This window comes from Mauremys mutica, chromosome 14 (genome assembly GCF_020497125.1).
Source record: "Mauremys mutica isolate MM-2020 ecotype Southern chromosome 14, ASM2049712v1, whole genome shotgun sequence".
Lineage (NCBI taxonomy): Eukaryota > Metazoa > Chordata > Testudines > Geoemydidae > Mauremys > Mauremys mutica.
This window is the reverse complement of record NC_059085.1, coordinates 9,819,032-9,878,722: the sequence shown is the minus strand read 5'-3', so window position 1 is coordinate 9,878,722 and position 59,691 is coordinate 9,819,032. Positions and strand designations below refer to the sequence as shown.

At 49.8% G+C, this 59,691-nt stretch overlaps 1 pseudogene; it reads left to right on the top strand.

Annotated features, from left to right (window-relative positions):
• Positions 1-24,968: 24,968 nt before the first annotated feature.
• Positions 24,969-26,155, top strand: LOC123349514 (annotated as a pseudogene).
• Positions 26,156-59,691: the final 33,536 nt, after the last annotated feature.

Below are 59,691 nucleotides of genomic sequence, written 5' to 3'. Positions count from 1 at the left end.
CATGCTCATGTGACCCTGGACTCCATTTTGGGCCTGTACCTTTCCACAAACCGGGGGTGTGGGGCTTTGTTTGAGACAGTAATTTTCCATGCACATGGCAGAGGAGATTAAAAGACACCCGAGACATCGCTATTTTGTTTTCATTTCCTGCTTCGTTTCTCTGGACTGGATGTCTAACAAGGACTGATGACCCCTAATCTGTGTGAATGATTCCAGACAGACTTTTGCAAAGTAGCAAGGGACCATCTGAAGGCCTCTCTGCTCTGTTCTGAAGTGGGAAGCTTTTGACGGAAAGGACTGACGTTTCTGTAGATGAAATGGATTCAGGAAAAGAGCGAGGAGGTGGAGGATCTTTCTTTCCTAAAGGAGATAAGTAGCTACCTGTGGGAGCATCAGCCGTAGAATCAGTAACAGCATCTCTTTCATCACCACTATTGGGACTGACAGAACCACTTTCTCCTCCAGGAGATGTGGGGTGTGGAGTGGATCCCTTGGTGGCATCACTTCCTTTTAGAACAGCTGTGGGTTTTATGGTAGAGTTCTCAGTCACTTGCCCTATAGATGTAAGGCCTATAACAGGCTTGCTGGGAACAGATTCTAGTAGAGAAGGTGTTGTCAGGAACGTAGGTGATAACTTGGCAATCTCAGGGCCGTTTACAATGGATGAAGCATCTGAAATAAATCTACTGGGAGCACTGGCAAGTCCACCAGCTGTTTGATTTCTAGTAGAGCCTACAGAGCTGTATGTAGGTTGTATGGTACTCTCAGACTCTTTGATAACAGTGGTGGGATCTGAATTCAATCTGCTGGGAGCTGTGCCAGGTATATCAGTTGTTGGACTGATAGTAGATCCTGTGGACTTGTTTCTAGATTCTACGAAACTCTCAGAGCTTTTCATGACAGGGGTGGGAACTGAATGAAATCTGCTGGAAGTGCTCTCTGGTATGTCAGCTGCTGGTGTTGTAACAAATCTTATGGAAACTTCGCTGCCATTGGCAACAAGCTCAGGGTGGATAGTAGATGGAGTAACAGTCTCTGGTAATGCAGAGAAGGATTTTGTAGAAGACTTCTTGGTCTCTTGCACAGTCAATATGGATACGTTGGGCTCCTCCGTCCTCACAACAGATACGTGTGAAACCGGTGTGCCAGCCCCATGAATGGGATTGGCCGGAACACTGGGCTGTGTTGGTTTAGAGCCAGCATCACCAACTACTCTGTGAAAAACGCCTGCCCCTTCTTGCACAACTGCAGAAGTGACGGTGCTTGAAAGTGACGGATTCAGAGGCAGTGATGAGCTGCCAAAATTTTAACAACTGGTTCCCTATAAAAAGTTCTGATTTAAGGGGGGGGAGCGGAGGAGGGGCCGGGGCAGGCAGAGACATACTTGTGGGGCTGGAGGCCCCTGCAGGGCCTGGGGCAAATTGCCCCACTTGCCCCCCCAGCAGCCCTAGAGCTTGCAGCCCCCTCCCCCTTACCTTGCTGGCAGCTCAAAGCAACTCAGAAGCTCAGCTGAGCTGCCCACGCTGCAGCTGGGGGGAAGCAGGGGAAGGGCCGGGGGAGCCTCAGTCTCCCCAGCTGGGAATCCTGGGAGCAATAGGATGGTCCGGCCCACGGACCGGGGTTCTTTGCCCACCCTTGGCCCTTTAACAACCGGTTCTCCACGGAGGTCTAATTTTAGCAACTGGTTCTTGGGAACCTGTGGGAACCTGCTCCAGCTCACCACTGTTCAGAGGGGCACTTGCTTGATTTAGCTGTCGGACTGCTTCCTTCACCCAGTTCTCCTCTGGATCTGCACAGAACTCTCTATTCTTCTTAGTGACAAATCTGAAGAGAGACCAGAAACAGTAACAATCACAAGAAACAGAACGGAAGAGCTGATAAATATGCAAAGCCTGGATAAAAGCAGCCGTAAGGAAGCTCATGCTACCTTGGCAGAAGCTCGAGACATTCCATTTTCCCAATGACTTCTGAAAGTTAAATATAGCCATGTTTTAGTGTGCAGGAGATAGAGATATAATCAGCTGGTGTTTGAGTCAGGATCTGATGTGATGAATAATTTCCTGACTTTCTTTTTCCTGTTCATTGGTAAAGTAACTATTTTGAAATGGGGCAGTTGACCCGATTTTCACCTGAGGATGCTGTAATGAAGTTAAGAGGGGCCGACTGTGTAATCACATATAGGGTCGGATCCTGTTCCCACTGAAACCGAAGGGAATTTTTCCACCCACTGCAGTGGGAGCAGGGCCAGACTAACACTGAAAGTACATTTCTGCTCTGTAAAGTGGCTGCAAATATGGCATCATGGGGTTCCATGTTTGTGCCTCTCTGACGCCAGATTGTTATTTATTATTTAGCACCTACAGGCCCCTACTGAGCTCAGGGCTCTGTTGTGCAACGTGAACATAACTAGAGACAAGTCCCTGGCCCAAAATGTTTACCGTCTAAATAGACAGAGCAGATCAACAGTGGGAGGGGAAAGAGGCAGGTCACTGCCAGACGGGGAACAGAACTCAGCTTTCCTGACTAGAGCTGGTAGGTTTTTGACTCAATGCAATTTTTAAGAAAAAGTGTCTGCGTTCCCGGGAAATTTTTGACTTTTTGTCCAGAAAAAACAAAACAAACAAACAAACAACCAAAAAACCAAAAAAACGAATGTCCAAATTTTTCAGCTGGAAACCGAAATGGAAAAGCTGTGATCTGGAAATTCTGCCATGGTGCCTCATGGGAGTTGTATCCTGACTGCCTCATTCCTCCTCCTTCCACCCGCCGGGACTGGGTTCCCCAGTTAGATTACATCTCCCATGAGGCACTACTACCAGGGACTTCTATGATGTGTTGCATCAAGAGGGGGAGACCATAGTGCAACATGGGAGATGTAGTCCGTCCAGGGAGCCCAGGCTATTGAGAAAAATGGGAGCTTGAAGCACCCAAACTACAGTTACCATGAGGCACCAAGGTATCATTTGTAAATCAAGAATTTCATATTTTCAGCTGAAAAGTTTTTGCCAAAAATTTCTGATTTCCAATTTTTCATCCAAAAATCCACATTTTCCCTACTCATGACTCCCAGCCTGGTGCCCGATCCACCTGATCATGCTCTGGTCTCGCCCATGTTAGTAGAGCTATGCCAGTTCTCATCAGCTGAGGATCTGGCCCCAAATCTGTAACAAATTTGGAGAGTTGCACCCACTTAAAACCAGGGCTGAATTTGGCCCAGGCTAAGTAAACTATTAAAAAGGTTGAAATATTTCCCCAGCCTTTTCTCTGGGGCTGAATTTCTGGTAGCTGTGTAAAGTGTTTATAAATTGAAACCACATGTAGCAATTGTCAGGTTTGTTTAAAATGAATTAATGAGTTCCCAGGGGCTCCCAGAGTGGAAGGCTGGACTTGTGCTTACGGCAGAGGCGGTCCTGATTCTGCCACAGGCTTTCTGTAGAACCTTGGCCAAAACACTTAGGCTTGGTCTACACGCTACCCATTCATCTCACTATATCTACATTGCTCAGGGAAAATCCACAGCCCTGAGCGACTCAGTGATATGGACGTTAACTCCTGGTGTAGACAGCACTGTCGATGGGAGGGCTTCTCCCGCCGACATAGCTACCACCTCTCCAGGAGGGGGAGAAGCTCTCCTGTCGACGTAGCGTAGGTAGCATCTTCACGAAGTGCTCCAGTGGTGCTGCAGCAGCACTGTATGTGTGGACAAGGCCTTCATCTCCATTGGTCCCCCATCTGTAAAACAGTCCTCACAATCTTTCCTTTCTTCTGCCCGTTGTCTGTCTTGTGTATTTAGCTTGTGAACTGTTTCAGGGCAGGGCCTGGCTCACTGTGTGTGTTTACATCACCTAGAACAATGGAGCCCTGAGTTCAGCAGCCTGTGGGCAGTTTCCAGGATGTGTTTTGCACCAAAACGAGGATCTGTGCAGGATTTTGGCCCATTTATTCTCAGAGTTGCAAATTAAATTAATCGATTCTGAAAAGAGGACCACATGGTAGAAAAGTACTTACATGATAGCGGCTTTGGGACATGATGGTTCTGTCTTCCTATAGGTCTTCAACAGTTTCTGGGGTATTTTTTTTCGTGAAAATTCAATGCATAATTCTTTGCACTTCACAGGTGCTTTGGGTTGTCCTAAGGCAAAAAAAAAAATTAAATGTAAGTATCAGTTCATGCTCTGGATGCAATGAAAGCTGCATGCAGAGGTGTAGCAAGCGCCCTCCGTACCCTCCGACCGGATGGGGCCCCGCAAGGAAGGGGGCCCCTAAAAGTGGCAAAAAAAAAAGTAAGGTATAACTAGGTAAGTGACATTTATTGACGCTATTGCACAATCCATGTTGGTTTTACTGACAAAACCGTGAAGTCATTATGATACATGATAATGCTATTGGCTACATCCGTTGTCTGTCGGTCAGTTTCGAATTTTAGTTGGACCCATTCAAAGAATGTGTATTTGCGTTCATAATGGCGGTTGGCGGATAAATGTTATTAATTTAGTTGTTTAATTTTTTATCGTTTGAAACGATTCATTTCCAACGCAGAAGCATGCTTTGTGATGTCTAAGAGAACGTATAAGAGCGGAGCTAGTAAACGAAAGGCAGCAAAAGATGCCGAGAAGGAACTTGAGAAAATTCCAAAGTTGTCAACGTATTTTGCGCTGCAATCCAACGTACAGGTACAGGCACATGAAACGGACAGCGCTAGTAGCAACGAATCGTATCCAGAAGTATCCAGAAGTGCTTCAAGTGAGGTCAAAGGTGAAGCCAGTTGTTCTACCAAACAAACTGTGACAGATATTCCAGCTGCTGCCGGGAAAGAAGTATCTGAATCTGAACCACTGACTGATGATCCGGGAGATTGGCCGTCTATAATATCGGACAGGCAAGTGTGTGACATTGTTGCACATGGCCCACCGCAGCAGAATGAAAGTTACGAATTTCCATTTAACGAGGAAAGACGGAGGTTCACAAGTACTCATTTCTATCGAACCATGGCAAATGGTGAGAAAATAAGACATTCATGGTTAATGTACTCAGTTCAGAAAGATACCATTTTTTGTTTTTGTTGTAAATTATTTGGCACTGGCGACATACTGCTACGTCATGGAACATCTGCTTGGAAACCACTGTCAAAAAGACTTCAGCAGCATGAAACAGGCAAAGGTCATCAAGACTGTATGGTGAAATGGTTTGACCTTCGGTCAGGCATAGTAAACCGTACATCTATTGACCAACTCGAATTGCAGGCTTTTCTGAAAGAAAGAGATTTCTGGAGAAATGTTGTCAAACGCATGGTTGATGTCGTTATTTTCTTGTCCGAAAGAAACTTGGCATTTCGAGGAAGTAATGAAAAGCTCGGAGATCCTTCGAATGGCAACTTTTTGGGACTGTTTGAATTTCTTGCAAAGTATGATACTGTCCTCAGCGAACTTTTACAGAGGATTAAGAAGGCAGAGACACATGTTCAGTACCTCAGTCCACAGATCCAAAACGAGCTGATTCAACTTGTTACCAGTAACATTCAAGAGGCCAACATAGCGCAGCTTAAAAAAGCAAAATATTATTCAGTTATTTTGGACTGTACTCCCGACGTGTCACATGAAGAACAGATGTCTGTGGTGTTACGCTTTGTTGAATGCAACGGTGAAGATGGTGTCAATATTCGTGAAGCGTTTGTTGGTTTTCTTAATGTTCATGATTCAACTGGCGAGGGCTTATTGGAAGCATTTCTTGAAAAGGCAAACAACTTAGGAATAGACATTGCTGACATGAGAGGCCAAGCTTATGATAACGGCGCAAATATGAGAGGAAAGAATAAAGGAGTTCAAGCCCGCATGCTAGAAATAAATGACCATGCCTTGTATATACCATGTGGAGCTCACACTTGGAATCTTGTGATCTCAGACGCGGCAAAGTCATCGAAATATGCCGTTGACTTTTTCGGTCTGATTAACAGAATATACATTATCTTTTCTTCGTCACCTTCACGTTGGGATATACTTCAAGAACATATGCCAATATCTGTTAAAGGGTTATCGGACACTCGTTGGGAGTCGAGAATTGATGCTGTGAAGCCATTGCGTTATCACCTTGAAGAATTGTGCAATGCTTTGTCATCTTTGCGAGAATATGCGCTCAAAAAGAAAGATGGCAATACAGCAACAGAAGCCGGTGCGCTTTTAGACCATGTTACTACGTGGCCTTTTGTTCTGACTGTGTACACGTGGTACGATATACTATTTCACATCAATAAAACCAGCAAATTAATTCAGTCACCAGATGTGTCAATTGACGTACTGCAGGCAGAAGTCGGTGCTACAATGAAGTTTTTGGAAGACTATTGAAATACAGGATATAACACTGTGGTCACAAATGCACGTTGACCAACTCGTGGAGTGGTATAAGTTGTTTGGATTTCTGTACAACGCTAACAGCCTGAAGCAGTGTCACAGAGAAAATGAACTGGAGAATCACAGCAAAAATTTTGAAAGAAAAATGGGAGACATTGATGCCAACGAACTCATAATGGAATTGAATCGTTTTATTTATGTCATCGAGAAAGAGAGAGGACTTGTCACAGCAAACAATTTTTTAACGTACATATACAAGAACAGCCTTCAGGAGATATATCCGAATCTTTGCATTTGCATCAGAATTCTTCTGACCACACCAGTTACTGTCGTCGGTGCTGAAAGGAGCTTCAGCAGAATGAAACTGATCAAGAATATCCTGTGCTCAACCATGACAGATGACAGGCTTTCTGTGCTTGCACTTATCTCAATTGAAAACAAGATTGCCAGATCTCTGGACTATGACGCATTAATTAACCAATTTGCGGAGAACAAGGCTCGAAAGAAGCGCTTTGCGTAAATATGGAATACATGTACACTGTAGGCCTATGTATACATAATATGAACCCTGTATATTGTATAAAATAAATACCGCATTCCAGTTTCTGCATTGTAAGGGGCCCCGGACATATGTTCGGAGGGGGCCACGTTCTTTGTTGCTGCGGCCCTGACAGTAGAGCTGATTGCAAATGTTCTGGCAAAACTTAGCTTAGACTGAAAATGCCAATGCACTGAAGAGAACTGATTCACCAAATCTGCTACAGATTTGACTCCACTTTCATCAAAACACACACAGGTTTCTGTTGGTGTTCCAAGAGCCACAGGGTTAAAAAAAGAACTAAAGTGCCTGGAGGATGGGTCCATTAATGGCTATTAGCCAGGACTGGTGGGGATGGGGATGCCAGAAGCTGGGAATGGGCGACAGGGGATGGATCACTGGATGATTGCCTGTTCTGTTCATTCCCTCTGGGGCACCTGGCATTGGCCACTGTCAGAAAACAGGATACTGGGCTAGCTGGACCCTTGGTCTGACCCAGTGCAGCTGTTCTTATGTCCCGGGAGCCCCAGCTCGGGGAGTCGGGAGTCGAGTCTCGGGGCAGAGCCAGGTCTCTAGGGGCTCTTGCTGTCTGCTAGGCTCCCTGTCCGAGCCAGGGCTCCCGGCGCTTCCAGTGTCCCTGCCATGGAGCTGAAAGCCTGGAAGTTCCAGGACCAGCTCCCAGGGGTGCAGCTCTGGGGTAGCTCCGCCATGCAGACTGCCCCAGGCTGGAGATCCCAGGGCTCCTAGAGGCCTGGGCCAGTGACTCCCCAGGCTGCTCTGCTCCTGAGCAGGCAGCTGGTAACTGGCCTCTGGGACTCTGGAAGCCCTCGGGTCCCTGGCCCTGGTGCAGTTCTTATCTGTCTTGGCTTGGAATGAAGCCAGTTCTGAAATAATGAAACGTCTCACAAACTGAAACCACCAGCTCTAGTGTACAGGGCCTAGCGCAGTGGGCCCGACACGGTGGTTGAGGCCTCTCAGCAGCATTGCAAAGCAAACACTCAATAATAACCTATTACTGAGCAAACAACTTCATCCTGACTCTGCTCAACCCGTTGTGAGTTTGGGTTGGACTCTTCGGGGGCTAAACTAGAGGGATGCCCACTTTATTTTGCTTCTGTAGGCCAAGCACATTGCATGCCCTAGGGACTCTTTGCATCCCTCTGTCACCAACAAGGTCCCTGAGTGCCACCCTCCCACCCCCCTCTATATCAGGGACTCTCTAGCCCCCACCCTTCTGCCAGGAGCGCTGTGTGTGTCCCATTTCTCCTCACCCCATGCTTCAGTCTCCAATTCTGCCACAAGCCAGGAGTTCTCTGTGCCCTAATACTCTCCCTTTCCACCATTCCAGGGCCCCCCAGACCAGGTCCCCCATCCTCCCCATGCCAGGGGCTCCGTGAGCCTTCCCCTCCTCCCTTCCCCACTGTTATTAGTTCTCCTCTTTCTGCCGGGACAGCCAGAGTGTCAGCATGTTACACTCTACTGGGGCAAGGAGCAGAGATGAGAGAGGAATGTTTTTCTACTGGAAAGTGTTAACTGGTGCCACAAACTGGTTCTTTGATTTAGACAGTTGCTGAGGTGTTTTGCTCCAAGCTGTTACTCTGCTAAACAGGGAGCAGGCACTCCATGTCTCCCCCATTTTTCCCCTTTGGGTTTTCTAATTTCCCCAATATCAACAGAGCTCTGCCCAGTGATGCCTTCAATACTCCCTGAAATTTTGGAATTGATGGGCTGTGGTGTTCCAAATTATTGTGTCACAGACAAAGAGAAATGCCATCAAGTTCAGTGCACTGTAGCTGTGTCAGTCCCAGGATATTAGAGACAAGAGGGGTGAGATAATATCTATTATTGGACCAACTTCTGTTGGTGAGAGAGATGAGAATTTGAGCTCCATAGAGCTCGTCCTCGGGTCTGGGAGAGGTACTTCCAACATCACAGCAAACTGCAACGCTTAAACTCCTGCACAGATTTCCACCCCAACTTCAACAACCGCAGCCAATAAACTCTCTCTCTTGCCTCTCAGAATGTTTCCCCTCCTTGTGACAATGGCGGGAGGTGGGTAAAATTAATATTTAAATATTTTTGTCAGCAAAACATGCAGCAGACAACCCTGGGCCTTTGCCGGCGTATGGAGGAGTTTGAGTTGGGGATCATGGAACTTGAAAAAGCCTTTTGTGGCAGTAATGATGCTGGGTCACAAGAGAGCTTGAAATATAAAAACCAGCTCTTGTGGGACCTGTTTGATAGCAAAGTTCAGGGCGCACTGGTAAGGAGCCCGATTTCAGGGCCTTTCTCAAGTGGATGCACCTGCTCAGTTTTTCTTCAGTCTGGAGAAGGAACATGTGGCGCAGAAGATGATTGGCCGCCTCAAGACGTCAAAGGGCAGAGAGCTTTCAGATCCTGTGGGGATTAGGGACTTTGCTGTGAATTTTTTCTCAGACCTGTATGCAGCAGAACCAGTGTCCATCGGAGACTTGATGGTTCCTTAAGGCTCTTCCTAGGATCTCAATCTTGGATGTGGACAGACTTGAGCACAATCTGACACTCTCACAATTGACTTCTGCCCTAAATGGCTTTGCCCCAGGGAAGACCCCTTGTATTGATGGTTTGCTTGTTTAATTTTATAAGGCCTTTTGAACCCTTCTTGGGCCTGACTTACTCCAGATGTTTCAGGAGAGCATCAAAGAGAAGATACTGCCACTCAGTTGTCATTGCGTGGTTCTTACCCTGTTGCCTAGGAAGGGGGACCTTGTGGAGGTGGAATAATTGTGGATCTGTGACCCTGCTTTGCTTAGACCATAAACTTTTTTCAAAGGCCTTGACAAATAAATGAAAACTGTGATTGGTTTGGTCATGCACCCTTATCAGACCTATTGCATCCCAGCAAGTCCATTTTTGATAGCCTTTTCCTATTGCCGGATGTAATTTCAGCCTCAAATGTATGATTTGCATATTGGGTTGATTTCCCTTGATCGAGAGAAGGTTTTTGATCGTGTAGATCATAGATATTTGTTTCATATCCTTTGTGCTTTTGGTTTTGGGCCCACGTTTGTCTCCTGCATTCAGGTACAGTAGAACCTCAGGGTTATGGACACCTGAGTTATGAACTGACCATCAACCACATACCTCCTTTGGAACCGGAAGTACGCAATCAGGCAGCTAATTTGAGATGGGTCTCATGGATACCTTGGCTGCCGACCTCAGTTTTCATTCAGTTCACTGGGTTTCTCAGTTTTTGTCAGAGGTGGAATCAGCCCTTCCTAGGGGTGGGACTGCCCATCTGTTAGGTGCCTCCTTGAGTGAGCCGTTCCTCATTACACTAATGTTCCTCTTTTCTTGCGTGTTGCTCCTGCTGTGGGTTGGGATTGACAAGCCTGGGAGTTTTCTTACCTTCAGCGAGTCTTCTGAATTTAGTTTTAATAGCTCGGGACATAAGTCATCGTATATGCCCGTGGTAAAGATTCGTCATTTTCGAATGCTTGTTGATTTATCCCAATATGGTATGGAGAAGACAACTTCTAGTCGTATACTGTATCCATCCAGCCTGGTGAACTGGCCACAAGCCTCCAATTGCAAAGAGGATGGGTGACCTCCAATGGAGAATTCCTCACAGGGCTATTGCCATACATGTGTTTATGCATCATTTGACTTTGTAGGCATCCGTGTCACGTCCTTATTGTATCACGGAGGAAACTGTTTCTCATGTATCTTTCTTGTTCCAGGTTGCAGCCATCATCTGTATTAGGGTATTTTTCAGTTATTGGCCATTGATTTTTTTTTCTCCTACGATATTTATTTTTACTGTTAAGTTCAGGTTCACAAGTAGATCGGTGATATGCCTTGCAAACTTTATTTTGGCTCAAGCAAAGATAGCCATTTTAAAAAGTAGATGATGATACTGGGGTTGCCAATATTCTTCGGGTTTTTAGATTTTTAGTGGTTTTATGCCTTTATTGGGAGGTTAGATAATATACACTTCTTAGCAATTTGGACCAATTTATTAATTGACGGGCTATTGGAAATGCACTTTGTACTGTCTGGGATAGGCAGTTAGTTTTGAATCTGTAATTTATTTTCCTGTTTTTACTGTGTTTCTGCACTGATTGTATTAATATTTTAAAGGTCAAAGTCTCTATCCTTCCCCACCCTGCCAGTCTGTCCATGGAAATCAGGTAGGAAACGCTGGGTGAGGATCACGATGCAATGGCTGTTTTGGGCAGGGCTCTGCTTATAGGATAGCTCATTGGGTCTCAAACTTTTTTCTGGTGACCCCTTTCACATCACAAGCCTCTGAGTGTGAACCCCCCACAATAAGTTAAACAGACTGTTTAATATATTAAACACCATTATAAATGCTGGAGGCAAGCAGGGTTTGGGTTGGAGGCTGACAGCTTGTGACCCCCCCATATAATGACCTCATGACCCCCTGAGGAGTCCCACCCCCCAGTTTGAGAACCCCTGGGATAGTGAGAGTGTTTCAACAATTCTTTAGCACAGATTTTACCAGTGGAAACCTAAGTACCTCCAGGCTAGTTGGCAACTGAGCAGGAGCTTTGACAATCACAATGGCACCTAACGGGTGGACTAGGGCCTAAATCCCTTTGTGGATGTAGCCTTTAATCTCTCTCACTTCCCAATCTACTGTTAGTACCTCTTCCTATTTCTCCCACCCTTTGTCTGTTGTCTATTTCGATGGTAAATTCTTTGGCACGGGGACTCTCACTACGTACAGCAGAGCTGCTGGCAAATTTACTGGGAAAACGTAGATTTGTTGGGAAAAGCCAAGGCACTGAAGCAAAAGGTTTCATCAAATCTATTACCAATTCAACTAAATGTTCACTGTGCTCTGTGTGCACCCCCACCCCCCCTTACCTCCTTCCCAGGTTCCCCCTTTCTCCCCCCCCCCCATGCCAGGAGTTTTGTGTGCACCCCCATTCCATCCGTACCCCCATTCCAGAGTCACCCATTCCCAACCCCAATGACAGGGGCTCTGTGACTGTCCTTCGGACCTTCCTCCACCATTATTATTTCTCCTCTTTCTGACTGGGAGATAAATCATTCAGGACACTCCATGGGGGTGGGAGGGATGAGCAGAGATGAGACAGGAATGTTGTTCTACTGGAAAGAGTTAATTGGTACCATCAATTTAGGGTGACCAGATGTCTGGACTTTATAGGGACAGTCCCAGTTTTCCAGGCTTTGTTTTTATACAGGCGCCTATTACCTCCCATCCCGATTTTTCACACTTGCTATCTGGTCACTCTACATCAACTGGTTCTTTGATCTAGACAGTAACAGAGGTGGCTTTGCTGGAAGCTGTTGGTCTGCTAAATGGAGAGCAGGGGTTCCATGTGTCCCCCACTACTTCCCTTTGGGTTTTCAGATTTCCCCAATATCAGCAGAGTTCTGCCCACTGATGACTATGATATTTCCTGAAATTTTGGAAGTGATTGCATGTCATGTGCAAAAGTTATTGCATGACAGACAAAGAGAGATGCCATCAACTAGAGTGAAGGTCTCACAGGATCATCCAGTTAGGAACCTCCCCTCACACCCCATCTCAAAACAGTTTTTGAATATCTGGGGCTTGACCCTGCATTCCTTGTGCAGCCAAACCCCCCACAGAAATCAGTGCAATGCAGGATCAGGACCATTGTACGCACCGCACAATGTCCCCCAGTTTTGCCCACAGCTCTGCCCTTTACGCTTTGTGCTGCTCCACCTCCCCCAGCTCCCTGGAACCAGGCCAGTGTCCTGAGCTCCCCCGGAGGGCTTTGTAGAACAGAGAAGGAAATGCTGGTATTTACCATCGATGGTCACTTGGGTTCCAGTCCCAGGATATGTCTCATACCTGTTCCCAACCCCACATACGTAGGTTCCAGAATCAGTGACATTGGCTTTCTTCACAGTGAGGGAAAGAGACCTCTTTTCTGGATCTGCTGATAATATGATTCGATCTGTTACATTGTTCACCTTGGCTGTTACATTGTTTCTGATTTTATTCCATTCAGCATACCACTTGCTTGAATTATTGCTTGAGTTGAATGTACACTCGATGGTGAACTCTGACCCTTCCATTGCACGGATAGAGGGGGGTGTCTGATTCACCACAATGACAGCAGCAGTATTTTCTGCGGCTCCTGAAACAGAAAGTTTAGTGTCATTATTTGAAATTCTTGCAACAGGAGGAAGAATTAAATCAAACAAAATTGTTTGCAAATGATCCACTGCAGAATGTTTCCATTTCTCTACCAGGAAGCCAAGTGCATGATCAGGAATTCCCTGCTGAAGGTATAACGGTATGAAGTTCAGAGCGGTGAGTGGGGAGGGCTCAGACTGGGCAGTTTGCACAGGCCCTGCTGGCACTGTTAGCCGGCCTGCCCCACTGGCTCCAGCCTGCCGTACGGGCTCCATGGGGCCTCTCCCTAAGTGCCAGCCTGAGAGCTCTGGGTGACTCCTAGGGGTCTAGAGAGGAGCCCAGATGCAGGGAATTGGGCCTGCAGGCCCCACGGTGGAGTGTCTGCTCCAGGGAGGCAAATCTCAACAGCAATGGGCCAACCAAAGACTTGGGGGGAGGGTTCAAAGATGGGAGACAGGAGACATAAGGAAAGTGGAGGGGGGAGAAGACTGAGGGAAAGAGAGAGCTGGGAGTGGAAAAGAGAGGATGGGAGAGAGAAAGTGACTGTGTGCAGAGCAGGGGAGAGGGATAGAAAGATGTAGGGGCCTAAGGAAAGGGGAAGTAAAATAGACAAAAAAGGAAAATGATGTGATGAAAGTACGAGATGGAAGGAAAAGACAATGATCCTCGTTGTTGTTATTTATACTTATTCCCATTGCACCTCCAGTCCTCAGCCACTAGTCCAGCCCCGTGTGTCAGGCCCGGTACGTACTGTCAGAGCCAGTCCCTGCCCTGAGGAGCTCACTGGCTCAGAGTGGGAGAAGAACAAGAGATGCTGTAGAGGGGGAGTTTCCTTATTCCCTAGGCACAGGGGACCCACCAGTCTCTTCCCAGTAGGGGGCTGAGATGGGCCAGAAAGAAAATTGGGGGGCTGAGCCCCCCATTGCCACAAGGCCCCACCCCTCTTTGGAGCCCCTCTCCATGGCCAAATTGGAGGCCGGGACTGGGCAGTGAAGATGTTGGCTGCTGACAGCCAGTAAGAGCTGCCCTGGCAGGGGAACCTGGCTCCAGGGCCGGCAGAGCCCTCAGGGAGCAGCAACCACAGGGGTGGGGCCCAGGAGCCTGGGCTGGAGTGGGTCAGTCTGGGCTGCTGTGGGGAGCCCTGGATCTACCACCTGCCCTGGGTGCTGCGCCCTGGCGCGTGGGGATAGGGATCAGGGGCTGTTCTCGGGCACCCCAGTCCTCTGCCCAGGTGTATTTCTCTGCTGCTGCTGGAGCTGGGAGCCCAGTCAGCAGCCTCTGCTCTCTCCACTCTGCCTTCAGAGCTGGGCAGCTGGAGAGTGGCAGCTGCTGCAACAGGGCCAAGGCAAATTTTGGGGTGGTTATAGCCCCTGTAAGTGCTGCCCCCGCCTGTGCACTAGGCCACACTGCCTGTCCCTGCAATTATTTATTATTAAGCAGTGCTGCTAACCAGCACAACACTCTACAGAACAAAGAGCAGGACGATGTGCAGTATGAAACTGCAGAAAAACCTGAGAGTCTCTGGATTAAATTTAGAAGTATGAACAACAAGGGTTATGTCGTGGTGGGAGTCTGCTACAGACCACCGGACCAGGGGGATGAGGTGGACGAGGCTTTCTTCCAGCAACTAACAGAAGTTGCTAGATCACAGGCCCTGGTTCTCATGAGAGACTTTAATCACCCCGATATCTGCTGGGAGAGCAATACAGTGGTGCACAGACAATCCAGGAAGTTTCTGGAAAGTGTAGGGGACAATTTCCTGGTGCAAGTGCTGGAGGAACCAACTAGGGGAAAAGCTCTTCTTGACCTGCTGCTCACAAACAGGGAAGAAATAGTAGAGGAAGCAATAGTGGATGGGAACCTGGGAGGCAGTGACCATGAGATGGTCGAGTTCAGGATCCTGACACAAGGAAAAAGGGAAAGCAGTAGAACAGAGACTCTGGACTTCAGAAAAGCAGACTTCAACTCCCTCAGGGAACTGATGGGCAAGGTCCCCTGGGAGAATAACATGACGGGGAAAGGAGTCGAGGAAAGCTGGCTGTATTTTAAAGAATCCTTATTGAGGTTGCAGGAACAAACCATCCCAATGTGTAGGAAGAAAAGTAAATATGGCAGGCGACCAGCTTGGCTTAACAGTGAAATCCTTGCTCGTCTTAAACACAAAAAAAAGCTTACAAGAAGTGGAAGATTGGACAAATAACCAGGGAGGAGTATAAAAGTATTGCTCAGGCATGCAGGAGTGAAATTAGGAAGGCCAAATCATGCTTGGAGTTGCAGCTAGCCAGAGATGTTAGGAGTAACAAGAAGGGTTTCTTCAGATATGTTAGCAACAAGAAGAAAGTCAAGGAAAGTGTGGGCCCCTTGCTGAATGAGGGAGGGAACCTAGTGACAGAGGATGTGGAGAAAGCTAGTGTACTCAATGCTTTTTTTGCCTCTGTCTTCACAGACAAGGTCAGCTCCCAGATAGCTGCACTCTGCAGCACGGTATGGGGAGGAGGTGACCAGCTCTCTGTGGAGAAAGAAGTAGTTTGGGACTATTTAGAAAAGCTGGATGAGCACAAGTCCATGGGGCCGGATGCACTGCATCCGAGGGTGCTAAAGGAGTTGGTCGATGAGATTGCAGAGCCATTGGCCATTATCTTTGAAAAATCATGGCGATCGGGGGAGGTCCTGGATGACTGGAAAAGAGCTAATGTAGTGCCCATCTTTAAAAAAGGGAAGAAGGAAGATCCAGGGAACTACAGGCCAGTCAGTCTCACCTAAGTCCCTGGAAAAATCATGGAACAGGTCCTCAAGGAATCAATTCTGAACCACTTAAAGGAGGGGAAAGTGATCAGGAACAGTCAGCATGGATTCACCAAGGGCAAGTCATGCCTGACTAACCTAATTGCCTTCTATGATGAGATAACCAGCTCTGTGGATGAGGGGAAAGCAGTGGATGTGCTATTTCTGGACTTTAGCAAAGCTTTTGATACAGTCTCCCACAGTATTCTTGCCAGCAAGTTAAAGAAGTATGGGTTGGATGAATGGACGGTAAGGTGGATAGAAAACTGGCTAGATGGTCGGGCTCAACGGGTAGTGATCAATGGTTCCATGTCTAGTTGGCAGCCGGTATCAAGTGGGGTGCCCCAAGGGTCGGTGCTGGGGCCGGTTTTATTCAATATTTTCATTAACGATCTGGAGAATGGTGTGGACTGCACCCTTAGCAAGTTTGCAGATGACACTAAACTGGGAGGAGTGGTTGATATGCTGGAGGATAGGGATAGGATACAGAGGGACCTAGACAAATTAGAGGATTGGGCCAAAAGAAATATGATGAGGTTCAACAAGGACAAGTGCAGAGTCCTGCACTTAGGACGGAAGAATCCCATGCACTGCTACAGACTAGGGGCCGAATGGCTGGGCAGGAGTTCTACAGAAAAGGACCTAGGGGTTACGGTGGATGAAAAGCTGAATATGAGTCAACAGTGTGCCCTTGTTGCCAAGAAGGCTAATGGCATTTTGGGTTGTATAAGTAGGGGCATTTCCAGCAGATCGAGGGAAGTGATCATTCCCCTCTATTCAGCATTGGTGAGGCCTCATTTGGAGTACTGTGTCCAGTTTTGGGCCCCACACTACAAGAAGGATGTGGATAAATTGGAGAGAGTCCAGTGGAGGGCAACAAAAATGATTAGGGGGCTGGAGCACATGACTTACGAGGAGAGGCTGAGGGAACTGAGATTGTTTAGCCTGCAGAAGAGAAGAATGAGGGGGGATTTGATAGCTGCTTTCAACTACCTGAAAGGGGGTTCCAAAGAGGATGGATCTAGACTGTTCTCAGTGGTAGAAGATGACAGAACAAGGAGTAATGGTCTCAAGTTGCAGAGGGGGAGGTTTAGGTTGGACATTAGGAAAAACTTTTTCACTAGTAGGGTGGTGAAGCACTGGAATGGGTTACCTAGGGAGGTGGTGGAATCTCCTTCCTTAGAGGTTTTTAAGGTCAGGCTTGACAAAGCCCTGTCTGGGATGATTTAGTTGGGTTTGGTCCTGCTTTGAGCAGGGGGTTGGACTAGATGACCTCCTGAGGTCCCTTCCAACCCTGAGATTCTATGATTCTATGATGTATTTCTGTCTTACAGAGCTGATGAAATACCTTCTATTCCATCAGTAACTAGGCAGGATGTAAACTAGCAATGTTACAGGTAAACTTCTTTTATTTTGCAGGACTAGATAACTTGCACACAAAAGCATATAAACGAATTGGCCGAGGAGCTTGCTGAACCGTTTCGTTTTTAATAACTCTTGGCACAATAGGGATCTTCCAGAGAACAGGAACAAAAGCTAATGTGCCAGTATTTTAAAAGGGTAAACGGAGTGATCTGGAAAACTATCAGCTGGTTAGTCTGATTTTAATCCCAGACAAACAAACTTGATATATTTTTTAATGACAAATTTGGTTGATAAAGGTAACTGTCAACATAATACATTTAGGGCTTGTACACACTACACTTATATTGGTATAACATATGTTGCTTGAGGTGACTAAGCCACCCCCTGGAGCGATGCAAGTTACACCGATCTAAGCACCAGTGTGGACAGTGCTATGTTGGGGGAAGAGCTTCTCGCACAGACACAGCTGCTGCCTCTCATGGAGGTGTATTTATTGTGCCAATGGGAGAGCGCTCTCCCGTCGGCATAGAGCATCTTCACCACACACGCTACACTGGTGCAGCAACATCTAGTGTAGACTAACCCTTAGACTTCTGTAAGGCCTCTGATATTCTGATTTTGTATGGTGCTGTTTTTTAATCAACATAGAATATAGAATTGTAGGATTGGAAAGGACCTAGTCCAGTCCCCTGCACTCATGGCAGGGCTAAGTACATCTGTATTGAACGGTATAGAATCATCGAAGCATAGGACTGGAAGGGACTTCAATAGAATAGGTCACCTACTCCAGTGCTCTGCCCTCAAGGCAGGACTAAGTAATAACCAGACCAGCCCTGACAGTTGCTTGTCCAACTTGCTCTTAAAAATCTCCAGTGATGGAGATTCCATTAACCTCCCTGGGCAATTTATCCAAGTGCTTAACCACACTGACAGTTAGGAACTTTTTCCTAATATCCAACCTAAACTGCCCTTGCCACAATTTAAGCCGATTGCTTTTTGTTCTATCCTTGGAGGTTAAGGAGAACAATTTTTCTCCCTCCTCCTTGTAACAATCTTGTATGTACTTGAAAACTGTTATCATCTCCCCCTCAGTCTTCTCTTGTCCAAACTAAACAAACCCAATATTTTTCAATCTTTCCTCACAGGTCATGTTTTCTAAACCTTTAATCATTTTTTTGTTACCCTTCTCTGGACTTTCTCCAGTTTGTTCACATCTTTCCTGATATGTGGCACTCAGAACTGGACACAATACTCTAGCTGAGGACTAATCAGCGTGGAGCAGAGCAGAAGAATTACTTCTCATGTCTTGCTTACAACACACCTGCAAATACATCCTGGAATATTTGTGCTTTTTTTTTTTTTTTTTTGCAACAGTGTTGCACTCTTGACTCATATTTAGCTTGTGGTCCACTATGACCCCCAGATCTCTTTCTGCAGTGCTCCTTCCTAGGCAGTCATTTCCCATTTTGTAAGTGTGAAACTGATTGTTCCTTCCTACGTGTCCTTACTGAATTTCATCCTATTTCTCCAGTTTGTCCACATCAGTTTGAATTTTGATCCTATTCTCCAAAGCATGTGCAACCCCTCCGAGCTTGGTATCATCTGCAAACTGTATAAGTGTACTCTCTATGCCACTATTTAAATCATTGTTGAAGATATTGAACAGAACTGATCCCAGTGGAAGCCCACTTGATATGCCCTGGCACCTTGACTATAAACCTTTGATAATAACTACTCTCTGGGAATGGTTTTCCAATCAGTTATGCAACCGCCTTCTAGTAGCTTCATCTAGGTTGTATTTCCCTAGTTTGTTTATGAGAAGGTCATGCGAGACAATATCAAAAGCCTTACTAAAGCCCAGAGATACCACATCTACTGCTTCTCCCCTATTCACAAGTCTTGCTAACCTGTCAAAGAAAGCTATTGGGTTGGTTTGACATGATTTGTTCTTGGCAAATCCATGCTGACTGTTACTTATCACCTTATTATCTTCTAGGTATTTGCAAATTGATTGCTTCATTATTTGCTCCATTATCTTTCTGGGAACTGAAGTTAAGCTGATTGGCCTGTAATTCCCCAAATTGTCCTTATTTCCCTTTTTATAGATGGGCACTAGATTTGCCCTTTTCCAGTCCTCTGGAATCCCTCCCCTCTTCCATGACTTTTTGAAGATAATCACCAATGGCTCAGATACCTCCCCAGTCAGGTCCTTGAGTATTCTAGGATGTATTTCATCAGACCCTGGTGACTTGGAGACATCTAACTTATCTAAGTAATTTTTAACTTGTTCTTTCCCTATTTTAACCTCAGATCCTTCCTCATTTTCACTGGCATTCACTTTGTGAGATGTCCAATCACTACTAACCTTTTTGGTGAAAACTGAAACAAAAAAGTCGTTTAGCACCTCTGCCATTTCCACACTTTCTGTTACTGTTCCCCGCCCGCCCCCGGCCCATTGAATAACGGGCCTACCCTATCCTTGGTCATCTTCTTGCTTCTAATGTTATTTAGCTCAAATAAGTTCTGGGCTTGATGCAGGAATTACTAAGCGAGATTCTGTGTCCTGTGTTATGCAGAAAGTCAGTGTAGATGTTCATAATGATCCCTGCCAGGCCTTAAAATCTATGAAAGCCAGAAACGCAGGCCATTATTCTGCTGTACCTTGTGCAGTCAATTATACTGTGCAAAATGTGTGTAAAATACAGCAATTCTGCTTTCTTTCCTTTGCACAGGTGCAAGTGATGACACAAGATGCAGGCTGGGGGGAGGGGCAGTCAGGTGCACACTCTTAAGGAAAGACCATCCATTTTCACTAGCATGTTAGCCTCAAGGTTCTTTTCTCTTTCCATTACCAGCCTCTGCTTCTACAGGGAATCGATATCAAGTCCACTAAGAGACTATAAGTCATATCCAAAATATCTAGAGTTCAGAGTTTGCCTGCCATCCCTATATTCTCGAGAGATTCACTCCTCCTGCTCTGCAGTCTTCCCTCTGAACCAGAGATACAGACTGTTTACTCAAAGAATCAACCTGGAGACAGTCCTGTCCCAACACCATTGTCTCCCCAACAAGCTGGTTAACAATTTTTATTCCATCTGAAATCTCCTCAAAGCTCCCCACCATGGATTTTTTCAAAGCAAATTCAGTGGATTCATCTTCATTTGAAACACTTTGGCCACTAGGCACCAACACACTTTCCTCAGAAGAGAGACTGTTTACTATTAACAATGGCCCATTAAGAGCCCATGGAAACAATTCATTTTTGCTCCTACTAGGCACAACTACTGACTTTTAACAGACTTCAAAGACTTCTTCTGTCTGCTCTACAAACAGAAAAGAGCTGGAGAAACAGTCCCCTTTAACAGACACACGGCTTGGGATATCCTTTCCCTTGTCCCAGCACACATGGCTGTTCACGGACCATTGCTTGGAGATTGGGGTAGCTCCCTTCATAGGCAAGTCATTACCCTTAACATACACAGGAACATTTCCTTCACTGTCACAGTTCTCCACACTGGTAACAGGTGAGGTCCAGGGATACTCACATTCCACTAACCTGGCCTTCCCAGACTGTCCAGTTAGACAGAGTCCCAACTGGAACCTTTAGGCCCGACTGGGAGGCAAATTGATAATAGTCAGAGCAGGGACACCTACAGTTAAGGATGCCGAAAGGTTTCCATTCTAACCCTCGACTTTTCAGTTGCTCAGAATTTTCCAAAATTTTTGCTTATTGAGCTATTGCTTATCTGTGCAAAGGGGAAATTTTGGGGAAAGATTAAGCCAAAACTAAGTTTTGATGATGAGAAATGGGAAGAAACACACTTTTCCCAGGATAAAACAAAAATTCAGTGCAATGTTTTCTTTAAAACCCCTGAAACCAAAACACTTCGAGATAAACAGTCTCTGCAGCTGGTAGCTCCGGGGATGATATAAAGAACCAGGGCTCCCAGCCACAGCTGGAGCCCTGGGGCCTTTAAATTTTGATTTAAAGGGCCCGGGTATTTAAAGGCCCCGCCTCTTCTGATTGAGGCCACACCCCCAGCTGAGGACTCTGGCGTACCGGTAAGTCCTTTAAGTTACTTTCACCCCTGGGTCCAGACATTCCCAGTGCAGTCAGCAGGCCCAGGGAGGCACTTGCAGAGGAGAGACCTGGCCTGGACCATGCCTGTGCAGAGGAGTTCATCAGCCCTTGGCCTGGGCGGAGCAGGAGTAACTGATGGTACCACAACACCACTCCCCTCCCAGGGCTTTCCCAGGGATAGTCTGTGAATTCTCCCCTGGCAGGGTCAGCGGCAGGCCACCAGAGCTGCAGGAAGGCTTACCCCAGCTAATGGCGGCAAAGCACAGGAGTCGGGCGCCATTCCAGCCACATCCCCAAGCCCTTGGACTGGAGCAGGGTCCTCCGGCGCTGCCCTGGGGGTCAGAAAAACATGTCCATAAACCCCTCTGTGCTTCCCAGCAGGCAGCTCCAGGCATATTGGACACACTGAGCTGAACCAGACACTGTTGGACGCACCCGGCTGACACAGACACTATCTCTGATTAGTTCCTGTACCTGAGTCTATAGACTGGGGCTGTGAGACGCAGCGCGTGGGTGTAAAACACAGTGCAGAACCCTCTGGCATCTTCCCAACAGGGGCTGAGCCCAGCCTTGCCCAGAGATCTGGGGGAACGGAGGGGGGCTCTGAACCGGTTACGCTAGGGTGGTGGTGTGGCAAGGGCTGCAGTGCTGGCTGCTCCTCTCAGCCGGGTCTCAGCTTCCCAGGGGTGGCTGGCTGGCTCCCCAGGCAGCCTCCCAGGCAGGAGAGGCTCCATGCTGTCTTTTGGCTGGCAGGGAGGCTTTGAGTGAGGCCGTCTCTGGTAGCCCATCTCCACTTTCCCAACAAGTCCTCATGCTGAGGTTGCTGCTATTCTCTTCCCGGTGACCCCACAAAGCCCGGCTGTCCCAGCCACCTGGCTGGAATTGGGGGGCCCAGGGAGCCATTGGCAGCATTCAGTAAAGTCATTAGTGTAGGAGCTCTGGAGGGACGGCAGAAAGGAAGGGAAGGGGAAAGAGCCCCCCCCCCTGCAGTTTTTAACCTTTAGCTCTGCTTCCCAGGTCAGGCTCTGGAGCTGATGTGCAGGGGATATTCATGGGTGCCTGGGGGAGAGAGAGCCTCCCAGCCCAGGTGACTGGGTGAAAGCCCAATTGCACAGCAGTGGGAGTGGGGGCTCTCCTTATCCGCTCAGGGCTGGGCTGGGGGGTGGGGAGGGGTTCTCTCCCTGGCCACGCAGAGCTGGGGTTCTCCTTGTCCATTCAGTGCTGGGCAGTGTGGTGGGGGGTTTTCCCTGGGCAGCTCAGGGCTGGGTGTGGGTGCATGAGGGGGCTCGCCTCAGCTCAGAGCTGGACAGTGGTGGGGCTCCCTTGGCAACTCAGGGCTGGGTGATGGGGGCAGGAGGGGGCTCCCCGACACCTAGGGCTGGGCAGTGGGGGGGGTCCCCTGACAGCTCAGGGCGGGGCAGTGGGGCTCTGCTGGTTGAAGCTGGGGGGTCTCATATCAATTAATCTTGGGGAGTTGAGCACAGGACAGAACTCAACCCCCCTCACCACCTGGAGTTTCCTTCTGCAGGGGTCTGTGGGGCACTGTCAGGGCATCGTCCCTGTTGCCCATGCAGGGTCCTGCTCTGGGGGCCATTTGGGGTCTCTGTTCCTGGCACTGTCCCCTGTCCCCACACTCAGAGGTGTCTGGGGCGGAGGGTGGGGGCTGTCGCTAAGGAGCCAGCTCGTAGCTCTCCCTTGTGAGCAGCAGCTCCTCTGCCTGCCTCACTCCTCCCTAAACACTGCGCAGGTGAAGCCAGCCACGTCCCCGGGTAGAAGAAGGTGCTAGACCTACCATCTCCAGTGCGAGCTGCCAGCCTCCACTCTCCTCCCCTCTCGCTCAATCTCTGGACCGGAGACGACTAAAACCGTCCCTCTGCTTGGCTGTGTCTTGCAGCACTTCCTTCTCAGCGTGCAGAGCCTCACTGCATCCCTTCTCTGTTCCTCCCCCCACACCGAGTCACAGCTTGAGGGGTCATTGGGCCAGAGAGAGCGTGACTGTGAAGCCTGGTGGGTAGGGACTGACCTGGGAGGTGGGAAATCCAGGGCCCAATCCCCCTACTCCAATGATTTGGTATTGATCCAGCATACGACAGCTGAAACTGAGGGCTCCTCCATCAGAATGTCCCTTAGCCCAGTGGTTAGGAAACCCGTCCTGGGAGGTGGGAGACCCCTGTGCAAATCCTTTCTCCCCCACAAGCAAATGGAGGAATTGAACCTTGTGCTTAAGTCTGGGGTTTAGCTGCCTGTGATTTTCTTGGGGTACCCAGGACTGTGAGTCACCCTCTAGCCAGAGGGAGCATTGCTGCTGTGGCTGGGGTCAGCTCCCTAACACCCCCAGCCCGTCAGCCACTCAAGCACTCTCATAGGGTTAGGCCGGCCCTGTCTGCCTCCCTGGTGCACCCCAGTCCCCTTGAAGCAATCCCCTGTGATATCCAGCCCCTGATGCTGCTACTCCCAGAAAGCCCAGAGCCTCTGACCGCAAAGGAGCAACATATCCCACTTTACCAGTTTCACCTTAAATCATTGCTCCTGTGAACCACACAGCACCTGTAGTGAAACAAGAGAAGGTTTATTTAAGAGAGACTACAGAGTCCACTAGAAACAAGAGAGCAGTTGAAACCAGTGGTTACAATACAAAACAAAATCATAAAATGCAGACTAGGGCCACACTTATCAATAGTTCCCTTTCCTAGCTGGCAAAATAATCCCCCCCCCGCCCCCTAAATTCAGTCTGTTGCAGCATTCGCTAGTGTCGCAGGAACCAGGCTCCAAACGTTCATAAAACACCCCCATTGAGCAAGATGTTTCCTCAGTGAATGGATTCAGGGGGCCTCTCCCCTTTAGTGTTACACTGAAAACATCTTTTGTTTCTATTCCCAGGCAGGATGATCCCTTGTCTGTTGCAAGGTTCCTTTTTTACTGCCAACTGGTTTCGAAGGTTTGCAGTTGTCTCAGAGCTGGGAAGGGGGACGCGGGGTAAACGCTCTGCGGCGTCGGAGCCGGGAAGGGGGATGCAGGGTGAACGCTCTGCGGCATCACAGCTGGGAGCAGAGCACTGGGGAACAGACTCTGCCGGCGTGTAGAGCTCTGGATATGTTTGCTTGGAACTAACCCCAATAAACATCACGTTGCCAGCTCTTCTGCTCTCTGGTCTTCTGCTTCCTGTCTGCATGATAAGAACCCGGGGAGAGGGTGAAGGGAAAGTGCTCTAACAGCTGGAACCCAGGGAGAGGGGGAAGGGAAAGTGCTCTAACAGCTGGAACCCGGGGAGAGGGGGAAGGGAGAGCCCTCCAACAGCCTCTTCCTCTCCCTGTGCTTCAGTTGCTGAATCTGTAAAAATGGGAATAAGGACACTGAGCTCCTTTGCACAGCACCTGGAGATCTTCTGATGGAAAACACTGTGTAGGAACCAGGTGTTATTACTCTAGGAGACTGGAGCCTAGTCAGACGCTGACTTAACAGAGCTCTCTCCCAGAATGGGGTCAAGTACCAGAGGGGGAGCCGTGTTAGTCTGGATCTGTAAAAGCAGCACAGAGTCCTGTGGCACCTTATAGACTAACAGACATATTGGAGCATGAGCTTTCGTGGGTGAATCCCCACTTCATCAGATGCACGTCTTACTCTCCCAGAATGGAATGCACTGTCTGATATTGGGCTAATTACAGGGTGTTCATTTTAAGGATGGGTTGGATAACTATTGGCTTGTACTTGTGAGGAATGGGATACGTGGGAGTCCTTTTCTCCCCCTTCCCATAGCCATTAGAATGAAGGGTTCATGGTAGGACAATGAATACATTCCCCCAAGTTTTCTAATTTCCTCTCTTCTCTCTCATTAAACCTTCACAAGTAGGTCCCATTGTCTCTGTCTCATCTAGGATTGCTCTGTGCTCTGTTGGAGTCTTTTGTTCTGTCCTGCTTCCAGGTGAAATAGTCCTGGAGGGATGTTTTTCCCCAGGAATTACTCTGCCCACTTCCAACCAAAAGCAAAATAGGAACACCCTTAGCTCCACACAGTTCTGATTCCAAAGAATTGCCTTTGGCTCCAGAAGGATGAATACCAGACAGAAGGAGGAACCTGCAGTGCAGACCAGTAAAAACTATGAGCCACTTGGCCAATGTAAATCAAACCTAGATTTGTGTGCCAGACTCTAATCATCTTCCATTTGCAAAATGTTTGGGGTAGAATTGTACATTCAGCGCCGTGAGGGTCTCGGGAGTCTTACAGGCCCCGCCAGGCGCCTGCCTTTCCGGATTAACCTTGAACCTGCTCCATAAGAACAGTACTAAAGTAGAGCCCCTCTATCAGTGTAAGTTTCTCCATACTACTTTGTCACGGAAAGGACTGGAGGAGTTTTTTGATGACCCAAAAAAAATGGGGAGAAACTGTAGTTAAATCTGGGGATGAGTGGCATGCAAAACACCTAAGAAACAAGAGTAATGAAGATTTGCACAAACTTTGGTATGTCCTACTGAAAGAGAAAAACATGCTTTTAACTCTAGAGCAAGAAGCAAAGCGACAAAGTTTACCTATGCCAAGTCCGGAACGATTAGAAAAGGTGGAAAAGTCTATGGGAAGAATAAACTTAGTTATTAAAGAAAGAGAAGTTGCTCTGCGGCTGTTACAAACAGGCCACGAAAACCCGCGACCTGGTGAGTGGCGAAATGACTTCTTAGGATGCACTTACTGGTACAATTCCAAAGAGTGGCCAATACCTTGGTACCTGAACAAAAAATACAACAGGAGGAAATTCTACTTGCACTCCATATTCCCCTGTATCTGCACAGATCAGTTCTGGGAGGGCACTCTAGGCAAAGGGGTGATTCAGAAGAAAGCACGAAGATGCGTGTGGGAACCAGCTAACCAGAGGCAGAGGCTGGCAGCATGGGTAGAGCAGAGGGCCTGAGGGTGGAAACATGATAAAAACCAAGATCAGATAAGTAGGAAGAGGCAGAGTTGTGCAGGAACAGATATGTTTTGGGTGTAACCAGCTAACCCTCGCTCACGTCATCAGCAAGCCCTGTGCATAGCAGTGTGAGCATGGTAAGCAGTTCCTTACAACTGGGGCTAGCAAAAATTGATGTGCAGGCCTACTCAAATGCTAAGGCTGGCGTTGATGTGCAGCTGTCAAAACAATACTAGCAGATGCCACACATAACTAGTCTGACTTAGAGGACTAGGAACTGACCGAGGAGCGACTACCGACCTCAGCCTTGACAAGCTTAATTCTAGTAGTGAATGGTCTGCAGCAGATTTCCCCGTGCGCTGGGGCGGCACTGTGCATTTCCTAGACCGTGCCCATCGCTGTGGCCTCCGCAGCATGTTCTAACTGCTTGAAACCTACCCTGCTCTAGAGTGAGGCCAGCAAGAATCACGGGCTTTGTGAAGGTATCAGTAAGAACAGGAGCCGTCCAAAGCCTTAAGCCAAACAATCTGATGGATGATTTCGAAGCAGAAAGGCAAAGGCCCTTCTGAACCCCTGCGTTTCCTGGGCTTCTGCTGCTGCAGACACTCACAATAGTCCAAGTGTTTGGATTTAAAAGTACAAGCCATCATTGATGGGGCAGGCAGATTGTCCAGGGGAGAAAGCGGCACCCTTGACCTGGTAGGAGGGTTCCTCCTGGCGAGCAGAGGGCCCAGTGGGACATGGGCAGGTGTGTACTTGGGGATTTGGCATTTTTGAAGTTATGGACGTGTGTCTTATCCCACCCACCTCATTCGTGGAACTGAATGAGCTGCCTCTAGTGGCTGCCTGGAACACTACAATAGTCTGTCATTTTCCTTGGTGCTGTCATTAAGTCGCCCTTTCTATGCACTTTGTTTCTTTAATGTGACAGTAGAGTCATTCTTACCTGTGAAAGACTGGCAGGGTGACAGACAGACTCTTGCTAGGTGCAGAACATTTCATCAGAGCAAAACAAGTCAAGGTGGGAAAGGAGCAGGGCTCTGGCACAGGAGTGGGGTGTCTATAGAAAGAGCCCTAATAGGACAGAGCAAATATTTTATTGACTAAATAATCACATTTGATAAGACGCATTTTGGCCCCGATCATGAAGAGCTCTCAACTGTGGGCAATTGGAATAAATGAGCCCTGAATGTGTCTTGTTCAACCTGACCCTTTAAATGATAATAAACACCTACCTCTTGTCTAGTACTCCCCATCAGTAGCTCTCAAAGCTCTTTACAAAGCAGGTTAGTATCATTATCCCCATTCTACAGATGGGGTAACTGAGAAAGAAAGGGGAAGTGGCTCACCTAAGGTCACCCCCCGGGTCCAGCAGCAGAACCCAGGTCTCCCCTGCAGAAGTAGCCACACTGCCCCTCTTCTAATGGGGCTCTTGAACATTGTATAGCTACATCTGTCCACAGTTGAATTCTTCTTTTTCTATAGCTTGGCTTAAATGTTATATTTTGCATGGATTAATGTATTCATTAATTGCACCCCTTGAGGTTTCTAACAATGCAGCTCCTTCAGGTGTGGCAGTTCAGTACTTTTACTCCAAGAATGCAATAAAAGATCATATAAAACAATTGCAAGTTCTAGGGTGCATTGTGTAAGAGGCACGGTGAATGATACCTGGGTTCAGCGGCAGGACACTTGTCATAGGTCTCACCCCCACTCTGAACTTTAGGGTACAGATGTGGGGACCTGCATGAATACCTCTAAGCTTAACTACCAGCTTAGATCTGGTCTCGCTGCCACCATCCAGATTTCTGAGTTATCTGGAAAACTCTGTCTTCCCCCCCAAAACCTTCCCCTCCCTGGGTAGCCTTGAGAGACTCCTCCACCAAGTCCCTGGTGAGTCCAGATTCAATTCCCTTGGATCTCAAAAACAAGGAAGAATTACTCCTTCCCCCTCCCTTGTTCCCCCCACCAATCCCTGGTGAGTCCAGATCCAATTCCCTTGGATCTAAAAAACAGGGAAAACATCAATCAGGTTCTTAAAAAGAAGGCTTTTAATTAAAGAAAAGAAAGGTAAAAGAAAAAAACCTCTGAGAGACAGCATACAAGCTGATCTCACAGACAATAGATTTAAAACACAGGATGTTCCCCTGGGCAAAAACCTTAGTACACATAAGAATACCCACATTTGATTACTCCCCTAATTGCACAAAGACAAGTAACAAAAGAAAATAAACATAAACTTATTTATTCCTTTCTAAAACTTACTATTCTGATAAGAGGCTGGTTCCTTGATTTTTTTCACTCCGGCCCTGGAACTGGTTTTGTTCAACACCTTTATTAATTTTCTGGATGATGGGATGAATTGCACCCTCAGCAAGTTCACAGATGACGTTAAGCTGGGGGGAGAGGTAGATGCACTGGAGAATAGGGATAGGGTCCAGAGTGACCTCGGCAAATTGGAGGATTGGGCCAAAAATAATCCAATGAGGTTCAACAAGGACAAGTGCAGAGTCCTGCACTTAGGAAGGAAGAATCCCATTCACTGCTACAGGCTGGGAACCAACTGATTAAACAGCAGTTCTGCAGAAAACAACCTGAGGATTACAGTGGATGAGAATCTGGATATGAGTCAGCTGTGTGCCCTTGTTGCCAAGAAGGCCAATGGCATATTGGGCTGTATTAATAGGAGCACTGCCAGCAGATTGAGGGAAGTGATTATTCCCCTCTATTTGGCACTGGAGTACTGTGTCCAGTTTTGGTCCCCCTACTACAGAAGGGATGAGGACAAATTGGAGAGAGTCCAACGAAGGGGGGTTCCAAAGAGGATGGAGCTCAGCTGGTCTCAGTGGTAGCAGATGACAGAACAAGAAGCAATGGTCTCAAGTTGCAGTGGGGGAGGTCTAGGTTGGATATTAGGAAACACTATTTCACTAGGGGGGTGGTGAAGCACTGGAATGCGTTAACTAGGGAGGTGGTGGAATCTCCGTCCTTAGAGGTTTTTAAGGCCCAGCTTGACAAAGCCCTGGCTGGGATGATTTAGTTGGTGTTGGTCCTGCTTTGAGCAGGGGGTTGGATTAGATGACCTCCTGAGGTCTCTTCCAAGCCTAATCTTCTATGATTCTATGTGAGCCTATGTGAGTCTTACTGTTAAGCCTATGTGAGTTTTACTGTTTTGCATGAATACTGTGTGTGCCTCCTTTTCCCTGTGTGCTGCACCAATACCACGGTGGTGGGAAAAGGGGTGTGTGGCTTTGAATGAGATCCTCTGGGGCAGGTGAGGCTGCTCCAGCTGCCTGTACATATGTTATGGCCGGTCCCCTTCATAACCTTAAACCCAGGAGGGGGTGCAACCAGGTGACGACCAGGTGACATTTTGCCTGGGAAGCGAGACAAAGACAAGGAGGAGAAGCAACGGGGGAGTCTGAGGTCAGGCTGCTGGAAGCTGTCAGTCTGCTTGGGGGGGCTGGAAGAAGGGGAGTCCAGGGCATCTGGCCCAGGACTCCCCAAGATGGACTTGGCTGAAAGTCACTGTTTTCTGTGCTAACAAGTTCTGTTCTACGCTGTGTTCCTGTCGACTAATAAACCTTCCGTTTTAATGGCTGGCTGAGAGCAGAGCTGGGGTGCAGGGCCCTTTGGCTTCCCCAGGAGCCCTGCCCAGGCAGATTCGCTGCAGGAAGCGCACGGTGAGGAAGGGGATGCGGAATGCTCTGAGGTCAGACCCAGGAAGGTCGAAGCTGTGGAAGCTTCTTGCCCTGGTGACAATATGCTCAGAGAGGGGAGGCTCCCCCAGGGTCCTGACTGGCCTCATATGGAGTAGTTCCAGAGCATCGCGCGTGACATGCCCTGACCCTGTTAGAGCGCCTCATTCAGTGCACAGCTGAGACAGCGGCACAGAGTGAGCCAGGAGCTTAGGGAGCACAGTCACGTTGGCCATACACACACTAAATATTGGTTTATAAATGCTGGCAGTAAAAACCGGGGTGCATGGCTGCACTGTGAACGTCACAGGTCACTAAATCCAGCTGAATCCAACCCAGTCCTCACAGACATTTCTCCCCTGTTAAAACTGTTCCCTTGTAAATTTCAGCAGTTTATCCCCAAGTGTTTTGGCTGCAGAGGTTTTAAAGGAAACCTTGCACTGAAGTTTTGTTTGCTCCTGGGAAAAGTGTGTTTCTTCACATTTCTCCTCATCAAAACTTAATTTTGGCTTAATCTTTCCCCAAAAATTCACCTTTGCACAGATAAGCAATAGCTCAATAAGCAAAAATGTTGGAAAATTCTGAGCAACTGAAATCCAGGGTTAGAATAGAAACCTTTCGGCATCCTTAACTGTAGGTGTCCCTGCTCTGACTATTATCAATTTGCCTCCCAGTTGGGCCTAAAGGTTCCAGTTGGGACTCTGTCTAACTGGACAGTCTGGGAAGACCAGGTTAGTGGAATGTGAGTATCCCTACACCTTACCTGTTACCAGTGTGGAGAATTGTGACATTGAAGGAAATCTTCCTGTGTATGTTAAGGGTAATGACTTGCCTATGAAGGGAGCTACCTCAATCTCCAAGCAATGGTCCGTGAACAGCCATGTGTGCTGAGACAAGGGAAAGGCTATCCCAAGCTGTTCGTCTATTTGAGGGGACTGTTTCTCCAGCTCTTTTCTGTTTGTAGAGCAGACAGAAGAAGTCTTTGAAGTCTGTAAAAAGTCAGTAGCTCTGCCTAGTGGGGTGAAAAGCAATTGTTTCCATTGACTCTTAATGGGCCATTGTTAATAGTAAACAGTCTCTCTTCTGAGGAAAGTGTGTTGGTGCCTAGTGGCCAAAGTCTTTCAAATGACAATGAATCCACTGAATTTGCTTTGAAAAAATCCACTGTGGGTAGCTTTGAGGAGATTTCAGATGGAAAAAAAACTGTTAGGATGTTTAAACACCGTATCTAAGGGCTTGGCTACACTTACAAATTTGCAGCGCTGCAGCAGGGTGTGAAAACACACCCTCTGCAGCGCTGCAAATTGCGGCGCTACAAAGCGCCAGTGTAGTCAAAGCCCCAGCTGTCCGTTATTCCCCACAGGGAAGTGGAGTACGGACAGCGCTGGCGCTTTGATTACACTTAGCGCTTCAAAGCGCTGCCGCGGCAGCGCTGCCGCGGCAGCACTTTGAAATGCAAGTGTAGCCAAAGCCTAAGGCTATGGCTACATTAGCACTTCAAAGCGCTGCCGCGGCAGCGCTCCCACGGCAGCGCTTTGAAGCGCTAAGTGTAGTCAAAGCACCAGCGCTGGGAGAGAGCTCTCCCAGCGCTGTCCGTACTCCACCTCCAAGCTCCCAGCGCTGGGGCTTTGACTACACTGGCGCTTTGTAGCGCCGCAATTTGCAGCGCTGGAGAGGGTGTTTTTTCACACCCTGCTGCAGCGCTGCAAATTTGCAAGTGTAGCCATACCCTTAGATTAACCAGCTTGTCAGGGAGACAATGGTGTTGGGACAGGACTGTCTCCATGTTGATTCTTTGAGTAAACAAACAGTCTATATCTCTGGTTCAGAGGGAAGACTGGACAGCTGAATCTGCAGAGCATGAGGACAGTTGTGCAGTGAATCTCTCGAGAATACGGGGATGGCAAGTAAACTCTCATCTCTAGATATTTTGGATATGACTTGTATTCTCTTAGTGGACTGGACATCTAATTCCATGTAGAAGCAGAAGTTGGTAATGGAAGGACAAAAGATCCTTGAATCTAACCTACTAGTGAAAATTGATGGTCTCTCTTAAGGACCGTGTGCCTGACCATCCCTCCCTCCCTCTTCCCCTCAAGCCTGCATCGTGTGTCATCACTTGCACCTGTGAAAAGGAAACAAAGCAGAATTGCTGAATTTTACATGACGGGTAGTGATCGATCAGGGATCGATTTATCGCATCTAGTGTAGACGCAATAAATCGATCCCCGATTGCTCTGCCGTCAACTCCTGTACTCCCCTGCGGTGAGAGGCAGAAGTGGAGTCGATGGGGGAGTGGCGGCAGTCGACCCCACGCCATAAGGATGTGAGGTAAGTCGACCTAAGATACGTCGGACTTCAGCTACGCTTTTCTCGTAGCTGAAGGTGTGTAACTTAGGTTGACCCCCCCCCCCAAGCGTAGACCAGGCCACACACGTTGGACAGTATAACTGACTGCACAAGGTGCAGCAGAATAATGTCCTGTGTTTCAGGCTTTCATAGATTTTAAGGCCAGGGAGGGATCATTATGAACATCTACACTGACCTCCTGCAGAACACAAGTCATAGAATTTCACTTAGTAATTATTGCATCAAGTCTTGAACTTCTTTGAGCTAAATCACATTAGAAGCAAGAAGATGACCAAGGACAGGATAGGCCCGTTACTCAATGAGAGGGGAAAAACAGTAACAGAAAGTGTGGAAACGGCAGAAGTGCTAAACGACTTTTTGGTTTCAGTTTTCACCAAAAAGATTAGTAGTGATTGGACGTCTCACAAGGTGAATGCTCGTGAAAATTAGGTAGAATCTGAGGCTAAAATAGGGAAAAAACAAGTCAAAAATTACTTAGATAAGTTAGATGCCTTCATGTCACCAGGGCCTGATTAAATACATCCTAGAATATTCAAGGAGCTGACTGAGGAGCTATCTGAGCCATTAGCAATTATCTTGGGGAAGTCATGGAAGAGGGGAGAGATTCCAGAGGACTGGAAAAGAGCAAATCTAGTGCCCATCTATAAAAAGGGGAATAAGGACAACTTGGGGAATTACAGGCCAATCAGCTTAACTTCAGTACCCAGAAAGATAATGGAGCAAATAATTAAGCAATCAATTTGCAAACATCTAGAAGATAATAAGGTGATAAGTAAAAGTCAGCGTGGATTAGTCAAGAACAAATCATGTTAAACCAACCTAATAGCTTTCTTTGATGGGTTACCGAGACTTGGGAATAGGGGAGAAGCAGTAGATGTGGTATAACTGGACTTTAGTAAGGCTTTTGATATTGTCTCACATGACCTTCTCATAAACAAACCAGAGAAATACAACCTAGATGGAGCTATTTTAAGGTGGGTGCATAACTGGTTGGAACATCATTCCCAGAGAGTAGTTATCGGTGGTTCACAGTCATGCTAGAAGGGCATAACGAGTGGGGTCCTGCATGGATCAGTTCTGGGTCGAGTTCTGTTCAATAACTTAATCAATGTTTTCTATAATGGCATAGAGAGTACACTTTTATTAAGTTTGCGGATGATACCAAGGTGGGAGGGGTTGCAAGTGCTTTGGAGGATAGGATTAAAATTCAAAATGGTCTGGACAAACTGGGGAAATGATCTGAAGTAAATAGGATGAAATTCAATAAGGACAAATGCAAAGTACTCCACTTAGGAAGGAACAATCAGTTGCACACATAGAAAATGACTGCCTAAGAAGGAGCACTGCAGAAAGGGATCTGGGGGGTCATAGTGGACCACAAGTTAAATATGAGTCAACATTGTAACACTGTTGCAAAAAAAGCAATCATCATTCTGGGGTGTGTTAGCAGGAGTGTTGTAAGCAAGACACAAGAAGTAATTCTTCCGCTCTTCACCACGCTGATTAGGCCTCAACTGAAGTATTATGTCCAGTTCTGGGCACCACATTTCAGGAAAGATGTGGACAAACTGGAGCAAGTTCAGAGAAGAGCAACAAAAATGATTCAAGGTCTAGAAAACATGATCTATGAGGGGAAATTGAAAAAAAAAGGGTTTGTTTAATCTGGAGAAGAGAAGACTGAGGGGGGACATGATAACAGTTTTCAAGCACATAAAAGGTTGTTACAAGGAAGAGGGAGAAAAATTGTTCTTCTATCTCTGAGAATAGGACAAGAAGCAATGGGCTTAAATTACAGCAAGGGAGGTTTAAGTTGGACATTAGGAAAACTTTCCAACTGCCAGGGCAGTTAAGCACTGGAATAAATTGCCTAGGGAGGTTGTGGAATCTCCGTCACAGGAGGTTTTTAAGAGCAGGTTAGACAAACACCATATCAGCTTAGGTGCCGCAAACCTGGGAGGCGGGAGAAGTGAAGGTGGAGCAGAGGTGAGCTGGGGCGCGGGGGGTGCCTCAGGTCGGGGGGGCACCTCAGGGCGGAGGGGGGAGCTGCCGCGGTGGGGGAGGAAGGCGCCTCAGGGTGTGGGATCGGGGACGGAGGAGGGCACAAGGTGGAAGTTTCGCCTAGGCCGTGAAACATCCTTGCACCGGCCCTGCAATCAAGTGGTTGGCTGAATCGTAGAAAACCAGAATCAATGTAACAGAAAGGTGTCCAATGGAACAGATCAAATCATATTACCAATGGATCCAGAAAAGAGGTCTCTTTCCCTCACTGTGAAGGAAACCCAATGTCACTGATTCTGGAACATACGTATGTGGGGTTGGGAATAGGGATGGGACATCTCCTGGGACTGGAACCCAAGGGACCATTGATGGTAAATACCAGCATTTCCTTCTCTGTTCTACAAAACCCTCCGGGGGAGTTCAGGACACCGGCCTGGTTCCAGGTGGTGCTGGGGGAGATGGAGCAGCACAAAGCGTAAAGGGCAGAGCTGTGGGCAAAACTGGGGGACATTCTGGGTATGTACAATGGTCCTGATCCTGCATTTCACTGATTTCTGTGGGGGTTTTGGCTGCACAAGAAATGCAGGGTCAAGCCCCAGATATTCAAAAACTATTTTCAGATGTCAAGTATAAGAGGGGGAGCCGTATTAGTCTGGATCTGTAAAAGCAGCAATGAGTCTTGTGGCACCTTATAGACTAACAGATGTTTTGGAGCATGAGCTTTCGTAGGTGAATACCCACTTCGTCGGATGCACCCCACCATGCAGCTGACGAAGTGGGTATTCACCCACGAAAGCTCATGCTCCAAAACATCTGTTAGTCTATAAGGTGCCACAAGACTCTTTGCTGTTTTGAGATGGGGTGTGAGGGGAGGTTTCTAATTGCCTAAGCCTGTGAGACCTTTTATATTTTATTTTATAAAACAAAGCAAAAATACACATTTAAAATAACTTGAACTAACAATTTCTAACTGGAAAGCACATATAAAGTAGTACAAAAATCAAGAGCAAGAGCCAAAATGAAATTTAAAGACCCTTTTTCTAAATTACGATTCTTTCACAGAACACCTGTTCCCATCGTGTGGAGCACCAGTGTCCCGCGGAACACAGTTTGGGAAATGCTGGGTTATTATTTAGTGTTTGCTTCGCAATGGTGCTTAGAGGCCTCAACCAACATGTCGGGCCCACCATAGGCGCCAACTCCATGGGTGCTCCCGCCGTCAGGCCCCTGACCCGCACCCCCCCCACCCCAGCTCACCTCCGCCTCCGCTCTGCCTCCACCTCCACCCCTGAGCGCGCCGCATGCCCACTTCCCCTCCGCCCCGTTTCCATTTTAGAGCCTTTATAGCCAAATGTAAAGGTGGTGGGATGGTTTCCTGGTCCCTGGCCAGGAACAGAAGTCTTGCCAGTCATCATAAAGCTATGAGTGGAACTAAGTGAAAGCATCATTTTAACCTCTGAGAAGCAGGGGATGTTAAATGGCCAGGCTGGGAAAAGAACACAAAATACTGGAGGGGGAGATGTTTATTTTAATACTTCCCCAGTCAACAGCCATTTACAGATGTGACTTTGGTAAAAATGGCGGTGGCAATGGAACCAGAGTGACCATCCATGGTAAATAGCAGCATTGTCCTCTAAGATCTTCACTGTATTTCCTAGGGAAGAATAAGGATGAGGAAAGGAAGAGCTAAGGCCAATACTTTGCATGGGGTGATTTTGATGGGACAGGAGTTGCTGGCAAACAGAAGGAGAAGGCAAAGCTATGGAGAGATTTCCAGTGAGAAGTCAGTGATTCCTGGTGACTTTCCAGATCCTGACCATCTTTTGTTTGTTTGTTTGTCATCCAAGTACTTGCCACCCTCCCCTTTCCCTGATGTCCCTCGCTCAGCAGACAGCATTGCTGCCCACCAGAATTCTCTGAGCGGCTTGGCGATGGGTGAATCACAAAGGATTCAGAGGTTCAGAGAAGCAGCTCCCGGTTCAGAAGCTCTTCTCACCCCTATTGAACAGTCAGTTTCACCATGACAGGCTCTCTCATAAGAAGATTTCCAGTATTTCCCAACTTTGAGCGGGATGGAAATGCCTCTCGGTATATTGATGATTCTGCTTTCAGCAGGGCTGGTTCTAGGTTTTTTGCCGCCCCAAGCAAAAAAAATTTTGGCTGCCCCCAACCCAGCCCTGGGCTCCTCGCTGCATCCCCCTGCTGCCCCAGCCCTGGTCTCTTCCCCCCGCACACACCCCCTGCTGCCCCAGCTCTGGGATCCCTCCATCCCCGTCACCATTGCCCCCCACACACACCTCCTGCCCTCCCAGCCCTGGGCTCTCCCCACCACCACCTGCACCCTCCTTCTGCCGCAGCCCTGGGTCACTGGTAACTCACTCCCAGGGCGGGTCATTCAGCAAGAAGTTTGGATGTGCACAGAACACAGACAGGATTGGATGACATTTGTCTGTGCCAAGGGGACACCGTCACACCCTGTCCAGCTGCTGGAGGAGCTCCCGAGGGAACATTGGCCCATACCTGGGGGCTACAGAGCTTTGGGAGCGTGTTCATTCCTGTGACAATTCACACATTAAAGACAGTTTTAACAGGGCAACTCCACTGAGTTAACACCTTTTTAGGCTGTGGAGGATGGCGGCTGAGTTGTAGTACAATCATTGTGCGATTCTTTTTTCTTAGCTGTTCACACTTCTTATCAGCAGTACTCAGTCACTCTTAATCACCTTAGCACCATTTGCTTTCGGGGAAGAGGGGGTGGGGACATGCACCCATTTTTTCTAACTGTTCTTTGTCGGCAGTGCTAACTGCGCTTAGTGGCTATTACGGAGCACTAGTTACTACTAAGTCTGAAACTGGTCAAGGTTAGGAAGTGGGGCTAGGAAGGGTCTTTTAATCACAGGGTGGTGGCAGCTGCCTGTATTGGTACTTGAATTTCATTTCATTTTTCTGCACATCAACCAAGCTGCAAAGAGATTTCTCTACCCATTGTCTGTGTTGTGAGTTCCGCTACATTTGGAGATAACGATGGGGTCTGTAAGCACGTCACACTAGCTGCACTTTCCCCATTCTTGGGACTTTGGCTCTTTTGTAATCCATGTGGAGAGGGAAAGTGGGTGTGGGACAGACAGAAAAGCATTTGCAGTAAGATACAGTATTGCCAACCCCAAATATTCAACAATCATGAGTCCTGCTCACCAAAACTCATGAGATGGGCTTTAAAACTATGAGATTATGTAAAAGTTAGTAATTTTGGGGTACACTAGGGTCACATGAGGGCCAGAAACTTATTTTTTCTTTAAGAATGAAGGCTGAACTCAACACTGATCCTCTTGACTCCAGAAGCCGGGGCTGTAAGGAAAACAATAATTTTCATGAGACTCGTGTCAAACTCGTTACACCATTCCAGTGCACGTGCTGTGGATTCTGGGCCCCAATCCTGAGCCTGAAAACATCTTATGTTCATCATGGCTAGGAAGGAGGGACCTCACTCAGGTCAAGGAAATGATAACATTGAATAAAAGGACTACGTGGAACACGTAAAGAAAATATTTTCAGAAAGAGATGGAAACCAACAAAACATAATGGGACTGAATCCATGAACAACAGCCAAATGTTAATGTCTCTGTTTCTGCCTCCTTACCCTCCCCATGACAACGGGGGAATAATTGATCTTGGAGACAGATGGGGATGTCTCCTGCATGCGGTTTGTGGGGCAGACACCTGGTGAGGTTCCAGGACTCCTACAGGCTTGTTGGTCCCCTTATGGATGCTCATGAAGGTCCCCCTGTGAGGGGTTTTGGGTGCCAGTGGAGGGTGTGGTCCTGGGAGTCCTGCAGACCCTCCCGGTCACTCTGTGTGGGATTGGGTCCTTTGGGGCATTGGCCAAAGTAGGGGGTGGTTCAGACAGGTGCAGTGGCCACGGTAGCAGATGGACCCCAAACTTGTTTCAGCCGTTCTATGAGTCTCTCCATTAGGGAATGCCCCCTTCCCTATGGTGAGCCTTCTGCTCCATGAAGAGGTTCATCGGAGCATAACGGCGTGGCACCCACCTTCTGGTTGGGTGTGTCTGCGATCTTTAAATAGTCCCAGCCCTGGTATCAGGCTGGACCCCAAGGCTTCCTCCCTGGAGGCAAAGGTTTCGCGCTCTTGGTCTACTCTGACCACAGCTGGGCCACAAAGTAGCTCAGTTCCCCTTCTGGGGGTTTCTCGCTGTCTGATTGAAAGGCAGTTCCTCAGTGGCCTATTGGAGGAGGAGGGGAGACCCAGGCCCACCCACGACTCTCAGTTCCAGTCCAGGGATCTTAAGAAGAGCAGCCACGTGCCACCCTGTCCCTTTAACTACATGGATTTCAATTCCCTGGGCACTTTCCCATGGCCCCAGACTTTGTCAAAGCTTCACCCTCACCTCAGAGCTCATCTAAGTCCAGGCCCAGCAGCCAGCCAGGAGCCCTTTCTCGCTCCCCGAGTCCCTGCCAGCACTGAGCTGTCTGGGTGCTGCAGTGCCCTTTGCCAGCCAGGAGCAACATGTGCCCTCCTCTAGCTCCAGCAGTCTTGCCTCTGGTGCCCTTCGTTTGAGCCTTTGACCTCATTCCTGTCCCTTTTATCTCATTAGTTGTCCCCGAAATCATTTGGTGTCCAGGTCCTGTGGATTCTCCCTTTCTGCCCGCCAACTTCTTGGATCCCCCCCACAAAAAACGAAAAAAAAACCTTACGCACCCTCATTTCTGAGCTTGTGCAGCATGGCTCAGTGCGGGGAGAAGCCAGACCCCAGGGACAGGGGTAGGAGAATTTTGAAATCTTCCAGGGGAGAGAGGTCAGCTGGGACTAACTTTTTCTCAGATAACTAGTGTCCCCTTCCCCTCCCTGCACCGAACCCCCAGACTCCAGCCCTGTTCTGTGCAGCTCCTCTTTGTAAGTGGATGGTAAGATTGGGGGGAGAAGAGAAGCACCGAAAATGAAAGGTGAAAGGAAACAGCGATTAGACAAACAACTGTACGTTTTCTACAACGAGTCCCACCCTCAACGGGAACTCTAACCCCGCCCCCTCCCTTCGCCCAGTCTGTGCAGCCCCAGGACTGGGATTGTTCATTAATAATCTGTTTGATAGCTTCTGCCAAACGTGTAATAATGGTTGATTGGAAATCAATAACATCACTGATCTCTAGCCGTGTCTTGCTCAGGGGCCATTTAAGGACTGAAGTGGAGTTGGGTTTTCAACCAGGAATGTAGCATCAGAGTGAGAGGGATATTGGGGTGGGAGTGAGGGGGGGGTCCCACTGAAACTTACCAGTTCTAGGTTCTCCTTGAGCTTGTTGTGGGGGGGTGAAGGGGCTTCCTCAATCACCTTCTCTGGGTAGCGGTGCAGAATCACATGTTCCTCCTCCTCGGGCTCTTCTGGAGCATCCTCTGCAGTTCCTGCAGCCTCCTCGCCCTGGCCCCCATCAGCATCCTGTCAGCCAATGAGGCCACAGGGCTGAGGAAGGGGTCGTGAGCTCTGGACTGGGAGCTCTTGATAGCACCCGGTCCAGCTCGTCATAGAAGAGGCGTGGATGATGACGAGCTCTCCTGCAGCAACTGCTGGAGCCTTTTGCTCTCTGCTGCAGGAGCCTCGTGTTTGATGTGTTCCACAGCACGCTCAATGTCCACCTGCTCCAGCCTCCCTGGAGATTCCTGATACAGGTGAATGTTCCTGCTGCTCTGGGCAGTCAGCCACACACTGATCAGGAGCACCCACACGTGGCCTGTGAACCAGGTGGCTGCTCTTGAAGCAGGAACCACGTTCACCTGTACTGATCAAAGAGCACAGTGGAAAGCTGTTCTGATGTGCTCAGCGCAGTTCATGTCTACAGGTGAAAATGGGGGACATGGCCCTTTATAGATTGGGTTAGGACCAGGCAGAAAAGTGCATTGTGGGACTGGGAGCTGGAGGACGATTGAAACTCGAGACCTGGTGCACTCTCTTTACCCTCGTCCATGCTGCCAGTTGGCATGGGAATGGGGCCAGGCCACAGCTGGGGGCAGGAACACCGCACCCCTCAGGTGGCCTAGCTCCCTCGCTCTCTGTTTGCCTGCAGACACTTGGTTCTGGGGGGACAATGGGGGGTGATTGCACAACCACACACCCAGACACGGAATACAGCCACTAGTGTAGATCTCGCCTTAGTCTGGCTGAAGGACTGTGAGCTTTCCTTTTGCCCAGCTGCATTGCCTTCCTCTTGGCAGGTGACATACTTCCTTGCCTCCTCGTGACAGCTGAGACCTGTTGCATTGCTCACACCTAGACGTGTATGGCCCACGGTGTTGCCTTCTTCCCAAACACGATCACCCAGGGACATTCCTTATCACACCAGGTACAGCTGCTCTCCTCCTCCCTTCACAGGTGTGGCTCCTTGATTTGCTTACCCTCCACTGGGGCATTGCTTATTACCAATGGACGCTGCACTGCTCTTCTGGTTAAGTAAAACACACTCTTCTTTTTAAACTTAGATCGCCAGGTGTGTGTCATTTCCTGTGCAGAATTAAGTTGCATCATTTTGTATGAAGGGACATCACATCTGTGCACCTGGGTCTGCCATCGCCTGGATGTGGCAGCATGTATCAGGCATCGGGGATTTTCATTCTTAATCGTGGATTTAATATTGCAGCTACCAAGGCCTTCCATATGCAAGCAGCATGTCAGTATGAGGGACTGATGGGCCAACAGCAGAACTGCCCAGCCAAACCCTTCATGATCTGTGGGGGCTCAGATAAAACAGGACTCAGGTGTGACCCATGGCTGGGTTTGGGTTTAGTTTTGCAGAGGGGAATAGAACCTGATGAGATTTTCCAAAGCAAAGTTAAAACAGCCCCTCCATTTTACTCACTCTTTGTACCACAACCCCACTGCACCACTCTTTGGGAACGACCCCTGTATTTTACATGGTATATTTGTTATTCTGGACCCCGATCCACGCCCCCTCCGAGAGGATACAACTGGAATAGAAACGACTCAGACCTTGAAGAGGGAGATTCAGGGCCATGGACATTCTGGTCTGATACTTTCAAACTTTGAGAAGGCCGGGTCAGTGTAGAGTTTTACAGATATGATCTGTGTGATCTGAGAACATTCAGTGTTACAGAATAGGGAACTGGGCAGGGGATACCGGCAGCAAACTCATACGTGGAACAAAGAATCAGCAGATAAAAATACCGTTGAGCAGAGGAGCGTTCGTAAGGGGCAGTGAGGAAAGGAGATGGGGAGAGAGAGTGCAGCAATGGCTCTGGGGTTACCTCAGCCAATGAGCTGCAAGAACTAAGAGCACCTGCTGTTTTAGCAGCAGATCTGACACCTCCTCAATTAGGGTCCCTGGCAGGGAAAGTTTCTCTAAGGACCATGAGAGCCCAGCTGGAAAGGCTCTCTCTGCTTTGGCCACTTCTCCTGTCTCCGTGGATGGGTGAGTTTGTGGGGTTTGACTCTTTGAGAGAAGCGAGTGTTTCGGCGGAAGGAGGGATGAACTGTAACAAATCTTTCTGTGGAATTAAAGGGCGTAGAGAGGTAACGACTGTGTTATTGGTTTTGATCTGAGCATCATCATTGAAAATCAATTTACAGCATTTTCTTCTTATGCCAGGTGTGCACTAGAAACTCCTGCCGGCACAGCACTGTCACTGAGAGGTGTGATTTTTATGATGTTCTGCATCAGCAAAAGCCCCAGTGTAGATGCTCTACCAGCCGGAAAGTGCTGTGGCCAGGGTAGCTTATTGTGCTGAAGGAGCTGGTGGACGCGTCCTAGCAAGAGCACCGTTCCCCTGCTCTGAGCTGTGTCTGCTCGAGGAGGGTTTGCCGGTGTAGTTAGAATAGCGAAGCTTTTCTAGCACAGACCAGGTCATAGTTTAGAAAACAATGGACCGATCTGAATTCACGGCTGGCAGAACTCCACTGACATCTATGAGAACAAATCAGTAAAGATGTTGGCCACCGTGTCAGCAAAGCTGGTAAAGAAGCTGTTTTACGAATGCCCTAGATTCTGCCCCCCTGCTCGTGCTGAGTAGCCCCATTGGGAACGATTGCACCTTGGCCCAGCCCCCTTTGGCAGCTAACTCCTGGGTTCCCATCCCACTTCCCCTGCCAGTGCCCTAAGGCGGGTCCCCAAACATTTCCCATTGCACTCCCCTCCCCCGTAACGGAACGTGTCTGGGCCCTCTCCAGGAACCGTGGTTGGGAGCCACAGCTGGGAGCGGAGAGCCGAGCTGCAGTTGGGGCTGGGAGCTGAGGCTGGGGTCGGAGCTGCGTCTGGGGCCGTGTCTGGGAGCAGAGTCATGGCTGTGGCCGGGGCGGCAGCCAGGAGCAGGGCTGGGAGTTGGGGGCTGAAACCGCGGCTACGGCTGGGGATGAGGCTGCCCCATTCTTTGCAGTTCACTCTAACTGAGTGACCACAGCTGGCTCCCCACTGGGACCCCGGTCACAGTGGCGTAGTCCTGCCTGGATACACATTACCACAGGTTAATTGGGTTTTTGGATTAGAACCACACGCTTGTCAAACAATTTTTTTTATATTGGATAGTTTAAGGCAGGGGTGAGCTGGAGCTGGTTCGCACCGGTTCGCTCGAACCGGTTGTTAAATTTAGAAGCGGTTTTAGAACCGCTTGTTAACAGGCTTCCCTGCAAGGGAAGCTTTGATGGGCTCTGGCTGAGAAGGGTGTAATTCCTCCTCCCGGCCGCCCGGGGGGGCTGCGCTGTGCTGCGGGAGCCATGTGGGCTGCCTCCTGGCCCGGTTGCTGCTGCTGCTCCTCGGACCTCTGGCCCTGGGGCTCCTGCTGCTGCCTGGTGAGTCCCCGGCTGCGTCCGGCTGCTCCCAGCTGCTCCCCACGTGTGAGTGTCTGCATCTCCTGCCCACAGCCCCTGGCACAGTCACCTGCCGCAGCCCCTGCCTCCTGCCACAGCCGCCCACAGCCAGCCCCTGCCACAGCCCCTGCCCCCTGGCACAGCTGCCCGCAGCCACCCTCTGCCCGCAGCCCCTGGCACAGCCACAGCCAGCCCCTGCCGCAGCCCCTGCCTCCTGCCACAGCCGCCCACAGCCACCCTCTGCCCACAGCCGCCCACAGCCAGCCCCTGCCACAGCCACTCTCTGCCCACAGCCCCTGCCAGCCACAGCCAGCCCCTGCCACAGCCCCTGCCCCCTGGCACAGCTGCCCGCAGCCACTCTCTGCCCACAGCCAGCCCCTGCCGCAGCCCCTGACCCTGGCACAGCTGCCCGCAGCCACCCTCTGCCCACAGCCACCCCCTGCTAGCCCCTGTCTGCATCACCTACCCACAGCCAGCCCCTGTTGCAGCCAGCTCGTGTCACACTCCCTGCCTCCAGCTAGCCCTGCCCCACGCCCCTGTCTGCAGCCAGCCCCACATCCACTGGTGCCCTGCAGTTCTCAGGGCAGTAACCCTGCACACCTGCTTCAATGAGGGGGGGCAGGGAGCAGCTGGGACCCACACATGTGCACATCCTAGGGTGACCAGACAGCAAGTGTGAAAAATCGGGACAGAGGGTGAGGGTAATAGGAGCCTATATAAGAAAAAGACCCAAAAATTGAGACTGTCCCTATAAAATAGGGACATCTGGTCACCCTAGCACACCCCAAAGGAGTGGCGGGGACCCACACATGCGAAAAGGAGCTCATTTTTTGTTCAGGCCCATCTTTTTAAAGAACTTTAGGTAGGGTTAACATACATCTGTATTTTCCTGGACATGTCAGGCTTTTCGGTTCTTAAATTGCTGTCTGGGCGAAATTTTTAAAATTTAAAAATTCCTCCCGGGAAAATACGGACATATGGTAACCCTATTGGTACAAAAAATACATGCTCTGGCACATCCCTTAAATCAGAACTTTATAGAGAACCGGGTTGTTAAGATTTTAGCAGCTCATCACTGGTTTAAGGGTTAAAAATCAGTTTCAATCTGCAAATATCTAGAATATAGTATGGTGATAAACAACAGTCAGCATAGATTTGTCAAGAGCAAATCATGTCAAACCAACCCAATAGCTTTCTTTGACAGATTAGTGAGCATTGTGAGTAGGGGAGAAGCAGTAGATGTGGTATATCTGGACTTTAGTAAGGCTTTTGATATTATCTCGCATGACCTTCTCATAAACAAACCAGGGAAATACAGCCTAGATGAAGCTACTACAAGGCAGGTGCATCACTGATTGGAAATCCATTCCCAGAGAGCAATTATTATCAGGTTTCAGCGTAGCAGCCGTGTTAGTCTGTATCTGCAAAAAGAACAGGAGCATTTGTGGCACCTTAGAGACTAACCAATTTATTTGAGCATAAAGCTTTCGTGGGCTACAGCCAGGGGTGAGCTGCAGACGGTTCGCAACGGTTCGCGCGAACCGTTTGCTAAAATTAGACGCCGGACAGCGAACCGCTTGCTAAAGTTCTCTGTCTAATTTTAGCAAACAGTTCGCGCGAACAGTTGCAAATTCTGCCTCCACCTCCTGCCATGAAGCTCCTCCTTGCTTCTCCTCCCCCACGGCTTCCCGCAAATCAGCTGTTCGCGCGGGAAGCCTGGGAGGGCTGAGAAGCAGGCAGGCTTCCCCGGCCCAGGAAGACGACCCTAAGGTAGGAAACGGGGGCGTGTGCCCCGGCCGGTCCCTGGCCGCGGCCCGTCCCCGTCTCCCCGGCCGCGACCCTGCCCGGCCCGCGTCCCCGACTCCCCCCAAACCCCTCCCCGGCCGCCCAGCTCCGGCCGCACCCCCCCCCCCGCCCTGCCGTGCCCCCACCTACCATCCCCGGGTCCCCGCCCGACCCTCCCTGGCCGCGTCCCCCCCCCGCGTTCCTGGGCGCGACCCTGCCCGGCCCCCCCCCGCCCCGGGTCCCCGCCCGACCCTCACCGGCCTCCCTGGCCGCATCCCCCCCCCGTGGCCCTGCCCGGCCCCCCTCGTCCCCGTGTCCCCGCCCGACCCTCCCTGGCCGCATCCCCCCCCGCGTTCCCGGCCCCGCGTTCGCGGCCCTGCCCCCCCCGGGTCCCCGCCCGACCCTCACCGGCTGCGGCACGGCCCCGCGTCCCCGACCCCCCCCCCCCCCTCCCCGGCCGCCCGGCTCCGGCCGCACCCCCCCCGGCCCTGCCGTGCCCCCACCTACCGGGATGCTCAGCTCTGGCCGCGGCCCGTCCCCGTCTCCCCGGCCGCGACCCTGCCCGGCCCGCGTCCCCGACTCCCCCCAAACCCCGCCCCGGCCGCCCAGCTCCGGCCGCACCCCCCCCCCCGCCCTGCCGTGCCCCCACCTACCGTCCCCGGGTCCCCGCCCGACCCTCCCTGGCCGCGTCCCCCCCCCCCCGCGTTCCTGGGCGCGACCCTGCCCGCCCCCCCGCGCACCGGGTCCCCGCCCGCCCCTCACCGGCCTCCCTAGGCGCGCTCCCCCCCCCCCGCGTTCCCGGCCGCGACCCTGCCCGGCCACCCGCCCCCCCGGGTCCCCGCCCGACCCTCCCTGGCTGCATCCCCCCCCCCGCGGCCCTGCCCGGCCCCCCGGGTCCCCGCCCGACCCTCCCTGGCTGCATCCCCCCCCCCGCGTTCCCGGCCCCGCGTTCGCGGCCCTGCCCGGCCCCCCCCCGGCCCCGGGTCCCCGCCCGACCCTCACCGGCCTCCCTGGCCGCGTCCCCCCCCCCGCGTTCCCGGCCGCGACCCTGCCCGGCCACCCGCCCCCCCGGGTCCCCGCCCGACCCTCCCTGGCTGCATCCCCCCCCCGGGGCCCTGCCCGGCCCCCCGGGTCCCCGCCCGACCCTCCCTGGCCGCGTCCTCCCCCCCCCCCGCGTTCCCGGCCCCGCGTTCGCGGCCCTGCCCGGCCCCCCCCCCGGCCCCCCGCCCGACCCTCACCGGCCTCCCTGGCCGCGTCCCCCCCCGCGTTCCCGGTCGCGACCCTGCCCGGCCACCCGCCACCCCGGGTCCCCGCCCGACCCTCCCTGGCCGCATTCCCCCCCCGTGGCCCTGCCCGGCCCCCCTCGTCCCCGGGTCCCCGCCCGACCCTCCCTGGCCACATCCCCTCCCGCCTTCCCGGCCCCGCGTTCGCGGCCCTGCCCCCCCCCCCGTCCCCGGGTCCCCGCCCGACCCTTACCGGCTGCGGCACGGCCCCGCGTCCCCGACTCCCCCCCAACCCTCCCCGGCCGCCCGGCTCCGGCCGCACCCCCCCCGGCCCTGCCGTGCCCCCACCTACCGGGATGCTCAGCTCTGGACACGGCCCCCCACCTCCAGCCCGGCCTGGCCCCGTGGCTCCAGCCGCCCCTGCTGTTTTGCCAGGGGGCCGGGCTCCGGCAGCGCGGGTCTGGGCGTGGCGGCGGCCCCGGCTGCCCGGCTCCAGCTCTGGCCGCAGCCCTCCCTGGCTCCACCCGGCCAGCCACCTGGCTCCGGCCGCTGGGCTCCCGCCGCATCCTCCGGCCGCGCGACTTCTGTCCTGGCCCGGCCACGTCCAGGCAGTGTGGTAAGGGGGCAGGGAGGGGGTGTTGGAGAGAGGGTAGGGGAGTTTGGGGGTGGGGGGGTCAGAGGGCAGGGAACAGGGGGATTGAATGGGGGCAAGGGTCCCGTGGAGCAGTCAGGAAAGAGCAGGGTTGGATGAGGTGGTGGGGGCACTCAGGGACAGAGAGAAGGGGTAGTTGTATGGGGTAGGGATTCTGGGGGGCCATTGAGAATGAGAGGAGGGGTTGGGTGGGGCGGCAAGGGGCAGTCAGGGGACAGGAAAGGGGGGGATGGGTCAGGGGTCTCGGAGTGTGTGTGTCAAGGAACATGAGGGGTTGGATGGGGCACGACCCCCCCCCCCGGAGGAGGGGGGGAAGGAGGGAACCCGTTGTTAAAATTTTGGAGGGAGGAGGGAACCCGTTGTTAAAAATTTGCCAGCTCATCACTGGCTACAGCCCACTTCATTGGATGCATGCAGTGGAAAATACAGTAGGAAGATATATATAGACACAGAACATGAAACAGTGGGTGTTACCATACACACTCTAACGAGAGTGATCAGTTAAAGTGAGCTATTACCAGCAGGAGAGAAAAAAAACCCTGTAGTTAACAGTGGTTCATAGTCAAGGTGCAAGGGCACATCGAGTGGGGTCCCACAGGGATCAGTTCTGGGTGCAGTTCAGTTCAATATCTTCATCAATGATTTAAATAATGGCATCGAGAGTAGACTTATAAAGTTTACAGATGATTCCAAGCTGCAAGGGGTTGCAAGTGCTTTGGAGGATAGGATCAAAATTCAAAATGATGTGGACAAACTTTAGAAACAGGATGAAATTCAATAAGGACACTTAGGAAGGAACAATCAGTTGCATACATACAAAACAGAACATGACTGCCTAGGAAGGAGCATTGCGGAAAGGGATCTGGGGGTCATAGTGGATTACAAACTAAATGCGAGTCAACAGTGTAACACTGTTGCAAAAAAAAAAAAGGCAAACATAATTCTGGGATGTATTAGCTGGAGTGTAATAAGCAAGACACGAGAAGTAATTCTTCCGCTCTACTCCATGCTGATTAGGCCTCAGCTGGAGCATTGTGTCCAGTTCTGGGCGCTGCATTTCAGGAAAGATGTGGACAAATTAGATAAAGTCCAGAGAAGAGCAACAAAAATTATTACCGGTCGAGAAAACAGGACCTATGAGGGAAGTTTGAAAAAAATTGGGTTTGTTTAGTCTGGAGAAGAGAAGACTGAGGCAGGGGGGACACATGATAACAGTTTTCGAGTACATAAAAGGTTGTTACAAGGAGGAGGAAGAAAAATTGTTCTCCTTAACCTCTGAGGATAGGACAAGAAGCAATGGGCTTAAATTGCAGCAAGGGCAGTTTAGGTTGGACATTAAGAAAAACTTCCTAACTGTCAGGTTGGTTAAGCACTGGAATAAATTGCCTAGAGAAGTTGTAGAATCACCATCACTGGAGATTTTTAAGAGCAGGTTAGACAAACACCTGTCAGGTATGGTCTAGATAATACTTAGCTCTGCCATGAGAGCAGGCGACTGGACTAGGTTCTTTCCAGTCCTATAATTCTAGGATTCTATATGCTATGTTGATTAAAAGAACAGCACTATATGAAATCAGAATATCAAAGGCTTTATAGAAGTCTAAGGTTTCAGAGTAGCAGCCATGTTAGTCTGTATCTGCAAAAAGAACAGGAGTACTTGTGGCACCTTAGAGACTAACCAATTTATTTGAGCATAAGCTTTCATGGGCTACAGCCCACTTCATCAGATGCATAGAATGGAACATATAGTGAGGAGAGCATGAAAAGGTGGACTTTGTCCTACCAACTCTAAGAGACTAATTAAGAGAAAAAACTTTTGTAGTGATAATCAAGATGGCCCATTACAGACCGTTTGACAAGAGGTGTGAGGACACTTAACATGGGGAAATAGATTCAATGTGTGTAATGGCTCAGCCATTCCTAGTCTCTATTCAAACCTAAGTTGATAGTGTCTAATTTGCATATTAATTCAAGTTCAGCAGTTTTTCATTGGAGTCTGTTTTTGAAGCTTTTCTGTTGCAAAATTGCCACCTTTAAATCTGTTACTGAATGGCCAGAGTGGTTGAAGTGTTTTCCGACTGGTTTATGAATGTTATGATTCCTGATGTCAGATTTGTATCCTTTTATTCTTTTGCACAGAGACTGTCCAGTTTGGCCAATGTACATGGCAGAGGGGCATTGCTGGTACATGATGGCATATATCACGTTGGTAGATGTGCAGGTGAACGAGCCCCTGATGGCGTGGCTGATGTGATTAGGTCCTATGATGGTGTCACTTGAATAGCTATGTGGACAGAGTTGGCAACGGGCTTTGTTGCAGGGATTGGTTCCTGGGTTAGTGTTTTTGTTGTGTGGTGGGTGGTTGCTGGTGAGTATTTGCTTCAGGTTGGGGAGCTGTCTGTAAGCAAGGACAGGTCTGTCTCCCAAGATCTGTGAGAGTGATGGATCGTCCTTCAGGATAGGTTGTAGATCTTTGATGATGTGCTGGAGAGGTTTTAGTTGGGGGCTGAAGAGGATGGCTAATGGTGTTCTGTTATTTTCTTTGTTGGGCCTGTCTTGTAGTAGGTGGCTTCTGGGTACTCTTCTGGCTCTGTCCATTTTTTTTTACTTCAGCAGGTGGATAGTGTAGTTTTAAGAATGCTTGATAGTCTCTAAGGTGCCACACGAAGTCTAAAGGTTAGTCTACACCAGATGTTGCTGCACCAATGTAGCGTGTGTGGTGAAGATGCTCTATGCCGCTGGGAGAGCGCTCTCCCATTGGCACTATAAATACACCTCCACGAGAGGCAGCAGCTGTGTCTGTGGGAGAAGCTCTTCCGCCGACATAGCGCTGTCCACACTGGTGCTTAGGTCGGTAAGTGGTAGTGTGTACAAGCCTAAGTGTTATGTCAACAGTTACCTTTATCAACCAAATTTGTCATCAAAAAACTATAGCAAGTTTGTTTGTCTGGGATTAAAGTCAGACTAATCAGCTGATAGTTTTCCAGGTCACCCCATTTACCCTTTTAAAATACTGGCACAACATTAGCTTTCTTTCTTGTCCTCTGAAAACATCCCCATTGTGCCAAGAGTTATTAAAAACAAAATGGTTCTGCGGGCTCCTTGGCCAATTCTTTTAATGTTCTTGGGTGCAAGTTAACCAGTCCTGCAGAATAAAAAAAAAGTTTATCCGAAACATTGCTAGTTTACATCCTGCCTAGTTACTGATGGAATAGAAGGTATTTCATCAGCACTGTAAGACAGAAATACATCGTCCTGCTCTTTGTTCTGTAGAGTGTTGTGCTTGTTAGCAGCACTGCTTAATTATAAATAATAAATAATATTGGGGGCAGGCAGTGTGGTCTAGTGCACAGGCGGGGGCTGCACTTGCAGGGGCTATAACCACCCCAAAATTTGCCTTAGCACTGTTGTAGCAGCTGCCACTCTCCAGCTGCCCAGCTCTGAAGGCAGAGTGGAGAGAGCAGAGGCTGCTGGGAGGGCCCCCAGCTCCAGCAGCGGAGAAATAGACCTGGGCAGAGGACTGGGGTGCCCGAGAACAGCCCCTGATCCCTATCCCCGCACGCCAGGGTGCAGCACCCAGGGCAGGTGGTAGATCCAGGGCTCCCCACAGCAGCCCAGACTGACCCACTCCAGCCCAGGCTCCTGGGCCCCACCCCTGTGGTTGCTGCTCCCTGAGGGATCTGCCGGCCCTGGAGCCAGGTTCCCCTGCCAGGGCAGCTCTTACTGGCTGTCAGCAGCCAACACCTTCACTGCCCGGTCCCAGCCTCCAACTTGGCCATGGAGAGGGCCTCCAAAAAGGAGTGGAGCCTTGTGGCAATGGGGGGCTCAGCCCCCCAATTTTCTGTCTGGCCCATCTCATCCCCCATTACTGGGAAGACACTGGTGGGGCCCCTGTGCCTAGAGAATAAGGAAACTCCCCCTCTACAGCATCTCTTGTTCTCCTCCCACTCTGAGCCAATGAGCTCCTCAGGGCAGAGACGGGCTCTGACAGTACGTACCGGGCCTGACACACGGGACTGGACTAGTGGCTGAGGAATCTAGGTGCAATGGGAAAAAGTATAAATAACAACAACGATAATCATTGTCTTTTCCTTCCATCTCGTACTTTCCTCACATTTTCTTGTCTATTTTACTTCCCCTTCATTAGGGCCCTACCATAGGCGGCAGGTTTGTATAATTTTTGGTGGGGCCCAAAATGGTGGGGGCCCCCCCGTTCCCGCCCTGTAAGCCGATATAAAATGAAGCTACAACGCGTCAGCGCCACAAGATTACAAGGGTCAATTAAAAGTGGAAAGTCAGAAGCAGCACGTGCCTACTTCAATACACAGTATTATATTTTGTTGTACCTGTTGTGATGAAGTGGGAATGTTCTTAATATTTTCTCTGAATACTGTGTGGGTGCCTCAGTTTCCCCTGCAAGATGCCAACTGAAGGTGTTGGGGACAAAGAGATCAGGTGGCCTCCTTGTCCGGAAGAGAGACAGAGGCCAGAGGAGGGAGTGTCAGTTTGGAGCTGGCTGGGGAAATGGGGAGAGACTCAGAACTTGGTTCTGGGCTCCCCACCCCGCAAGATGGACCTGACCGAGGGGTTCTGTTTTCTGTACCAACAAGCTCTGTTTAAAACTGTGTTCCCATCATCTAATAAACCTTCTGTTTTACAGTCTGGCTGAGAATCACATCTGACTGCCGAGTTGGGGTGCAGGGACCTCTGGCTGCCCCAGGACCCCGCCTGGGCGGACTCACTGCGGAAAGTGCATGGTGTGGAAGGGCATGCTGAATGCTCTGAGGTCAGACCCAGGAAGGTGTTAGCTTCTTGCCCTGGAGACAGTCTGCTCAGAGAGGAGGCTCCCCCAGAGTCCTGACTGGCTTTGAAGGAGTGGTTCCAGAGCATCCCAGCATCTCCTTCCACCCCATGCACTTCTCAGAAGTCCACACAGGCACTAACACTCCCTCCTCTGGCCTTTGTCAAGAAGGCTAACATCATTTTGGGCTGTATAAGTAGGGGCATTGCCAGCAGATCAAGGGACATGATCATTCTCCTCTATTCAACATTGGTGAGGCCTCATCTAGAGTACTACGTGCAGTTTTGGGCCCCACATTGCAAGAAGGATGTGGAAAAATTGGAAAATCCAGTGGAGGGCAACAAAAATGATTAGGGGGCTGGAGCACATGACTTCTGAGGAGAGGCTGAGGGAACTGGGATGGTTTAGTCTGCAGAAGAGAAGAATAAGGGAGGATTTGATAGCTGCTTTCAACTACCTGATAGGGGGTTACAAAGAGGATGGATCTAGACTGTTCTCAGTGGTAGCAGAGGACAGAACAAGGAGTAATGATCTCAAGTTGCAGTGGGGGAGGTTTAGGTTAGATATTAAGAGAAACTTTTTCACTAGGAGGGTGGTGAAACACTGGAATGGGTTACCTAGGGAGGTGGTGGAATCTCCTTCCTTAGAGGTTTTTAAGGCCCGGCTTGACAAAGCCCTGGCTGGGATGATTTAGTTGGGAATTGGTCCTGCTTTGAGCATGAGGTTGGACCTTATGACCTCCTGAGGCCCCTTCCAACCCTGATATTCTATGATACTCTAAACTGACCACCAAATTTAAGTTGCGTGTTTTTCCGGTCAGGTGAGGACTCTGGGGCAGGGCTGGGGATAAGGAACTTGGGGTGCAGACAGGCTGCCCCAGGGCTAGGGCCAAAGAGGACTCCCCTCCACCCTCCCTGGCAGCAGCAAGCTCCAGGGGAGGGACCCCTCCTCTCCCCCGCAGTTCACTGCACATGCTCCTAGGGTCCCTCTCAGGTCCAGAAAGCCCACTCGGCTCCCCTATGGTGGGTACCGAGGGGGGAGGTTGCCATCACGTATGGCCTCCCCTGCTGCCACCCCTCACCATAGCCTCACTGGGGATGGGGCTGCCCCTTGCCCAGCATGGTGCAGGAGTGGGGACTGCAGGGTGGTAGCTGGGAAGGGGCACAGTATCACAAAATTCACCTAAGCCCCAGCTGCACAGGTCTAGGAAGCTCCCCTCCCCAGTGGTGTAGCCAGGTTCTAACATCAGGGGGAGCAAACATATCCAATTACTAAAAAAGATGCCAGCCAACATATCCAATTACTAATCAGGTAGTTCTATAACAGGCTGCCCTGGACCCCATCACCCCCTGAAGCACAAGGTAGGGGTAGGCACCACCATGTTGTGCAACAAACACTTGACAAAATTACTGGACTTAGTGACGGACAATGCAGGCAGGTGGGTATTATGTCATTCAATCATTCAACCCATAAAATTGCACACATTTTGCCTCAGTGAAATTAAATATCCAGAGAATTACTGGGCCTGTGATGATGATGACCAGGGCTTGCTCACCTGTGGCTCCCCCTCCCTGTGCTGTGGAGGCACAGCCAGGCAGGTCTGCATCTGCAGGCAGGCACCCTGCCTCAGGTGCAGCTCCCATGGGCCCTGCTAGCTACTAGACTGGGAGCCTCCCGGCCAATGGAATGGGCTGGGCTGGGGGGCGGAAGGCAAAGGGGGAGATTGTAGGGAGCTTTGGAGGAGGGGAGGCAGTGGGGGAGGGGAGTGGGCTGGCACAAAGGGGAGGGCTCTTTGGAGAGGAGTGACAGGGGCACAGGGGTCATTGGGAGTCTCTCGAGGGGGCAGAGGGTTGTGTGGGTCTCTGTGGGGCAGGGGGCTGTGATGGGCGGAGCCAGCTGCAACCTGGGTCTGCTCTGCGGGGGGTGTTGCTATAGTCCCCTCAGGAAGCCCCCCCCCCCATCCTGTGTATTTTATACCAGCCCCGGGGTGCCCATTGCTGCTCCTTTCCCCACCCACGACTCCGTCTGTCTGTCCCCACATCTCCCCCGGCTGTGTCCGTCTGTCTGTCCCCACAACCCCCCTAGCTGTGTCCTGGTGTCTGTCTGTCCCACAACCCCCGGCTGTGTGTGTCTGGCTGCCCCCACCAGCCCCGGCTGTGTGTGTCTGTCCCACAACCCCCTGGCTGTGTCCTTGTGTCTGTCTGTCTGGCTGCCCCCCACTGTGTGTGTCTGTCCCACAACCCCCTGGCTGTGTCTGTTTGTCCCCACCAACCCCCCTCCGGCTGTGTCTGTCTGTCTGCTCCCCGCTGTGTGTGTCTGTCCCCCGGCTGTGTGTGTGTGTGTCTGGCTGCCCCCACAGCTCACAGGCTGTGTCTGTCTGTCTGTCTGTCTGTCTGTCCGTCCCCCCCCGTGTGTGTCTGTCCCACAACCCCCTGGCTGTGTGTGTTTGTCCCCACCAACCCCCCCTCCCCAGCTGTGTGTGTGTGTGTGTCTGGCTGCCCACAGCTCACCGTCTGTGTCTGTCTGCTGCTCACAATGACTGCCCAGGGCTCCGCCGCTGCCTGTGGCTCGCTCCCCCTCCCTGCTGTGGAGGCGCGGCCAGGCAGCTCCGGCACCGCCCCCGGCAGCTCCCATTGGCTGGGGTTCCCAGCCAATGGGCTGGGAGTCCAGTCGCTCCTGAAGCCCCTCCCGGGAGCTGCCACCGCTGCTGCTGCGGTGAGTGAGAGCGCCGGGTGTTGCAAAGCGGGGACCCCCAGCACAGGGCCTGGGGCCCCAACATTGGTGGGGCTGAGCCCAGCTCCTGGATTATTGGTGGGGCCTGGGCCCCACGGGCCCATACAACTCGCCGCCCCTGGACATGGCTGAATTTAAGAATGCAGTCAGGCAGGAAATGATAAGTGCAGATGCAAGAAAAGCATCTTATGACTCCAGTTTGGGAAAAAGCCAATTCTGCATCATTTATTAAACAATGTAGCTGGTTGCACCTCTGAAAATCACAGCCAGGCAATGGAAGATCACTGACAAGGAGGTGAGCAGAGAAGAGCATGTGGAAGGCAAATGAAGCACATTTTGACTGATGCCTCTGCATAGCTAGTAAAACAAATACAAATTCTCTGAAACATTGATGTTTGCAGGTGATCATCACTGAAGATGTGAGGGGACCAGGTGACCACCCATGCCAGGAGGAAATGAGTGAAAGCGACTGTCCTGGGGAAGAGGTAAGAAATGCCCAGGCTCAGAGCACCCACGTGGACATTAATGGACCTTATTAACTTGCAGGTAGAAGAACTGCGGCTGCTTCACTGGATCAAGGGAAGAATGTGAGAAGCAGGTGCAGACTTTGCTAACGCAATGTGCCTGGCCACCTGCTGAATCCACAGAGGGGACAGAAGAGCATTCTGCAGCTATAGTCCTGGGAATGGAGAGCAGCCCCCTGAGACAGTGCAGCCAGTTGCACTTTCCAGCTGTAAACATCCCTGCAGATCATGGGCCAAGGAGGTGAGTTTCAAGTTTCTCTTATTACTAAATGAATCTTGTGCCAAAGCAGCAGTTGCAAACCCTATCAGGAATAAATACCAAGTATTGATCATTCCAGCAGCAGATCGTACCTCTCCTGATAGGAGAGCAGAGGCTGTGGTGCTCTAGAAGGAATTAATGAAGCTGATATGTCCATGTCGATAGGTGAGAAACACCATTTCTGTACCAGTCAAGTGGAAATGAATGGATCCTCTCCTACCTTCAGATGGGAGAGGCGCATCTGTACACTGAGGATATAAAAAACTTGAGGAAGCTCCTAGAAGAGCTGTGATGGTTCTTATTGAAAGGAAAAAAGTGAAATTAATCACTGCTGCCAAGAGGTAAAGAACTCACCTTCTCTTGACTTTCAAGGTTAAGTTCCGGGATCTAGTTATTCTTTCAGATGGAAGAAATGAAATTCATCTTGCATGCCAGGAGAGGAATACTCTGCGAGCAACCTGACTGGCCAGGTGAGTGACCCGTTGCAAAGTGAAGAAAGCATTTTTCCTTGTAGATAAGGAATAGTTCAGGAACCTATGAAATCTGTTTGGAAGATTGCAGGTGAATGTACCTCTGGTCAACTCCCCACAGCCTCGGTGAATATTTCTATATTGGTTATTTGCCAAGGGAATAAGGTTGGGGAAAGCACCATAAAACTGTAGGACACCCCAAGATTGATTATAAGTAATGCTGTGTCAAAAATTGATTGTTACAGCTGATGACACATCCCAAGATACGTGAAGAGTTGAGGACCATAGCAAACAGGGATTCCTCTTTATCAGGAGGTACAGAATATACAGGACCTGCTTATAGCATCCCAGTGCAAATCAAAGACTTTGTTTTTTCTTTCGGAGCCTATGATATATGTCAAGAGGGGAATGCTGTCAACTAATTGAGAACAAAGCAATGTATGCAGCCAGAGCTGCTGACATGTAAGAGAAGCATCCTGTGAGTCTATTCATGGAAAAGGAGAGTAGCCACTTATCCCCAGGAAGTGTTAAACAATGCAGCTGGTTGCATCTCTCCAAACAGCCACACTCAGACCGTTCCGGCACGGAGGTGAGCATCTAAGGTTCCATTTTGCCACCTAAATTAAATGAAAAATGATCATTTCAGTGAAGAGCCCACCAGAGACACCAAACAAATCTGTCAGATATTGATCGTTACAGCACATTGCACTTCTCCAGATGTCAGGAGAGCAGGGGGCTGTGCTTTTCAAGAAGCAATTAGGGAAGCTGATCATCCCCTTTCGTGAGGTGAGAAATACACATTCTCAGAGAGTTCAAGTGACAATAATGGGTCTGGTCAGTCTTTCAGGAGGAAGAAATGCAGCTGAGCTGATCTTCCCAGACAGGAAGGCTTGGAAGTTGCAATCATGATAGCGATCCATTTTTGTTGACCAAAGAAAAAATGGAACTGGGTGCTGGCTACAGGTTGGTAACATTGGTATTTAGACATCTCAGTAAATAAGAGGCAACTGACCACAGTTGAGAGGTGAGCATTTGAACTGCTCTTGCCAGAGATTAGCTGTGCTACTGATTATATTTGTGCAGAATTGTTCATTGCACTTTCTTGTCCTTTAGAAGTGCAGGAAGAAGATTTATGAAGTGGATCATTCCTGTGACGAGGTAAAACATGCTCCATCTCATGGTAATAATCTAGAAGTCAGTGATTCTGGGTACATTTTCAGATTCTTCAGCCATTCAGAGGGGAATACGACAAAATCGATGACTGCCATTCTTGCGGAGATGTAAGGAAAGCCCCCCAAACCTGAAAATACCTTGTAATAATAAAGTATCTTTCAAATTCTGATCATTACAGCTGACTGGGCTTCAAGCTGTGGGAACAGTAGGAAGATTTATGCCAGGAAGGTATACAAAAGGTAATTGTTCCTGTTGAGAGGTAAGAAATGCCTTGCAGCATTCCTTTGGAAATAAATGGATGAGACTATACTTTCAGGTACCAGAAATGCAGCTGATCTTCCCTTTGGAGAGAAGAAATCTACAAGCAGTTGACAAACTGCACAGCTCAGCAAACTTCTGAAAAGAAATCAACTCAGTGACTGGATGGGGAGTAAGGAGAAATGGGACTTTCACCTGTAGTACAATGAAGCTAGTGGTGGAAATGAAGAGAAGGGTTCTAGGATTAGCTGTTGGTGGATGAGTAATTGAGCTGTTTGTAATTTTCCAGATGATAGTGGCCCAGCTGGCCATGAAAAGTAAGAAAATGCTCCTGTTTTTACACTCTGGGTGCTGAACTATGCAGTTGGGTCTAACTCCGTCAGGTTATGGATCAGGGAAAACTGGCTGTTTTAACAGGGAAGCACTGTAGCTGTCTCTGTTAGTTAGGTTCGCAGTGCATCTGCTTCTGCTGTGAATGGGGTTGAAACCCACCTGGCAAGAGAGACACAAAGGAGCTGGTTGTGAATAGAGAGAGAGGAACTGGAAGGAGAAGTTAGTGCAGGGGAAGAGGAAAGCAGTGTAAGAGGTTGTGTCTGGCCAGACTGATCAGTGGAGCTGGTTGTGACTGTCACAGGTCAGCACTATCTGGTTGTGTCTGTGTGTTAATGAAGGGGCTGATTGATACCTGTCTATGGAGGAAGAGCCTGCTGGACCCACCAAGGATAAAGCAGTGCAGCTGGTCAGAGCAGCCAGTAGGGAAACGATGCTGCTGCTGGCAGAACTGGTGAAAAAATAGCATTCACCTTGACAGGGCTGTTGGGGGATTCAAATTCGGATCTGTTCACCTGCTGGGGAAGGAGAGCAGCTGGTTCCGTCTGCCAGGATGGAAGCAAGGAAGTGAGTTGTACCTTCTCAGAGGAAAGCACTGGAGACTGGCAAATAGTGGGACACAGACTGTACCTCAGGGTGTGACTGGGGCAGGTGTGTAACCATAGCGACCAGTGGGTCCTTTCCCATCCTGGTCCTTGCTCGCATGCACAGGGTCAAACCGATCGCCATGTTTGGGGTCAGGAAGGAATTTTCCTCCAGGGCAGATTGGCCAGAGACCCTGGAGGTTTTTCGCCTTCCTCTGGGGCATCGAGCAGGGACCAGCCCTTAGGGCCATTTAGAAACAGACAATAAAAAATAATAGAAAGTGAAATCTGTCACCTTTCATCATTGACTCTGTGCTTCTTTAAAAAAAAAGCTGTTCTCCCCTCCCCCGTACACATGACCCTTCCCCATGACCAGTGTGTCACCCTTCCCCTCCTGCAATCACTGCAGCTCTCCCCACTTGTCTCCCTTGTTTTCTCTCCCTGTATTTATTCTATTTCCTCTTCCATCCCCCCTTTCCTGGGGCTATTTCCAGCAGATCTTTTCTTGTTTTTGTGTTTTTCTTTTTCCTGCTGTCTTTTCTATCTTTTCTCTCCATTTACTTCCTGCAATGGGGCAGACAAGGCCAGAGGCCCCCTACTGGAGGCTTCAGGGTCCTACCACATCCGTCCCAGGAAAGGAGCAGTGGAGCTAAGTCTTCTGAGCAGCCTAGAGAGACTTTACAGGATGCAGCCAATCAGGGAAAGGCTGCAGAAGGCAGCCAATCAGGGCTCAGGAGGGCCATATAAAAGGAGTTTCAGCTGCACAGTCTGTTCCTTGCAGCAGCTAGAGGAATGTAGAGGAGCTCTTGGCTGGCTAAAGGGAATGGCTGCACCATGGACAACTCAGTGCTGGTTGGCAGTGAGGAAGAGCTATGGGGTCTGAATGTAGAAAAGCCCTGAGGTAAGGGTGAAGTATTGGTGAAGGCTGGGGCTGTGGGGAAGTGGCCCAGGGAAGTATCTGTGATGTGTGGCTGCTGTTCTTATGATCCCTGGGCTGGGACCTGGAGTAGTGGGTGGGCCTGGGTCCCCTCCCCTCCCATAGGCCACTGGAGAAGGGGGCTTACAGTTGAACTGTGATTGACACACACACTGACACACACCCCAGAAGGGGAACAGAACTGCTAAGAGTCCCAGCTGGGGCTAGAAGAGACCCAGTGGGTGAAAATGATTCCCTCCAGGGAGGGAGCACTTCCTGGGGGTGTGGTCTGATACTATTTGAAACCCGCAGACACACTTGACCAGGGGGTGCTCATGAGAGGTGGGTGCCCCCCTGTTATACTTTCCCTTCCCTCTTTCCCTTGCTGGTCTCTGGTTGCCTCCTCTTCTGGCCCAAAGCTTCCCAATCTCCTGCCCTGCTCCCTGGCTGTTTCTAATCAGCTCCAGGTGGTAACAAAGAAGCAAAGTCTGATTCAGATACTGTAGGAAGGAGTCTTCTAAAAACATCAGCACAAACCCAGTTTTGAGAACTTCTTTACAAAGTATCACTGGTTCTCAGCATCAGCTAGTGCTAAAAGGCACTAAAGCTCGTTAAAGGGGTTGGACAAATATTTTCCGTCAACGTTTTTTGGATAAAAAACTAGAGGTTTTTAAAAAGCAGAAAAAAATCATGGACAATGTCTGCTTTCCTTCAAAATTTGTTGTGGTTTTTTTAAATGAAAAGCTGAAATTAGTCTGCCAAAACCTGAATATGGTTTGGGGTTTCAGAAGCATGTGGCCAAATATTTGCTGCTTACTGTGTTTGTTTAAAGAAACAATAAAAAAAATTCTGCTTAAAAAAATCCAAAACTTTTGAACCACCTCAGCTTGCGACCAAATGCCTGAGCCCATCCAGTCAGATTTTTCCAGGTTTCTGAT